The 63,080-nt window shown below is 40.8% G+C and overlaps 1 protein-coding gene and 1 pseudogene across 6 annotated transcripts; both read right to left on the bottom strand.

Annotated features, from left to right (window-relative positions):
• Positions 1 to 9,587: 9,587 nt before the first annotated feature.
• SAMD13 (sterile alpha motif domain containing 13) lies at positions 9,588 to 61,647 on the bottom strand. Of its 6 annotated transcripts, none has more exons than XM_086390792.1 (4): positions 61,307 to 61,417; positions 56,564 to 56,648; positions 28,563 to 28,674; positions 9,588 to 9,777 (listed from the first exon to the last, which is right to left on the bottom strand). In XM_086390792.1, the coding sequence occupies exons 1-4, from the start codon at positions 61,314 to 61,316 to the stop codon at positions 9,634 to 9,636; spliced, it is 351 nt and encodes a 116-aa protein (XP_086246918.1). In that variant the 5' UTR covers positions 61,317 to 61,417; the 3' UTR covers positions 9,588 to 9,633. The 6 variants fall into 6 exon arrangements, with proteins under 6 accessions (XP_086246918.1, XP_086246919.1, XP_086246920.1 ...); XM_086390793.1 differs by lacking the exon at positions 61,307 to 61,417 and adding an exon at positions 58,023 to 58,247; XM_086390794.1 differs by lacking the exon at positions 61,307 to 61,417 and adding an exon at positions 57,813 to 57,999.
• Positions 13,806 to 14,629, bottom strand: LOC147375682 (dnaJ homolog subfamily B member 6 pseudogene; annotated as a pseudogene).
• Positions 61,648 to 63,080: the final 1,433 nt, after the last annotated feature.

Below are 63,080 nucleotides of genomic sequence, written 5' to 3'. Positions count from 1 at the left end.
AGAGGAATGGAGTGGTTTTTAAAGGCACAACTGCGGCTCCAGGTTGGAGATAATACTATGTGATAATGGGGTATCTTCCTCTAGGATGTAGTACAGTCCCTAAATACTTGATTCTTCTTTGGTGCTATGTCCCCCAAAAGTAGAGCATGTGGATCTGGTAAACAAAAGAAAAGTGGAAATGGCCCCACTTACCATCATTCCTAGAGACCCACTTGGGTAGTTCATGCTGTCCCATCCCCTCAACCCTAGCCTCTGGTTATGCAGCAGTTCTATTCATAGAGAGGAGATGCTTCCACCAGGGGTTTAAAGTGAGAGTAATTTAAAGTGAAAGCTACAGGGTTGTACAATAAGCAAACTCGACAATTCTCAAGGAAAGCAGCTGTTCCCAGCCCACTGCACAGCCGAGAGAGAATCATAATCAGACTGAAACCACAGGACATTCATGAAGAGGAAATGACATTGTGCAACGTGACAATGCTGTGAGTTTAATTGAATGGTGGAGAGAAGCAGTGACACATATAAATCAAATAATTGGACTCTTAGAAAATCAAAGATATTGAGCACTGAAATAAAGTTCTAGTTAGACATGTTTATTTTACATGGGACGCAGTTGAAGCAAGAGAGGTTATGAGACTGGTACAAGGTCTTGCAGGTAAGCCAACAGCAGATCCTGACCCCCTGTCCAGTGTTCCCTCCATCCCCCACTGTGGACTCATAGCTCGTTTTCCTTTTTATTGTGGATTCAGCCAATATGAACTTGCTCTGCATTCTACCTGCACACAATACAAAAGGTTGTTGAATAACCTACAGACATTCTAGTGGCTGGGAGAAGTCACCTTAGTATTAAAAATTCATTATAAAATCAGCCCAAATAGACAATTAAACAGACTGACGTCAACCTAATTGGCTCAAATTAATAAATGCAGATCTATTTTTAAACTTTATTGAAAGAATTTTTTCCTGTTAGTTATTGACCCACACTTGTCTTCATTAAAAACGACAAAAGTCTCAGAGGTCTCCCTTTCATTGCTCTCACAAAACTGTTTCGAATGTCATTGACTGTTCATTTTGGATTAGGAACTGGATGCATTAATATTTAGAATGCACCAAATGCCTCAGACTAACTTCTCTAGGTCTTTGGGGACCAATAAAAGCTTATATACATTTTGCTCAGCACATTTCCCTTAACTCAGCATAACAATTTTTTCATGGAGCTTAAATAATGCAAGTTTTCTCCTTTTATGTGCCCTTATGAAGATAAAGCATCTGGAACCACCCAATATACAAGGACCTAAGAAGTAAATCATTTTATCTTTCAGCAATATTCAGTTCAGTTCAGTCGCTCAGTCATGTCCACCTCTTTGCAACTCCATGAATCGCAGCACGCCAGGCCTCCCTGTCCATCACCAACTCCCGAAGTTCACTCAGACTCATGTCCGTCGAGTCAGTGATGCCATCCAGCCATCTCATCCTCTGTCATGCACTGTCATCCCCTGTCATCCCCTTCTCCTCCTGCCCTCAATCCCTCCCAGCATCAGAGTCTTCCAATAAGTTAACTCTTCGCATGAGGTGGCCAAAGTACTGGAGTTTCAGCCCCAGCATCAGTTCTTCCAAAGAACACCCAGGGCTGATCTCCTTTAGGATGGACGGGTTGGATCTCCTTGCAGTCCCAGGGACTCTCAAGAGTCTTCTCCAACACCACAGTTCAAAAGCAATTCTTCGGTGCTCAGCTTTCTTCACAGTCCAACTCTCACATCCATACATGACTACTGGAAAAACCATAGCCTTGACTAGACGGACCTTTGTTGACAAAGTAATGTCTCTGCTTTTGAATATGCTATCTAGGTTGGTCATAACTTTCCTTCCAAGGAGTAAGCGTCTTTTAATTTTGTGGCTGCAATCACCATCTGCAGTGATTTTGTGGCCCCCCCAAATAAAGTCTGACACTGTTTCCACTGTTTCCCCATCTATTTCCCATGAGATGATGGGACCAGATGCCATGATCTTCGTTTTCTGAATGTTGAGCTTTAAGCCAACTTTTTCACTCTCCTCTTTCACTTTCAGCAATATTAGGGTGCATCAAATGAGCAGTATTTGGGTTTAGCATATGTTTGTTCCCAGGTGGAGCTAGTGGTGAAGAATCCATCTGCCAATGCAGGAAATGCAAGACATGCGGGATCAATCTTCCTATGTCAGGAAGATCCCCTAGAGTAGGAAATGGCAACCCACTCCAGTATTCTTGAGTCAGACATGACCGAGCACATACGCACTCACACACCCACACATACACACACATTTTTTAATTCTGGGGCTGGGCTAAGCTTGAAAGGGAGTGAGATCATAGTAATAAAACAATATTTTAATGCACTTGTCATGTAATACTAATGATTGTACAAGTAATAAAACAATATTTTAATGCACTTGTCATGTAATACTAATGATTGTACAACATACTCTCATTCAATCCTCTGTCAATCTTATGAGATTGGTATTATGGAAGGATTGCTAGCTTTCTCCCATTATCCATCCTCTTGTCCTTGTTCAGCTGAATACTTGGCTGCTGGAAAGAAGACTAGAGTTCCCAGCTTTCTTTGCATCTCAGTTCAGTTCAGTCGCTCAGTCATGTCTGATTCTTTGTGACCCTATGGACTGCAGCACACCAGGCTTCCCTGTCCATCACCAACTCCCAGAGCTTGCTCAAACTCATGTCCATCAAGTCTAGATGCCTAGATTCCTTGCATCTAGGTATGGCCTAATGACTAAATTTCAGATAAAGAGATGTAAGTGGAAATGCTATATGTAACTTCTCATAACAGGTACCCTTCTCTCCTCTTCTCCTCCTTGGCTAGAATACAAATGTGATACTGAAGCTTAAGCAGCTACCTTGGACTGTACAGGAAGCTGTGTGTTAAGGATGGTGCAGCAAAATGCTAGGAGAAGACTGGGACCCAGTGATTATGCAGTGACCATACCAACTCTGATTTTACTCTGAGACTTTACATATGTGTTAGTCACTCAGTCATGTCTGACTCTTTTCAACCCCATGGACTGTAGCCTACCAGTCTCCTCTGTCCATGGAATTCTCCAGGCAAAAAACTGGAGCAGGTTGTCATGCTCTTCTCCAGGGGATCTTCCCAACCCAGGGATTGAACCTGAGTCTCTTGTATTGCAGGGGCTAAGCCACCAGGGAAACCCCCACATATACTGTAGAGAAATTCTGTCTTGTCTAAGTCATTGTTATTTTGATTTTCAACTGAGGCTAATTCTAACTGATACACTTGAACTGTCTGTCCTGAGATGGGTGCTGTGGATTTTGAAGACATGAATAAAAGATTGTACAGTGCATAATTAATCATTTTATACTGATTACATATGGAAAATGGTAATATTTTGTATGTCGTGCTGTGCTAAGTCACTTCAGTCATGTCTGACTCTGTGAGAACTTCTGGACTGTGGCCTACCAGGCTCCTCTGTCCATGGGCTTCTCAAGGCAAGGATACAGGAGTGGGTTGCTATGCCATTCTCCAGGGGATCTTCCTAACTGAGGGATCGAACCTGAGTCTTTTATGTCTCTTGTATTAGTAGGTGGGATCTTTACCACTAGTGCCACCTGGGAAGCCCAGTATTTTGGATATACTAAATCACTGCAGATGGTGATTGCAGCCATGAAATTAAAAGACGCTTACTCCTTGGAAGGAAAGTTATGACCAACCTAGATAGCATATTCAAAAGCAGAGACATTACTTTGCCAACAAAGGTCTGTCTAGTCAAGGCTATGGTTTTTCCAGTGGTCATGTATGGATGTGAGAGTTGGACTGTGAAGAAAGCTGAGCACCGAAGAATTGATGCTTTTGAACTGTGGTGTTGGAGAAGACTCTTGAGAGTCCTTTGGATTGTAAGGAGATCCTACCAGTCCATTCTGAAGGAGATCAGTCCTGGGTGTTCTTTGGAAGGACTGATGCTGAGGCTGAAACTCCAGTACTTTGGCCACCTCATGCGAAGAGTTGACTCATTGGAAGAGACTCTGATGCTGGGAGGGATTGGGGCAGAAGGAAAAGGGGACGACAGAGGATGAGATGGCTGGATGGCATCACCGACTCGATAGATGTGAGTTTGAGTGAACTCTGGGAGTTGGTGATGGACAGGGAGGCCTGGCATGCTGCAGTCCATGGGGTCGCAAAGAGTTGGACATGACTGAGTGACTGAACTGAACTGAACTGAAATATATTCTTCTGTTTCCTTCCACTTTCAAAAATGTGACTACTAGAAAACTTTAAACTACATATGTGGCTCACATTATTGTACTGCTTTGTCTGTCTCTGTATTTGCATTGAAGAAAAGATGAGACATCTGAGGCTAAGAGGAGTCATTCAACTTGCCCAAGTTCCCAGGTCAAGTCAATGGCAGGGCTGGATCAAGCTCGTAAACACCTGGAGCAGCTCCAGGGCTTCCACCACGACACCACAGTGCTTCTCAACCAGTGTCACTGGGTTCTGGCACAGGAGACAGGGTACTGTCCCAGACATTCACTTTTAAAGGCAGGAACTGCTGGCTTCTTGAAGAGTTTTACTGAGTTTTTCTCAAAGTGTATTTATAATCTAATAAATTTCATAGTCTAATTTCAATTTTTTTTATTTTCCAGTATATAAAAAGAGTAAAATTCACTGAAAAAGTGTTGAGACACAATTTACTGAATCATTCTGCTATCTTTAATTCAGAAAGAAGACAGTTAACTTGAAAACTTGGCCATAAATATGCTCCACGCATGACAGAGCTGGAGACCCCCATGGCAGATCTTTCCTTGACATTTCTGGAAGCTTAAGGCCTCTAAGTTCTGTGACCCAAGGTGCCCTGTGGGTTGGTGCCTAGGTGATAGCATGTGCTGAATGTGGCACATGTGCTCTTATCTTGGCTGTCTGCAGATCTGGCTGCCCAGGCCATGGCCCAGCAAGTTCAGTATTATTTACAAATTTTCTCACTGACCTCTTGCCCACCTCTACTATGATAAAAGTGGTAGGCCTTCCCATGTACTTATTCTATGGAGGAGGGACGTATTTTTTATTTGGAGATTGCCAGGCATTCCCAGCTTTTGTGATTTCTCCCTAAAGACAACTGTAAACGGGAACACCCAGCCCAACTACAGTAAAGAGACATCAACCTAGCTACCTACTGTGGGGACCCAAAGACTGTCCTTGCTTTGCTCAGAGGGCCTCCATTATTCTGCCTCCGTTTTAGAACAGACACAACTATTTTTTTTGAGGTTCACAAAGACATGGCAGCCACAGACGCCAAATGAGCCTGGATGTGATCATTTTAGTCTCTTTCCCTCTTTATAGCACTGCCACTACTAGCCAGGAATGATACACAAAATACTTAATTGCCTACAGAGCTACAGCATGAAGCTAACAAGCTGCTCATTAATGCACCCATTGAGTTCTCTCTCCTTCCTGTAGATTCTGTTCCTGGTTTAGAAACAGAATTAACAAGTTTTTTTCTAAAAGGCATATCAGTCCTATAGCAGTCAGCTCTTTGAACATTTAACTTCATCTTCCAAATCATTACAGAAAACACTTAATGGCTCTGCGCCCAGACCTGACCCCTGCAGATCCCATTTGTAATGACCGTCAAAGACAGATGGATCACCATCAGCAAGTACTTTTTTCATTCAGCTTCTAAATATGAGAGTGGTTGGGCAACTCTGGGTCATTAGACTTTTCCAAATTAAATTCCTTCAAAGATACATTTCACTAATGCAGTGGAAGAGCAGTATGCCCCTGATGGTACATGCTAAGCCCAGAGGGACAAAATTCATGCTCACATGGGATACTTGTCAAGGACTAAATGAAGAGACAGCTGCCAATTGGTTTCTTTTTCATTGTCATCCTGTCCACTATGCATCAAAAAATGCTTAAACCTGCTTCACATTCCAATGTAATATGCTGGCTTGTTTTCTTTTAAACTAAATCTACATGCAGTTTCTAGTTCCTGAGTTAACTTACTCTAAGCAGGCTCTCTCTATATGTTCTTTGCTTTAGATCAGGTTCTAAACAGTTAATGTAAAAGTGTGCAGCTGCTGGTTGCAAGATATTAGGGCATCAAAGAATCTGTAATAAATTGGAGTTTTCAGCGTCACCTATAAGAACATAAATGTGGTTGTAAAAATATACACATACTGCAATGGCCAAAGGAAAACATGTCGGCTTAGACTCTACTGAAAAGCAACCAGTTTGTGACCTTGTCTTTAAATCAATTCATTAAATTTCCTTCATAGAGTCTGAATTCAAGGTTCAAATGTGGGGAGGGGAGGTGGAGTGGCAATTACTTTTTTAAATCTCCCATGATTCTGATATCTTGTCTGTCCCACTGATTGAGAATAGTCAAATTCAACATTAAACAGTTTTCACACAAAATGTATTGACATCAAGGCAAACTCATTCCCACTTATACTCATGAAGTGCTTCCTTATACTGCATGTGTATTTGCTGCTAGTTGCAGACCCAGATCACATTAATAGAAATCCAGTGTGATCTGAGAAGACATCAGACATCTCTGGTTTTACAGCTGTCTGGACACAAAGGCTGTCTACCTGCTGAATTTCTAGTACTTCCAGACTGTCTATGGCCTATTTAGGTCACACTGTTTTTTCCCTAGATGGGGTCGGGGAAGGAGTAGGGATGAAAGCACCTAACGATATTGCTAAGGCACTCAGGCCTGCCTGTCATAGGCCTTTATTCTGGGTATAAGAAAGGCAGACTATCTTTAATTTGCTAATTTTGTCTGAAAGCTATCAACAGAGACTGAGAAATAATTTTATTTTTTTCAGTTTGCTTTTCAATTAAGATATTTTCCTTATTTATTTATTTTTTTCCTTGACAAGCATTTATAGAGTAGTTAGGTCTAAAGCTTAGTTGAGTTAGGTTGGGGGTAGTGAACAAGGTTTCTAATAGCTGCGAAAGGAGACTGTGATAAAAATATCCAGAGACTGAAGGAAGTGTGAGTCCAAGTTAAAATCTAGAGAAAATATAATATATAGAAAATACATAGAGAAAAACACACACTTTCAGTGTCATTTGTTCCCAGTGTTCAATGGCTTGCTGACAGTGGTAAAGGAAGTTGTCCCCTAATATCCCTTTCCCCTTGTCTACAGAATAATGGGACTTTTAGTTGGGCTCATTGGCTCTAAGAAAAAGAGATATTTCAAGCCCTGGTTGTAGCTTAGGTATGACTGAATTTTGGACAGAAAAATATGAGGAAGTAACACTACTAAATTTCTTAGAAGTGTTCTTAAAGGAAGGATGTATGTTCCTTTTTTCTTCTCCCCACTAGTTGGAATTCAAGTGGTGATGGTGACAGCTGAAGCAGCCGTCTTGGGCTGTAAAATGATTATGGGAATGAATAGCTGTGTGATAGAGCAAAAAGAGAAACTTAAGTCCCTAACAATCATGGAGGACCTTACCACTTAGTCCCTCTATCTGGACATTCCCATAAAGAGAAGCAAGCTTCTGTTTTGTTTACATGAATTAGAAGAAGGGTAGGATTAAGGGAGACAATATTTTTTATCATTCACAGTCAAATCTGTGGATCTATCAATTAGATAGATGCACAGAAGAGGGCTTGGATATCCTCATGCTATCCTTTTGAAGTAGAGAGAGTTTAAGCACCATCACTACTTCACTTGTGGAAAGCTCCTTCAGAGAGGTTAAGTTCTTCCTTCCATCTTCCTTCTATTTGATTTCCTGTCACTTCTTTCCAATGCAGGTTTCCAGCAGGTACAGTCCTCGTCTTTGAACACTATGGCACTTCACAGTACCTAACTATATTTTGCCTTTTGGTCTTATATGCTCTGTAGACTGTGAAAACTTCAGGATGGAGAATGTCTCTTTCTTAAACACTTCTCCCACTTATGCAAGACAAAGCATTACATTTCATGGAATTCCCTAGATGTCCAGTGGTTAGGACTCTGAGCTTTCATTTCCAAGGGCCCAGGTTTAAGCCCTGGTTGGGGAACAAAGATTTTACAAGCCAAGCCACATGGTGAAGCGACGAAAAAAACAAAAACAACACACCATAAACTCCATAATTGAATTAATCTGGAATACAGTTTTGAACCCCACTCATTTGGACATTCTCTTCTTTAGAGAAAACATCTCCATAGGAGATTGAATTGTAACAGTCCTGAAATAAGGACTATTTAACTTGAGGAGGGAAAAGGGAATTTTGCAGAGTCCATCAACTCTGCAATGTTTTGTATGTGGGAATGTGAGCTTTCATCTGGAGGGAAGGTCCAAAGTTTTCATTGGAATTTAAAAAAATTCGTGACACCCCTTCCCCCACTGGCTTATAGAAAAAAATAGAAAAACACAGACAAACATTGGCTAAAATGATACCCTAAATGATAATAAAATTAGTTGTAGGATACAGGTAAGGAATAAGGCTAACTTAGACAATTCAGTTTATAAAGAAGATAAATCTACATATAGATCTATATGTTTTCTATATATATAATTAATTTCTTAAAGCAGGATTAACTTTCTCTCCATGGTTTCAAGGAGTGACCTTGAAGCCCAACCAAAGAAGCACGAAACTGAAAAGATAAAAAATACACGGAGAATAAACTTAAGCAATGCTTTATTGTGACCACAAAGCACCAGTTCAATATGGCGTTGACACACAGAGACTGAACAAATGTCTCTTTGAACAGAGATGTAGCAAGCCCACTTTTTCAAGTTCTTAAAAACAAGTACTCAAATAAGAAATCAAACAAAGCATTGGAGCAATTAAAAAAATATTACACCATCATGAAGGAATATATATATAGAAAAATATTCTGTACTGGTAACAAGGCTTTTTGATCTATAACTCTTGGCAAATTTCTTCAGAAACAAATTATTATAAATACAAACCATAATGTGAAAAAAAAAAAGTCTTCTTCAGAAACCAAGAATCAATTTAAAAGCAGATCTATGCAGAAAATACCATTAACCCCCATGAAAGCTAACTGAAGATAGATGGATATCCCCAAACACAACAGAGTTTCTCTTTCCAGAGCCACAGTTCTGCTCCTCAAGGGGCCATGATGTACGTCCATCTCCAACACGGCAGCATATCCCAGTGAAACCTTAATAAGGTCAAGTGGAGGACCCTCTATAAAAAAGGGTGTTGGCAATTCCATCCAAATAACACAAGCTCTAAGGAGCAGAGGACTTCAAGGGAGGTGCAATCCCTTTCTCTTTTATCCCCCTCCCCAAGTTTTCTTGCTTTTGATCTTCCCTGTTACAGTCAGTTACACCTGTAACTGGAAGATGTTCATTCCATTCAGTTCTTTTTTCAAGGAATTTGGGAACGTAATCTATGAAGAAAACCCTCCTTGTGGGGAAGGGTACCTAATCTCATCAAAGACCACTCTATTTGACTAGGTCAACAAGGTAAACCATCCTGTTCGCATGTCCTCACTCCTCCTGGCTGAGTTCAGGTTAGCCGATGGATTGCCTAGTCTATCCCATAGGATAACGTTTCATTTGATTGAAATTCTTTACATATACACATGTATGTATTCTGTTTACAAAGTTTCATCACATGAAACCAAATTCTTTCATTATGTATTTTTTGAGGTCCAAGACCCCAATTTGACTACTAGGAAGAGTTGTGCTTTAAATGCTTTGTCTGAAGAGGTTTTACATGATACTCGTAGATTTTCAGAGCAGGCCCCAGTTTTAACTGAAGTCCTGTCAACACATCATTTCTTGTCATCAGTAGCAGGGATTTTCCATCAATTTCCTATAATGGAAGCAGAAGGTAAAGCCAGCATGTAAGTCCAAAAGTTCAAGGATAATGAAGAAAAACGGAAGGTCAAAGGAAGAAGTTTTTGTCTCCACACTAAAAACACTACTATTTTTTAAAAACTAGTGCCCCAAATGTAATCTTCTATTTTTATCTTCCATCTTCACCATTTATTTTGGAGTTAAATACAATCTATAGCTGATCTTGTTTTCAGATCACATCATAAATGTCACATCTTAAAAAACTGACAGCAAGCCTGGAGTATGTACCCTGAAGGATCAAAGACGAAGCTTCTGAAAGGAAGAATGACACTTCGCATTTATAAAATATTATTGAAGTTTAAGAAGAATTTTTGTCTATTTAATTCCCAAAATCACTCCATAAATTAGGACAGGTGGGAATTATCAACTTAATTTTATAGGCAAACCAAGGATAAAGGCAAAAACTTAGCTTGCCCAGAAGTTACGAAAGAATGGTACAGAATTTGAATTCCCATCTGCCTACAGCCAAAGCCCATGTTCTCATAACTCACTTCTGTTTCTCTTGACACTTAGAAGCAAATATGTGTTGTCTCGATGGACCAGTGGGGGCCAGAGTCAGGTTTTCTGAAACCTTTTCAATCAGAACAATGGGCATTGGAAAAATGACTCACTCTCTGAGAACTTCTTTCCTGCCCTTTAAAAGGAGAACCATCCTGCTTCAATCCGAAAATCAACTGTCATGCTACCTGCGTCGTCTTAGTGGAGCCTCAAGAATCCAGATAAGGCAGCGAGGGGCAGGGCTGTGCCCACCGGAAATTCCCTTCCAGATTCTCCTTACAGTCCATGGCCCCCCTCCTCTCAGGTACCCAACCCCTCGGACTTCTACCGTGGAGACTACAAAACTTTGAAATGACATAAAAGCAAGCTTCTTGTGAAAGAGATGAGGACCCGAAATATAGAAAGTAGTTTGAAACCTTTGGAAAAGAAGCACTGAGAAGAGCGCTGAATACAACCTTATCTTCGTTATTGTGAGGCCTCACTAAGCTACTTCCGAGGAAACCTGGGTTCATGAGATGGACCAGCTGCGCATGCTCAGTAAACTCCACACAGCTGTACATGATTCTACCCGCTCCCGCCCGCCCTCCCCCCACCCCCCACTACTGGGCAGACACGGAGACACCTTGTGCCCCTGCCGCTACGTAAAGCTGTGACTCCCTCCCACACTGTCCCCAAGGATGCCATTCCTCCAAAGCCTCTCATGTATATCGCCAGCTGTGAGGAAGATGTGCTCTGAATGTGTGGGAGAAACAGCATTAAAGAAACACCCACTTTGTGACCTTAGGCAAGTCCATTGCTCTATCTCCTCAGCTGATAGTATGGAATATTGAGTTTTGAGAGGATTCATTTACAATTATTTAAGGACATAGGAACTGACTTTCCAATCTTAATTATTTTCTATTTAGGCGGCTAGCAATCCCAAAGACTGTCCTGTCAGCAAAACCTACAAGCCTGAGAGTTGGCAGATGACCCCTGACTCCTGGACACCGCAGTAGCAGCTCTGGGCATTGTGAGGTCACAGGAATCTGAATCACAGGTTACAGCAAAGCTCATGCTCTACCTCATGCCCTGAGATGAGTAGGGATTCACTGGGGATGCTTCACACAACAGCAAAGCCTTCCCTGCTCTCCATTTTTCCTTTGCTGCTGCTTGCCTGTACTTAACTTACCACATATTTGAAACAGGCACCAGGAAGAGATGACAGTGCTTTCATTTCTATACAAGAAAACTTCCTTGACTAACTGAAAATGAAAATTTTTATATCTTTGTTGGCAAAAAGTCCTTCTACAACTCAGCATTTCTGTCAAAAGCCAAGTTCGTCTGTGAAAAATGCTGAAATTTGGATTTTATTTAAGACAAAATGGAAAATTATGTTTCACGCTCCAATTTGATTTTCCTTTGTCTGGTAGCCACACTGCAGTTCACCTCGGATGAGGGTTTGTGAAAGAAAACTCCATCTGGAATTCCTCATTTAAAAATTTTTGAAATGAACAGAATTTATATGTATAACAAAACTTAAACCATAACTATTACAGCTCAACTGAAAGGGAGTGAAGATGGCATAATGGAAATGGGATCTTTCAGGTCAAACAAACTGCAGACTGAACTCTGTCTCCACAACTTATTGTGTGGCTCTGGGTAAGGGACTTAAACTTCCCTGAGCCTCAGTTTCCAAGCTTGTAAAATGGAAATAAACCCCTGAAGGATTTGGGAGGTTAAAAAATGATTCATATAAGGCACCTAGCACAGTGTCTGACATACAGGATGTTCTCAATGATTACTAAGTGGAAAAGTATAAGCTTTGATAGAAATGGGATGTGTTCCCATTCCAAACCCATCTTCTGCTTCCTTTCTGGACGTGTTCTCCCTGCCTGAAAGCTACCCTTTGCCAATGGGATGCAGGCATATTCTTGTTCAAGTTCAGAAAATCCACTGAGATTTAAAAAGTTCAAAGACTACATAAAAATGTGTCTTATAAAAATCACAAACATAGGAAAGTTCCCTATTTTAGATTAGATTAAGAAAGTTAATCATTTGTTATATAACTTCTATAAAAGCTTGCAAGGCAAATGAAGCCCAAATTTTGCCAGTCAGCACAGTATACTAGAATGGCATGAGACTGGAAATCAGAAGACAGAGGTGTCTAATGCAGACTCCATCAGTAACTTTCCACAAGGAAATGATCCTCTGGAGTGTAGTTGTATTATATAAATAAAGGAGTTGCAGTCTGACCAGATCCAGTTAACAAACAAAAACATCCCATGATTTTGTCTTAATCCAAAACAAAAATATAATTCACACCTTGGGATTTTGTTTATATTTCTGTGTTAAGTGGTAATCATTTGTTAGTTTCAGTGAAACTTTTTAAATTGCTTCTGTTTTCATGTTAGAATAACCAAGTGCCTGCTGGGCAATAAGACTCAAAATGCTTGCCTACTTAAGTTCCTGAAATATCCATGCATGGAAGTAAGATTTAGAGATGACAGGTGTAAATTTCCAATGAGGGCAAGAACCTAGATCTAAAAATAAATGAGTAGAATCAATAGATGTTACAGCTCAGTAGATAAGCCTGTATTTTAGAGTGAGACACTATCTTATTGCTTATTAGGTGGTGCCTGGGGCAAGTTACTTAATCTCTCTAAGCCTCATTTCCTTATTTGTATGATGGGGAAAAGCAGTACTTCACTGCTGAAAAGATTATTGAGATAACACATGTGAAGTGGAATTCCCGACTTCTACTGAGCATTTGATAAAATGCTGGCGAGTTTTTAAAGTATATTTAAGCAATCTTCACCCATTTACTTTTCACTCTAACAACATTATATATAGGTGACTCTTTCAACTAAGCCTAATTGATATAGTCCATTGGAAATGTATGGAGAGAAAGATGATGAGGTTGGAAGAGAATAGGGCCATCAAGACAGAGACAATGGCTAATAGCAAGGTAGGGTAGAAAAAAGAAGTCAGGAAGAGAAGTCAGGGGGATTTGTGATGGTAGGACTCTGTACACCTCTCAGAAGGCCATATTTGTGGTGGTCTCTACTGTCCCAGATAGAGTACAGGGGGAAAGAGGTTCAGTTTAGAATCAGAAGACTTAGGCTGTAAGCCAGACTCTGTGGCTTCCTAGTTCCTCCTTGTGGAGCATTTGGCCCATCAGTCCCTTCTTCTGTGAAATGAAAAATTTGGACTAAGCAGACCCTGCCCTGCAATGCAGGAGACCCTAGTTTGAGTCCTGGGTCAGGAAGATCTGCTGGAGAAAGGAAAGGCTATTCATTCCAGTATTCTGGCCTGGAGAATTCCATGGAATATAGTCTATGGGGTCTCAAAAAGTCAGACACAACTGAGTGACTTTCACTCACTCACTCAGACCCTGTCCATTCCAACTCAACACATTCTCAGATTCCAATTCTGTCTGGGATCAGCACCAGACACACCAGCCTCACAGCAGTCTCCCTATGAAAGAACACAGCAGCAACTCCTTACCCATGGCGTGGAGGAATCTGATGAAACAGATGTTCTTTTCCCATTTTGGTCTTTTAGCTCACATTTTCTAGAACTTTCTTTATAACCACTTTCTTGCCATTCACTATCTGGCTGTAAGTGGTGACCAGTTTGAAGTTTCCCATTCCACTGCTTATGAAGGGTACAAATGTCCTGGAGGAAGGGGAATTTGGCCCAGAGCCCACGGATACAAAAGTGGAAAATCCTGTGTCCGGGATGGGGGTCACATCAAAGAAGGAGGGGCGGAATCTCCTGGCCCCTCCCACACTGTCAGTGGGAAAACAGCCTCCTGAGAAGAAGTCTTGATCTTCAAAGATGCTTTGAAAGTCACAGCGTGGCCTTGCAAAGCGCAGTTCCTCCTTCAAATAATCCTTGTCCCTGCCATCTCCTCTGTTTTCCCTTTTGATGCAGTGCCTCCTGGTGTTGTCATAGTTGTCTCGTTTCTTGGCATCTGACAAGACTGCATAGGCCTCTGCTATTTGTTTGAACTTCTCCTCAGCTGCCTCCCGGTTTTCTGAGTTCTTGTCTGGGTGGACCTGAAGCGCTAACTGGTGATAGGCCTTCTTAATATCAGAGGAGGAAGCATTTTGAGGCACCCCTAGGACTTTGTAGTAATTCACCATATTTCTTTAAAGGACTCTTCCTCACCAAGACAGAGTGTATTATCTGAAGAATTTCCATAAAACTTCAGAAAGGAAGATGGTGAGCTACAGAAGTCTACACTAAGGCCTTTTGAGTCTTATTACATGGTTCTTGGGACAAAACCTCCTGAGGAGGAATTCCTCTTTGGGGCTGATATCCTCTACACTGTCCCCACAGCTGCCCCGCTGTCTGCAGCTCAGCATGGGTGGAGTGATTATGAGCTCAACACTATCAACCAGTGACTATCAGCTGATGCTGTGCTTGTCTTGCAATCCTACTGGTGGAAAATTTGGGGTGGGCAGTATACATATTGGAGGGACTTCATCTAGTTAAAAAACACTGAGCAGCTTGTTAGCAGAGAATGTGTGGCTCAAAAAGAAATCTATCTCATTCATTAAAGTAACAGTTGGAAGCTGTTACTTAAACAAATGAGGTCTTGCATTTATATTATTTATGTGCTGTGCTGTGCTAAGTCACTCAGTCACGTCCAACTATTTGTGACCATGTAGACTGTAGCCTGCCAGACTTCTCTGTCCAAGGGGTTTCTCCAGGCAAGAATATTGGAGTGGTTTGCCATGCCTTTCTCCAGGGAATCTTCCCAACCCAGGGATTGAACCCAGGTCTCCCGCATCACAGGCAGATTCTTTACCAACTGAGCCACCAGGGAAGCCCAAGAATACTGGAGTGGGTAGCCTGTCCCTTCTCTAGGTGATCTTCCTGACCCAGGAATCGAACTGGGGTCTCCTGAATTGAAGGTGGATTCTTTACCAGCTGAGCTACCAGGGGAGCCCTGTATCATTTATATCAAACACAAAATCCATGTTGGCTCCTTCTGCAGGCTATGCCTTCAGTAATGTAATGGATATCTCCTTGTGGATATCTGCTTCTGGTACAAAGTGGGTGATAAAGGGCTCTATTACACCAAAAAATCATGTACACATTTCTGATGAAGCAAAGGAACAAAACTCATGTCATCAAATGAGGAAACTAGGTTACAGAGATTTCTGCCCAGAGAAGAAAGAACAGATTGAAGGAACAGAATTAGAAGTGAAGACTTCCACATACAGTCAGATATGGCTTCTTCACTTCAGCTGTTCTCTTAAAGTTAGCCTCTCTGGACTTAAAGACAGCCAATGCTTTAAAGAATGGCTTTAAAGCTCAATTGTAGCAGGGCTGCTCTTTTTCCCAGGGCACACAACTACACATTTTCCAGACTTTCTTGTAGTTGGGTGTGGCTGTGTGACCACAGTCTGGCCAATGACAAGTGAAAGGATGACCTCTCTTCAGCATGACCCATAGAACCACCCACGTGTGCTCCTTCTTGCTCTTTATCCTTACACCAACTGGATGTCAGTTCCCAAGTGATCTTGAAAGTGTCCTGCTGAAGATGACAGAGCTCCCATCAGCCTAGGACCTTGAATTACAGTGAAGCAGAACACCCCCCAACCAATCTCCTTAGACTATAGAGTAAAAACCCTCTACCATAGTTAAGCTATTATACCCATTTTCATGACGTCTGCTCTTAGTACACCAACCATTTCAATCACATCACCTATGTCATCAGCCAGGAGCGCCCCACCACTGTAACACTGAAGGTCCAATATCTTCATCTCTCTCCCACTCCTGCCTCCCATTAAACCCACTTTTTTCATCTCTTTCTCCTTCTCCAGGGTAATGTGTCACCTGCTGACTCCTCTTTTGTATCAAGTCTGCACGCACTGGGTGGCCCTGGGAACCACTCTTTTTACATGCTCTCTCTCGAATCACCCTCTATGGTTGAGTCCTGCATTGTGCCCATGCCATGAACACTCCACCCAGGAACAATTTAGCAATCAATCCAGGTTCTCTGATTCCTGTACCTGGTGCAGTGGGGATGAGGATGGGGGTGGGAATCAAGAAACCATGAAGATAAGCACTAAACATGTGCAGTATGCCCGTCTTGGCTGGGTCAGGAGAATATATCAACAGTTCTTTTATTTATCCTTGCTCAGCTCCCTTTCCCTTTCCTCTTGGTGGCCATTCTTAACTTCACTACTCTCTCCTCTAGCTCCTTTTTAAACCTCTACCCATCCTATCCACTGTAAGCAGAGACGCTTGCCTCTTGGTTAGCAAAAAAAAAAAAAAGGCAGAAACTGTCAGGAACTCCCTGAATGTCCCCGAGGGAAAGGAACTTCTCAGCTGTTTCTGTGCACATGCTTTCCTTGCTCCCAGAGCACAGGAAGGACAGAGGACGACGTACCAGTCTTGATCAGAATTAACCCCTTCATGTTCTTTTTAAAAAATATAATAGTTGAATATTTTATCAACCAAGTTGAATCATGTATATTACCTGACATTACATTTTATTGCAGTAAAATATGAAAGAAAAGTGAAAGTGTTAGTCACTCAGTTGTGTCCGACTTTGTGACCCCCTGGACTGTAGCCCACCAAGCTCCTTTGTCCATGGAATTCTCCAGGCAAGAATACTGCAGTGAGTTGCTATTCCCTTCTTCAGGGGATCTTCCCAACCCAGGGATCAAACCTGAGTTTCCTGCATTGCTGGGAGATTACCTGTCTGAGCCACCAGGGAAGCCCAATAAAATATATATAACACAAAAAAGACAATTTTAACTATTTTTAGGTGTACAATTCAGTGGTGGCATTGGTTATATTCACAATGTTATGCAATTATTGCCACTAATTTTTAAACTCCTCCATCACCAAAGAGAAACCCTATGAATCAATAACCCCTTCCTCCCCTACTAGCCCTTGATAATCTCTAACCTGGTTGTATGTCTATGAATTTGCCTATTTAAGATATCTCATATAAACGGAATCATATAATATTTGACTGGCCTATTTCACTGAGCATAATATTTTCAAAGTTCATTAATCTTGCAACTTGCATCAGAACTTCATTCTTTCTTATGCGTGAATAACATTCCTTTGTATGTTCCATGAAGGTGGTGGTTTAGTTGCTGAGTCATGTCTGACTCTTTTGCTACCCCATGGACTGTAGCCTGTCAGGTTCCTCTGTTCATGGGATTTCCTAGGCAAGAATACTGGAGGGAGTAGGGATTGCCATTTCCTGTTCCAGGGGAACTTCCCAACCCAGGGATCCAACCCATGTCTCCTGCACTGCTTTACTGCTAAAACCACCAGGGAAGCCCTCTATGTTCTAGACCACATTTTATTTATCCATTCATCTGTGCATGGACACTTGGGTTGTTTCTACCTTTTGGTTATTGTGAGTAATGCTGCAATGAGCATTTCTGTACAATTATCTATTTGAGTCCCTCTTTTCAGTTCTTTTGTGTGGAATTGCTGGGTCGTATGGTGATTTCTTTTTTTTTCAAGGCTTTCTTGATAGCTCAGTGGTAAAGTATCCACCTACAATGCAGGAGACACGGGTTCAATACCTGGGTCAGGAAGGTCCCATGGAAGAGGAAATGGCAATCCACTGCAGTATTCTTGCCTGGAAATAATCCCATGGACAGAGGAGCCCAGTGGGCTACAGTTCATGAGGTTGCAAAGAGTTGGACAGGATTAGGTACATGGTGATTATATGCCTAACCTTTGGAAGAACTGCCAGAACTGTTTTCTGTAGCAGCTGCACTATTTTATATACCCACCAGTGATGCACGAGGGTTCAAATTTCTCCATATCCTTGTCCCTCCACCCTCTTTGATCTCATCCCTTTCCTATCCTCAGGGATTTTGCTTCGTTGAACTGTTCTAAATTTCATTCTATTTTAAACTATCCAATTATTTTGGCTACTTCCCTGCATCTAAATAAGTATCCTCTCTTAGAAAAGAGCCCTCATGTCTATACAACCCTCCCACTGCTGGTTCTCCCTCCACTCGCCTCCCATTCACTCCTCTACTTGAAGGAAAGTGTCCTCCACCTCCCAGGCCTCCCCTCAGCTCCAGTGAAACCCTACTGTCATCAGCTGACCTGCTGGGTCAATCTCTAAATCCATCCATTTATTCCTCGTAAAACTCTTAAAACTGACCTCTTGAATGGATAAGGAAGATGTGGTACATATACACAATGGAATATTACTCAGCCATAAAAAAGAATGAAATAATGCCATTTGCAGCAACATGGATGGATCTAGAGATTGTCCTACTGAATGAAGTCAGACAGAGAAGGAGAAATATCATATGACATTCTTTATATGTGGGATCTAAAAAGAAATAATATAAATGAAGCATACAAAGCAGAAAGAAACTCACAGACTTAGAGATGAACTTATGATTGCCCAGAGGGAAGGCTAGGAGGAAGGGATAGTTAGGGTGTTTGGGATGGATGTATACAGTGCTACACCACCAAGGACCTGCTGTGTAGCACAGAACTCTGCTCCACGTTACATAGCAGCTTGGATGGGAGGGGAGTTTGGGGAGAATGAGTACACGTATATGTATGGCTGAGCCCCTTTGCTATTCACCAGAAACTATCACAACATTCATCATTAATCGGCTCTACCCCAATACAAAATAAAAAGTTAAAAAAAAAAAAAGAAAAAGAACTGACCTCTCATAGATGTCCTGGTTAATGGGATAATTTTGCAACTAACCAATCTAGAAATCTAGCAGTCATCAACCAAGCCTCTTCCCTCTCCCATTTTGAGCAGTGAGCTCAATCCTGGTGCTAAGGCAGAGAACTGAAACAGGACAAATCTTCACCCTCCATTGCCAATGATCTACTAAATTCTTTGACCATCTTCCCTAGACTTTCTAATCTGTTTCTTCCTTTCCATCCCCAATGGAACAATTACAGATTTCCTGTGCTTTGTCTCCTTGCTTTCCAACATTGACAATAGACTGATCTTTGAAAAACACAAATTTCATCATGGTACTCCCCACTCAATATCCTCCAGTGGTTCCTAGTCCCTCTCAGGCAAACAGACTGTCTGTTATCTGGACCCCTATTTATCTTTCAGTTTTATCCTCAGGGATTCCCTGCTCCACATCTCTTACTTCAAGGTACTAGGAGTTTTCAAGATAAATTATATTTTTTCATGTCCCCATAACTTTGTATCTAATCCTCCTTCTGCCCAGAATCTTCTGTGCTTCCTTCAAATGATTCTTATACCTACAAGGCTTTCGGGTGGCCTTATTAGAGTAAAATAAAATATTTGTAATAATGTCCATTATTTTGTTTTAATAGTTTTATATTTATTTTCATAAGTGTTAGAAAAAGCTATAACTACTATAGAAACAACTGAACAAGTGAATAAGCCAAAGAAGCACCATGTACCTGGCTATCTTATAACTTCTCATTTCAAACAAATGATTTAAAAATCATTTGGGGTTTTGGTTTATAGAAATCTATTCTACTTTATTCAATCAAAAAATTCAGAAGTTTCTTATCAGTTTTGCTTTCCATTCTTTTGGATGTTTTCTTATTGCTAACATTACTCATTTGTTTTTTTGACTCTTTCTTTTCAAAACTTTTGTGGGCTTAAAGGACATATCAGCAGAGTTTGAGTTGCCACTTCCCCTGTTCATTATGCTACAAAATAGTCTAAGCATTTCAGAAGCCTTCAACTGTTAAGAAACATCATGTGTCAAAGCACCTGGAATACTTCTAGTACTTGGTATTGTAATATGCTGACAAGGTAATAAAAGTTATTTCCCATTTGCAGGATTTTAACTGGTCTAATTCGGAGCTGGATTTACCATGAAGCTAAGGAAGCTTAAATTTCGTCTTAGCAAATTTGTATCATAATTTTGTACTTTTATTACAAAAGAAGGCTTTTATAATTGTATAATCTTAACCCCTTTCTCCCCCCACCTCCACAAACCTGGATGTGTCTTCGGTCTGATTAGAAGTGTCTGTCTAGAATCACGACAGTTGAAGTCCATCTGACCACAACTTAGGACACAGAGTAGGGCTCAGAGTTGCTCTGACTGGCCTGTCCACTTTACTGCTCCATCTGAGGAGGTTAGTGTTACTTGGCAATTTGTAGCAATAAATTATTTTATTTATAGTTAGTAAGTCAGTGGCCTCATAAACATTATCAAAAGTTAGTAATCAGATCAGATCAGATCAGATCAGTTGCTCAGTCGTGTCCGACTCTTTGCCACCCCATGAATTGCAGCACGCCAGGCCTCCCTGTCCATCACCAACTCCCGGAGTTCACTCAGACTCACATCCATCGAGTCAGTGATGCCATCCAGCCATCTCATCCTCTGTTGTCCCCTTCTCCTCCTGCCCCCAATCCCTCCCAGCATCAGAGTCTTTTCCAATGAGTCAACTATTCCCATGAGGTGGCCAAAGTATTGGAGCTTCAGCTTAAGCATCATTCCTTCCAAAGAAATCCCAGGGCTGATCTCCTTCAGAATGGACTGGTTGGATCTCCTTGCAGTCCAAGGGACTCTCAAGAGTCTTCTCCAACACCACAGTTCAAAAGCATCAATTCTTCGGCACTCAGCCTTCTTCACAGTCCAACTCTCACATCCATACATGACCACAGGAAAAACCATAGCCTTGACTAGACGGACCTTTGTTGGCAAAGTAATGTCTCTGCTTTTGAATATGTTATCTAGGTTGGTCATAACTTTCCTTCCAAGGAGTAAGTGTCTTTTAATTTCATGGCTGCAGTCACCATCTGTAGTGATTTTGGAGCCCAGAAAAATAAAGTCTGACACTCTTTCCACTGTTTCCCCATCGATTTCCCATGAAGTGATGGGACCGGATGCCATGATCTTCGTTTTCTGAATGAACAAAGCTAGTGGAGGTGATGGAATTCCGGTTGAGCTATTCCAAATCCTGAAAGATGATGCTGTGAAAGTGCTGCACTCTATATGCCAGCAAATTTGGAAAACTCAGCAGTGGCCACAGGACTGGAAAAGGTCAGTTTTCATTCCAATCCCAAAGAAAGGCAATGCCAAAAAATGCTCAAACTACCGCACAATTGCACTCATCTCACACGCTAGTAAAGTAATGTTCAAAATTCTCCAAGCCAGGCTTCAGCAATATGTGAACCGTGAACTTCCTGATGTTCAAGCTAGTTTTAGAAAAGGCAGAGGAACCAGAGATCAAATTGCCAACATCCGCTAGATCATGGAAAAAGCAAGAGAGTTCCAGAAAAGCATCTATTTATGCTTTATTGACTATGCCAAAGCCTTTGACTGTGTGGATCACAAGAAACTGTGGAAAATTCTGAAAGAGATGGGAATACCAGACCACCTGATCTGCCTCTTGAGAAATTTGTATGCAGGTCAGGAAGCAACAGTTAGAACTGGACATGGAACAACAGACTGGTTCCAAATAGGAAAAGGAGTTCATCAAAGCTGTATATTGTCACCCTGTTTATTTAACTTATATGCAGAGTACATCATGAGAAACGCTGGACTGGAAGAAGCACAAGCTGGAATCAAGATTGCCGGGAGAAATATCAGTAACATCAGATATGCAGATGACACCACCCTTATGGCAGAAAGTGAAGAGGAACTTAAAAGCCTCTTGATGCAAGTGAAAGTGGAGAGTGAAAAAGTTGGCTTAAAGCTCAACCTTCAGAAAACGAAGTTAGTAATAAGCCATCTTAAAAGAATGATCAGTCTTGGCATTTCAGATGAACAGCTTTAACAATCAGTTGGACATTTCACAGTAAAATACTGTTCCAGTCACATGGTTTGGGGAATGTGAGGAGATAATGGATTAAAATTAGTCACCATGAGTTGCATATTATTTTGTCATGATACTCTGGAAAAAAAATGATTTTAGTGATACATATTATTCTAGAAACAGAGTCAGTGATGTCGCTCACTTGTGAGTCTGAGGATCTGAACGATATGAGTTATGTGACAGTGACTGAATGGCAGCTCTCCATTTCCATCTTCTTCACATACATTCTGAGTGTGTGAGTCAGATAAAGAAGATATGAAGTGACTACCCTACAACAGGCAGGTAGGGTTCAGTTGGAGTGATGCATTTGCTATGATGGACTTAATTGGCAACTGAAAGCACCGTCAGAAGCTTCTCAGCCTTCAGAGTTTAACAAAATAAACTCTATCCTAAATGTTCTATATAAGGAAGGTAGAGGTGCCTCTGAATGAGTTAGTCAAGAAGTTCTTTCTTAAAAACTAAACGCTTAGGAAAGTAAAATTCCTAAGTTACCTTTGACTCTTGAAAAGCAGGTGACGCACATCCCTGGGCCGCTGCCAATTTTTTATCATCTAGTTCTGCCCTGTGTTGTGCATTGAAAGCTTACTTCGTGAGGGCCAGTTGCAAGGTAACAACTGGCTCTTAAAGCAGGAACTTGAGCAATATTCGGCTTGTTTAACTCAACATTCATCATAGAAATCTGAGTCCCAGAAAGGCCAACCCTGCAGGGTCTTCTAATGACCATGAGTTGATCAGAAGGAAAGAAACCAGGAGTCATGACTCTCACTCATATCCTTCACACCACAGCCTAAGAGGTCTGAATGCTGGAAGACACTTGGGAAAAGAGCCACCACACCACCGTGTTGGTGGGGATGAGAGACAGTGTTGGCAATAGCCGTAATCACTGCCTTGTCTAGGAAGGGATCCCAGTGCCGCCTCCTCTTATGCGCCAGTGAGTCATCTGGGGAGCAACGTTAATGAGGCCGGTGGGCCGACAGAGAGCCATGTCACTGGTCATGACAGAATGGCCAGAGCAGGAAAGGACCCCAAACATGCACACTGTTGACAGTGGATCCTTGGTGCAGGGGTGTGGAGGGGACTGGGCAGGTTCTTAGGCCTTCCCTCTTGATAATTCTTTTGGTCTGTACTTGTGGCTCACACAGAAGCTCAAAAGAAGTTGATCAGAGGAAAACCTGATGGTGATAACTGCATCAGTGGGAACCTTAGGGAGATAATTATTAGGTATCACTGTGCTTGCATAGAGAAAAGGAGGTTACACAAAGATCCCTCAGCTAATCCAGCTGCCCCTCCATACCACAGGAACATGGGACATCCCTGCACTTTGGACAAATCAATGGCCTGACCTCTTCCAAAGGAACACACTGCTAGAAATAAACCTCTTAGTCTGGTTGGTACAACAACAGGATATCCAGTAATATATTGTGAGACCATACCAAGAAGATAGACATTCTCCTGAAAGTCAGCACATGTCATGGTGGACATGTCTGGCGTCAATGTCAGTGTCTTAGTCAGCTTAGGCTGCTGTAACAAGACACCAAGGGTCAGGTGGCCTAAACAACAGAGATTTATTACTCACAGTCTGGAGGCAGGAAGTCCAAGATCACAGTGCCAACATGTGGCTCTTGGTGAGGGCCCTCTTCCCACCTTGCAGATGGCTGCCCTCGTGCTATATCCTTACATATAATACGGAGAAAAAGAGCAAGCTCCCTTTCCAGGGCATTTACCCCACCACGAGGGTTCCAGCCTCAAAACTTCATCTAAATCTATCTCCTGAAGGCCCTACTTCCAAACACCATCACATTGCGAGTTAGGGTTTTAAAATGAATTTGAGGGGGACAAACATTCCATCCATAACAGCCAAGAAACTAAGCTCTCACACCAAGATGTGCTGCGTTTGGCAACTGTACTACCCTTTCTGAACCTGCCACTTTCTAAGGTGGTTTAGAGGATGCTCACTTTCCTGGCCTGCTTCTGTCACATGGAAGGGCAGAGCCTACCCTATGGAGATTTAAGGATGTGGCCATTCTTTTTCTCTCTCAGCTGCTGTGACCTAGAAGTGCCTAAAAGGGTCCTGTGTTTGGGCTGGGGGTAGCCTGTAGTCTTCCCATCAGGGATGAATGTGGTGAGTGACTGCTGACTGCTTGGGGTTCATTTCCAGGAAGATCACTGGAGGTGAAGCACTGAAGGCCTCTGAAGCATGGTGTTGGAAGAGGATAACATAGCAGAGGATCCTGATCCTCAGTCCTCATGAAAAGCACAGCAGCTGTTGGTCTTGTCAGCCTGAGTCTGGCCAGTGGTTGCTTCCTTGCAAAGTTTACCTCCTTTAATGAGAAGAGGAAAGATATGAGATTCAAAGTAGGAGGAAGATTCAAGTCACTTCCAGAGAATAATTCAAGGCAGATTCTTTTCCTTTCCAATCACCTTTCCATAAGAATGAAGTAACTTGAGCATCTAGACCATGCTTGCAAAATTCCACTCCCTCAGGAATTCATTTCTCAGGCTCCAGAGTTGAAGAAACAAGACGGTGTTCCTTTTCTCCCTTGAAGGACTTCTGAATGAGATGCTTTGGGGAACTGTGTCCCCTTTTGACTCCCATGTCACTGGTGCTAGACTGATGTCATTCCTGGGAGAAAGGGCCTGCTCCTGGGCAGAGCTCAGAGCTTGCCAGTTCCATTTCAGAGTCTGAAAGGCCCAAAGAATATCCTCCACCCCCAGTCTGGGCCATCTGTATCAGAGGAGTCTGAGCAAAAGCTCCTTCTGAAAAATGCTTTTGGGCAGCTGGGAATCTGGCCAAGAGACCTTTTAGCTCAGTTCTTTTTTTTGTTAACCTTTCATAATACTATTTAAATTTAATTTTAGAAGTGAGTTATTCAACTGCAATGACACAAAGGGACATTATAACATTAGACCAAAACAAAATAGGTTTCAGCTGATCAGCCTTCCACTCTCCAACCGCAGTTATTTTCCCCCACAATTTTATTATAAAAAATTTCAAACATGAAGTTGTAAGAATATTATAGGGAGCACCTGTATTGCCACCACGTAGATTCTACAATGATTATATTCCATGCTTATTGTATCATATGTCTATCCATCTACTCATCCCTCTATGCAACTGTGAGTCTGTATTCTGATGCATTTCAAAGTAAGTTGCATCATCAGTATACTTCTCCCCTAAATACTTCAGTTTGTATACCATTAATTATTTTTTATAGGTCTTTACTTTTGAGGAAACATTTACTGGCTGTGTAATACACAAATCTGAATCATCTGCATATGTTTGTGCATAAGCAGTGACCAAAGCATATACCCATAACCCAAAGCTTTATCAAGATGCAAAATGCCACCATCCCTCAGAAAGTTCCCTCATGCTCCTTCCTAGTCATTCCCCTTTCCTGCCTACCCAGAGGCGAGCACTGTCTGATTTTTTTTCTACCATTAGTGTATTTTCCTGTTTTCATCCTTTATCTAAACAGAACTGCTGTGGTCTGAATGTGTTCTCCCCCAAATTTGTATGTTGAAACCAACCCCGCAATGGATCTTGAGGGTACTAGTAATGATATTAAGAGGCGGGCCCTTTGGGAGGCAATTATTAATAGATGATGAGAACAGAGCCCCCATGTATATCTGTGCCTTTATAAAAGCGGGCCCAGAGAGCTTGCTCATCCCTTCCTCTGGGTGAGGACACAGCAAAATGATGGCTGCCTAGGAAGTGGGCCCTTACCAGACACCCAGTCTGCTAATGCTTTCATCTTAGACTTCCTACCTGTAAAATATGAGAAATAAGTATTGTTTATAAGTTACACAGTTCATGATATTTTTGTTATAGCAACCCACATGGAATAAGACAAAAACCATTCAGAACAAGCTCTTTTATGCAGAGCTTCTCTCATTCAGCATAATGTTTTAAGACTCATCCAAACTGTTGTGTGTATCAGTATAGTTCATTTTTCTTTATTCCACTGTAAATTCTGAAAGAGATGGGAATACCAGACCACCTGATCTGCCTCTTGAGAAATCTGTATGCAGGTCAGGAAGCAACAGTTAGAACTGGACATGGGACAACAGACTGGTTCCAAATAGGAAAAGGAGTACGTCAAGGCTGTATATTGTCACCCTGCTTAGTTAACTTATATGCAGAGTACATCCTGAGAAATGCTGGACTGGAAGAAACACAAGCTGGAATCAAGATTGCTGGGAGAAATATCAATAACCTCAGATATGCAGATGACACCACCCTTATGGCAGAAAGTGAAGAGGAACTCAAAAGCCTCTTGATGAAAGTGAAAGAGGAGAGTGAAAAAGTGGACTTAAATCTCAACAGTCAGAAAACGAAGATCATGGCATCCGGTCCCACCACTTCATGGGAAATAGATGCGGGAACAGTGGAAACAATGTCAGACTTTATTTTTCTGGGCTCCAAAATCACTGCAGATGGTGACTGCAGCCATGAAATTAAAAGATGCTTCCTCCTTGAAAGGAAAGTTATGACCAACCTAGATAGCATATTCAAAAGCAGAGACATTACTTTGCCAACAAAGGTCCATCTAGTCAAGGCTATGGTTTTTCCTGTGGTCATGTATGGATGTGAGAGTTGGACTGTGAAGAAGGCTGAGTGCCGAAGAATTGATGCTTTTGAACTGTGGTGTTGGAGAAGACTCTTGAGAGTCCCTTGGACTGCAAGGAGATCCATCCAGTCCATTCTGAAGGAGATCAGCCCTGGGATTTCTTTGGAAGGAATGATGCTAAAGCTGAAACTCCAGTACTTTGGACACCTCATGTGAAGAGTTGACTCATTGGAAAAGACTCTGATGCTGGGAGGGATTGGGGGCAGGAGGAGAAGGGGACGACAGAGGATGAGATGGCTGGATGGCATCACTGACTCGATGGATGTGAGTCTGAGTGAACTCCGGGAGTTGGTGATGGACAGGGAGGCCTGGCGTGCTGCGATTCAAGGGGGTTGCAAAGAGTCGGACACGACTGAGTGACTGATCTGATCTGATGGCTAGACCACAGTTTGTATATTCACTCTATTGATGGACACTTGGGCTTCTGGTTTTGTACTATTAGGAATAAAGCTACTTGAACAGTGTTGTGCAAATCTTTGGTGGACATATGCTTTCATTTCCCTTGGGTAAACACTCTGGAATGAAGCTGCTAGATCATGGGGTAGATATATGAGTGTTTTTTTACACTCCCACTAACGATGTAGGAGAGTGTGGTTGCTCTATACCCTCATGAACATTTGCTATCAGTTTTTCTAATTTTAGCTGTCCTGGTGGGTGTGAAGTGATTTAAGCTGTTATTCTGGCAAATTTTCCAAATTAACAAAAAACACATATGCAGGGATAAAGTTGAAGAAAAAAACTGGCTGAAGGAAATCTAGAGATTAGATTTATTTATGATATTAGAGAAGTGTACTTGTCTACATACGATATTAGATATTTATTAGAATACAAGATATATATCTCATTAGAAAACATGATATTAGAAAACTGCACTTATCCAAACCTATCTTGAGAGAGAAAGAAATGGCTAAGGGGATGTGCAAGAAGCAGCGAAATGTATTGCTCAGTTTATAATTCTCTCAATTACATTATAAAATTAGAAAAGTGAACTGAATGCTTAGAAGACTGCAGACTTCATTGACAGGGAAATGGGAACTCTGTGTTTTCCTACAGAGCTGGTCTGGTGGTGATCACATGTACCCTGATTTGCTTCCTCATGGTCAAAGCCCTTTGAGAACCATCCCTTGCAGTGCTGGTCCAGCCTGGAAAATGGAACCAGGAATCACCCAGACAATTGGGAGGGATCCCCTGCTCTTCTCTCCATCTCTCCAGTACCAACACTGGATCTGAGTGAGGAAATTCACATTTGGGGGGCATCAAAGTTGGGCCAGCACCTACCCTAGGCACCGTGCCTTCACCCTTTAACTCTCAAAATACCACCCTAGGCATTGACAGCCTGGTATTACAGATGTGAAAACATGACTCAGAGAGTCATAACAACTTGCCTGGGATCACAAAGAATTATAAGAAGCAGGATTGAAGTCCAAACCCTGTGTTCTTTCCATTCGACTTTGCTCAGCACCCAGCAAGCAAATTGGAGGAGGCTTAATTAACAGCTCAGGTGGTGCAGAGGCCAGCAGCAGACAGAAGTGTGTCTCTCTGCCAGATTCACCCCTCATTTTCCTCTTTTTTCTGTGTTCTGCTTTCTGAGATGCAGATGGAGATGAGACTTGGACCTCCTCTCTATAGCTGCACCCATGTCTCTGTCTCAGAGCTTGGGTTTTCCTCTTGCAGGAAGGAATCATTAGCTTGTCACTTCCATACTTCCCTTCCCCACCCTCTCAGTTTCCCGGGGGCTGGGGTGACCTGGAGCATCACTGATCCCTCACTGCTCTCTATGCCTTTCCTTCTCAGTCCCTTCTGCTTGTTGTGGGGAAGGGAGGCAATCATGTTCATTGTGTATTTCTCTAGATTGAGTTACCTGTTCCTGAAATGCACTAGCTTGCTCCTCAAATCCTGCCATTCGGAAGTAATTGACAACATCCATCACGGCCCAGTCTGCAGGATCCGGTGGCCTCCCGTTCTCCATGGAACTGCAAAATAAAATACCAATCAGGATGGCTATCAGGGCAGAGCATGCTCACGACCGTGTGTGGCCAGGTCCCCACTCGGTCTCCCGGGGGCAGGCCTGGGTCAGCTCACTGCAACCAGGGGCCCAGACCCCATGGTACATGCTTCAGGACCAGAATCATTCTTATGTTTCTTGGGTTCAGAAGATCATTGCTCTCACTGGCCCAGTCACTGCTTTTTCTATAAACCTTTAATATAAAGTATTCCCTCATGTATTGTTTTTTAATTTAGAGATATTCGGAGTGGTCCAGTGACTTCTGGCAGCCCAGAATATCATATTCACACTCCTGAACTAAGAATACCAGACCTTCTACAATAAGGCCCCAGCACATCACCACTTTCCCCACCCCCATCCCCATCCAGAGCTAAAGCCATTCCCCAACAGCCATGCCCTTCACGTGCTGTTCCAGCCACTGAGGGCCCCCTCAGCTGTCTGAAAAAATCCTATCCTTCCTACTGGATCAAATGCCACAGTCCCTGTGAGGCATTTTCTGCTCCACCTGAAAGTGTATTAGTTATAACCGCCTCTGAGTTCCAGACCTCCATTCTAACTCCTATCAGAGCACTTTCCACATTGTATTATACTCTGCTTATTAGACAGTCTCTAGACTTTCTACTAAAGTGGGAGATGTGGGCTGAAGATGTACATTTGGGTCTGGACCAGTTCTCACTTTATTATTCCTTGCATCAACCAAGTTGTTAGGAAGTCACTCAATGTTCAGGCAATTAGATATTGATCAAGCATTTGTTTGAGAGGGTATCTGGGTAACCTCACTGGATTTGGAGAGGAGAGGAGGAAAGGTGGAATAGAGAAAGAGTGGACCTGCAGTTACTGTGTCTCTGCTTATTTCTGTGTTTCAAGAGTACTTGTTTGGATTTCTCTACGCCTTGTCCACGGTGATTCTTCTAGAGTATACATCCTATCACATTGTCCCCTGCTTCCAAACTTTCAAAGGCTTCCCATTGCCCTTTGGATAAATTCCAAATAGCTTCACCTGGCTCAGGAGGTCCTTCAGGACCAAGCCCTCTCCTAGTCCTCCAACTGGGAATACATTTGGTGAGTAAAACAGAACAGTCCTTACTTTGTGAGCACACAGCACAGGGGGAGTAGACACTGACTCACAATCATACAACCAAATGCATAGCCATGCAATGCAGCTAAGGATGGGTACTCTGTCCTATGGCAGTGGGAGGGCCTATGAGAAGCTTTCTTGTGGAAGTTTCTTTTCAGGTAAGGTCTAGAGAGCAGCCAGAAAGTTAATCATATGAAGAAGTCAGGTAAAGATGATTTCAGGCTCTCTGACAGGAATACATACAGAGAGCCATGTTGGTCTTGGATGTCGCATTGAGGATTCTGAATTTTTGTCTAGGAGCAATGGGATTTGTTAAATGGTCTGAGGTAATGGGCGTGACCTGATCTGACTCACATTTCTGGAAAAAAGAGTATTGGAGAGGAGCCAGAGAAGACAGGACCAAGTAAGAGCTCATGGTGACTGAGACTATTGTAGAAAAGGAGAGAAACATATGGATTTAAAAAGTATTTAACCAACAGAATCAGCAACAGCTAGTGGTGGACTAGTGCATGCATAGATTCAAGGGATTAGATCTGATAGACAGAGTGCCTCAAGAACTACGGACAGAGGTTCATAACACTGTACAGGAAGCAGTGATCAAAACCATCCCCAAGAAAAAGAAATGCAGAGAGGCACAATGGTTGTCTGAGGAGGCCTTACAAATAGCTGAGAAAAGAAGAGAAGCAAAAAGCAAGGGAGGAAGGGAAAGATATACACAATGAATGCAGAGTTCCAGAGAAAGGCAAGGAGAGATAAGAAGGCCTTCTTCAATTAACAATGCAAAGAAACAGAGGAAAACAATTGAATGGGAAAGACTAGAGATTTCTTCAAGAAAATTAGAAATAGCAAGGGAACATTTCATGCAAAGATGGGCACAATAAAGGACAGAAACGGTATGGACCTAACAGAAGCAGAAGAGATTAAGAAGAAGTGGCAAGAATACACAGAAGAACTACACAAAAAAGAATTTTTCATGACCTAGATAGCCACAATGGTGTGATTACTCACCTAGAGCCAGACATCCTGTAGTGCAAAGTCAAGTGGGCTTTAGGAAGCATCACAATGAACAAAGTTAGAAGAGGTGATGGAATTCCAACTGTGCTATTTCCAATCCTAAAAGGTGATGCTGTTAAGGTACTACACTCAAAATCCCAGCAAATTTGGAAAACTCAGCAGTGGCCACAGGAATGAAAAAGGTCAGTTTACATTCCAATACCAAAGAAAGGCAAGGCAAAGAATGTTCAAACTACTGCACAATTGCACTCATTTTACATGCTAGCAAGGGCATGCTCAAAATCCTCCAAGGTAGGCTTCAACAGTACATGGGCCAAGAACTTCCAGATGTCCAAGCTGGATTTAGAAAAGGCAGAGGAACCAGAGATCAAATTGCCAACATCCGTTGGATCATAGAAAAAGCAAGAGAGTTCTAGAAAACATCTACTTTTCCTTCACTGACTATGTTAAAGCCTTTGACTCTGTGTATCACAACAAACTGGAAAACCCTTAAAGAGATGGGAATACCAGACTACCTTACCTGTCTCCTGTGAAACCTGTATGCAGGTCAAGAAGAAATAGCTGGAACTGGATATGGAACAATCAACTGGTTCCAAATTGGGAAAGGAGTACATCAAGGCTGTATATTGTCACCCTGCTTATTTAACTTATATGCAGAGTACATCACGTTAAATCCTGGGCTGGATGAAGCACAAGCTGGAATCAAGATTGCTGGGAGAACTGTTAATAACCTCAGATATGTAGATGATAGAACTGTTATGGCAGAAAGCGAAGAGGAACTAAAGAACCTCTAGATGAAGGTAAAAGAGGAGAGTGAAAAAGCTGGCTTAAAATTCAACATTCAAAAAACTAAGATCATGGTATCTGGTCCTGTTACTTCATGGCAAAAGATGGGCAAATGATGGAAACAGTGACAAACTTTATTTTCATGGGCTCCAAAATTTCTGCAGATGGTGACTACAGCCATGAAATTAAAAGACGCTCGCTCTTTGGAAGAAAAACTATGACAAACCTAGAAAACATGTTAAAAAGCAGACATATTACTTTGCCTACAAAGGTGTGTCTAGTCAAGGCTATGGTTTTTCCAGTAGTCAAATATGGATGTGAGTGTTGGACCATAAAGAAGGCCGAGAGCTGAAGAATTGATGCCTTCAAACTGTGGTGTTGGAGAAGCCTCTTGAGAGTCCCTTGGACAGCAAGCAGATCCAACCAGTCCATCCTATAGGAGATCAGTCCTGGGTGTTCACTGGAAGGACTGATGTTGAAGCTGAAGTTCCAATACTTTGACCACCTGGTCTGAAAAGCTGACTCACTGGAAAAGACCTCTCTTGCTGGGAAAGAGAGAAGGCAGGAGGAGAAGGGGATGACAGAGGACAAGATGGTTGGATGCATCATCGACTCAATGGACATGAGTTGGGCAGACTCCGGGAGATGGTGAAGCACAGGGAAGCCTGGCATGCTGCAGTCCATGAGATCGCAAAGAGTCAGACACGACTGAACAAGTGAACAACAAAGTACCTGCACGCTCAGTTGCTTCAGTCGTGTCCAACTCTTTGCAACCGTGTGAATAGTAGCCTGCTGGGCTCCCGTGTCCATGGGATTCTCCAGGCAAGAATACTGGAGTGAGTTGCCATGCCCTCCTCCAGGGGATCTTCCCAACCTAAGGACTGGAGCCATGTCTGCTATGTCTACCTGCATTGACAGGCGGGTTCTTTACCAGGAGCACCACCTGAGGAGCCCAGTGGTGGACTAGACATGAGAACTAAGGAGATGAAAGTGTCCTGTAACTGGCTGGATGGTGGTAACTTCACTTAGACCACACCCCCAGGTTTAGCTGGACACACTGAGTGCGGGGTACCATCTACATCCAAGTTGAGATTTAATGCGGAATATGGGTCTGGAGCTCAAAGCAGACAAGTGGGCTAGAGGTACACAGTGGGGAGTCAGAGTGTTCAGATGGCATTTGAAACCTTGGGAGGGGACAAGGAGAACTGGGTCCAGGAACTAAGCTTGGAAACATTCAACATTCAGTGCAAATTGAAAAGATTCATGTTACTTTCAATAGAAATAAAATTGCCCAGAGTCTGTGCATTTCTGAAAGTCTTCAAATATCTAGAAGTCAAGGGCTGAGCTGTACCTCTGCCTCACCCTCAGAATAATGTCTTGCTCATAGTAGAAACTTAAAATATTTGATTAAAAAAATCTAGATACATGGTGTAGATGATCTTATTTGCAAAACAGAAATAGAGACACATGTATAAAACAAAGGTGTGGACACCAAGGCTGTAAGTGGGGCGTGGGATGATTTGGGAGATAAAGACTGACATGTATACACTACTGATATTATGTATAAAGTAGATAACTAATGGGAACCTACTGTGTAGCTCATCAAATGCTACTTAGTGCTCTGTGGTGATCTAAATGGGAAGGGAATCCAAAAAAGGGGATACATGTATATGTATGGCTGTTTCACTTTGCTGTACAGTAGAAATTAATACATTGTAAAGCAATTATACTCCAGTAAAAAGTAATTAAAACAACAATAACAACAACAAAATTCTCTCCTAAAGAAAAAGGAGTCACTAGTCAATGGCTCCTGCTACTGCTGCTAAGTCGTTTCAGTCGTGGCCGACTCTGTGTGACCCCATAGATGGCAGCCCACCAGGCTCCCCCGTCCCTGGGATTCTCCAGGCAAGAACACTGGAGTGGGTTGCCATTTCCTTCTCCCATGCATGAAAGTGAAAAGTGAAAGTGAAGTCACTCAATCGTGTCCGACTCTTATCGACCCCATGGACTGAAGCCCACCAGGCTCCTCTGTCCATGGGATTTGCCTGGCAAGACTGCTGGAGTGGGGTGCCATTGCCTTCTCCATAATCAATGGCACATGTGATCAATTACTTATTAACACAACACTTAATTTAAAAACAGAGTCAATGCTTACTAATTAGAGGTACGGTCCCTTTTGGGCATAGAGATTGTAAATCTGTCAGTACTGCCCTTGTGTGCACACACTCATGTACTTGCTCACTCACACATGCCACATGTCCCTCACCTCACCCTGATTCCCCACCCCCACCCCCACAACGCTTTCCTACCATTTAGGCAAAACACATAGGGAAAAACTATTTTTCATCCTAACATTCTTAACATGTTAGGGTGTTAACATGTATTTTCAAATTAAAGCTGCTGCTGCTGCTGCTGAGTCGCTTCAGTCGTGTCCGACTCTGTGAGACCCCATAGACGGCAGCCCAACAGGCGTCGCCATCCCTGGGATTCTCCAGGCAAGAACACTGGAGTGGGTTGCCATTTCCCTCTCCAATGCATGAAAGAGAAAAGTGAAAGTGAAGTCGCTCAGTCGTGTCCGACTCTTAGCGACCCCATGGACTGCAGCCTACCAGGCTCCTCCATCCATGGGATTTTCCAGGCAAGAGTACTGGAGTGGGGTATTATCATGCTGGGATTTTCCATCATCCTATCAGCATAAGCAGTCATGAGCTGACATTGAGGACTCTTTTCTAGGTACCATTTACCTTCCCTCTCTTGCTTAAGATAGGCTTGAAAAAATGTTTGGAAAGGAGTTCATTGTTCTAAAACATTTTTTAGGCTTTTTAATCAGCTCACTTCTAGCAGTAAGCACAGTGACCCATCCAATACACTCTTAAGTGCCCCCAGAAAACATCTGAATTCACCATCCCTGTGGCTATCTTCAATTGGCTGCCTTTATTCATTAAGAAGAGCTATCAAATTGTGATAACAAAATATCAGTTCAGTTCTGTCACTGAGTTGTGTCCCATTCTTTGCGACCCCATGGACTACAGCACGACAGACTTCCTTGTCCATCACCAACTCCCGGAGCCTACTCAAACTTATGTCCATCGCTTTGGTGATGCCATTCAACTATCTAATCCTCTGGCATCCCCTTCTCCTCCTGCCCTCAATCTTTTACAGCATCAGGGTCTTTTCCAATGAGTCAGTTCTTCACATCAGGTGGCCAAAGTACTAGAGTTTCAGCTTCAGCATCAGTCCTTCCAAAGAATATTCAGGGTTGATTTCCTTTAAGACTGACTGGTGCATCTCCTTGAAGTCCAAGGGATTCTCAAGAATCTTCTCCAACACCACAGTTCAAAAGCATCAATCCTTCGGAGCTCAGCTTTCTTTATGGTCCAATTCTCATAACTATACATGACTACTGGAAAAACCACAGCTTTGACTAGATGGACCTTTGTTGGTAAAGTAATGTCTCTGCTTTTTAATATGCTTTCTAGGTAGGTCATAGTTTTTCTTCCAAGGAGTAAATGTCTTTTAATTTCATGGCTGCAGTCACCATCTGCAGTGATTTTGGAGCCCAAGAAAATAGTCGGTTACTGTTTCCATTGTTTCCCCATCTATTTGGCATGAAGTGTTGGGGCCAGATGTCATGATCTTAGTTTTCTGAATGTAGAGCTTTAAGTTTTTCACTCTCCTCTTTCACTTTCATCAACAGGCCCTTTAGTTCTTCTTCACTTTCTGCCAGAAGGGTGGTATCATCTGCATATCTGAGGTTATTGATATTTCTCCATGCAATCTTGATTCCAGCTTGTGCTTCATCCAGCCCAGCATTTCACATGATGTACTCTGCATATAAGTTAAATAAGCAGGGTGACAATATACAATCTTGAAGTACTCCTTTCCCAATTTGGAACCAGTCTGCTGTTCTATGTCCCATTCTAACTGTTGCTTCTTGACCTGCATACAGATTTCTCAATAGGCAGGTCAGGTGGTATGATATTCCCATTTCTTAAAGAATTATCCACAGTTTTTTGTGATCCACACAATCAAAGGCTTTGGCATAGTCAATAAAAGCAGAAGTAGATGGTTTTCTGGAACTCTCTTGCTTTTGCGATGATCCAATAGATGTTGCCAATTTGATCTCTGGTTCCTCGCCTTTTCTAAGTCTAGCTTGAATATCTGCAAGTTCACGGTTCACTGGCTGTTGAAGCCTGGCTTGGATATTTTTGAGCATTACTTTTCTCGTGTGTGAGATGAGTTCAATTGTGAGGTAGTTTGAGCGTTCCTTGGCGTTGCCTTTCTTTGGGATTGGAATGAAAACTGACCTTTTCCAGTCCTGTGGCTACTGCTGAGTTTTCCAGATTTGCTGGCATATTGAGTGCAGCACTTTCACAGAATCATCTTTTAGGATTTGAAAGAGCTCAACTGGAATTCCATCACCTCCACTAGTTTTGTTTGTAGTGACGTTTCCTAAGGCCCACTTGACTTCACATTCCAGGATGTTGGCTCTAGGTGAGTGATCACACCATCGTAGTTATCTGGGTCATGAAGACTTTGTTTTGCATAGTTCTTCTGTGTATTCTTGCCACCTCTTCTTAATATCTTCTGCTTCTGTTAGGTCCATACCATTTTTGTCATTTAGTGTGCTCACCTTTGCATGAAATGTTCCCTTAGTGTCTCTAATTTTCTTGAAGAGATCTCTAGTCTTTCCCATTCTATTGTTTTCCTCTATTTCTTTGCATTGATCACTGAGGAAGGCTTTCTTCTCTCTCCTTGCTATTCTTTGGAACTCTGCATTCAAATGGGTATATCTTTCCTTTTCTCCTTTGCCTTTACCTTCTCTTCTTTTCTCAACTGTTTGTAAGGCCTCCGCAGACAACCATTTTGCCTTTTTGCATTTCTTTTTCTTAGGGATGGTCTTGATCACTGCCTCCTGTACAATGTCATGAACCTCCGTCCATAGTTCTTCAGATATAATGCCTTGAATCTATTTCTCACTGCCACTGTATAATCGTAAGGGATTTGATTTAGGTCATATCTGAATGGTCTAGTGGTTTTCCCTACTTTCTTCAATTTAAGTCTGAATTTGTCAATAAGGAGTTCATGATCAGAGCCACAGTCAGTTCCTGGTCTTGTTTTTGCTGACTGTATAGAGCTTCTACATCTATACATACAAATATTATATATATATATATATATAATATATATACATACAAAGTATGCTACATTGTAATTTTAGGATGGGAGCCTTTCCTGATTCTTATTCTGCTGGGATATGACATCATCACTTCCTCAGTTCTGAAATATTCTTGAGTACTAGCATCATAGCAGAGAACAAAGGCTTTGCAAAAGTGCTGGCAGCCTACCATGAAGAGCAAGAGTAATGAGGAAAGTCTCCTACTTAGGGCGAGGGGATCCTTACAGAAGAATCTAGGGGAACGTCTGATCCACTTAAGTTACAGCTGATTAGCTCAAAAGACAAAGTAACATAAAAATCACAATGTTAGACCACACACATCTTGAAAGGAGAAACTGTCTCCATCTCTGCATCTCTCCAGCACCCAGCACTGGTTGGACTGGAATATACAGTTGATACACAGCAAAGATCTTTTACATTAATGGACTAACATCCAGAGGGTACTTACAGTCTACAATAGGCTTTTCACTTATAACCTATTGTCAGTCTTCTAGCTCCTTGTAAACTGGCTACTGTGACCTGATTTTCAGGAAACTAAGGCTCAGAAAGGTTAAGAACTCACTGCATATCACATAGTATATAAAACCAGGATTGAATTCCATACCTGTTTGTCTCCATATCAATTCTTTTTCCAGCCCATACTTACTGATACAATAAATGTTTACTAAAAGCCTACTGTCGTCTCAGTGCTGTGCTTAGAGACAGGTTACGAGGATAGGCACGCATATCCTTCACGGAACCGGCACTCTGGTGAGGGGAAGCAGACATGTAAACAGCGTACTCTAAGTGTTAGAATTGGGGGAATGAACTGGTGCTTCTGAGGATGCATGCACCGGAGGGCCTGGAGAATGCTGCTTGACTAGGATACTTGAAAATTTTTAATGCAATTCTGAAAGGCATCACTTGCTTCAAACAAACACTCAGGTCCTCCCTGAGAGGAGAATTGTCTGCAGAATTGTCCAGTGGTTTCAGCAAGAGTATTAAGAAGAAACCTAGAGGTGGTCCAAGGCCCATGATGGTGGGGGTTCAGGAGGCCAGAGTGCCAAGGCCAGAAAAAATGATGAGAACATTTCAGAGGATGGATTTAAGCGTCACCTTTCCCCACTGGGAAAGCCATATGTTTCCTCAAGGACTGTTATTTGTGGCCAAACTCAGATGCTCTGTTCCCTTTTAAATGGGCCATTCTCTACAAATCTTTCTTATAACAAACATGTCCATGTCAAACTCCAGGAGGAATTTAAATGGTGCTGTTTGAAACAGCTCCCAGATGGTGGTTCCCTTTACGGCTGCTAATTTTGCTAATGAAATGAGATGGCAGATATAACAGTTCCATTATCATTTGGTATTTATTATTATTGTCACAGCAAAATATTTCCTAGAATATAATGTAAATATAAAGATGATAAATTCATGAATATTTTTCCAGGCATGGAGACTTTGAAAATATATATATGCATTTTTTCCTTATTATAAAAAAGACTAGCAAGAAATGAACAGCAGAATTTGTCTCCAGTCCCATCACTTATTCGAATCAATGTTCCCATTTAACACTGTCTCCTTTCAGTCCCTGTGCATATGATTGGGAACATCATGTATGGATAAGAATTATATCATGCATGAATACTTCACACTGGGAACTGATTATCCCTTAATTAAACAATCACCTCACTTTTAGAGAGAGCCAAAGAGACACAACCGTGAGGACAGAAATGCAATAAATAACAAATTTGGCAGATACATGCAGATTATGACCTTATGGTGAATGTTTTCATGTTGGCACATGATAATTTGAAGTGCTAGCAGCAGAAGTGCCCATTCCCCTTTAATTTTATTCATGGAAACAGGTGAAAAATATTCGAAACTCTTTCTTGGAATTTAGTGTGTATATTTCATGATAGTTAGAATAGATTCTGAAGGTTGATAAGACCAGAAGGAAACTCTGGATAAATACAGCCCATATGGGACTTCAAAACCCTGTTATACCTATTGATTGCATTTCAACTTTAAAGTTCAGAGCAAAACTTACTTTCGATTAGTTAATATATTACGGTGACATTTATTTATCATGCTACTCCTTTTATAAAGCTAATTCTCAATGTTACTTGTGTTTCCACTCAGAAATACACTTGAACTTTGTACTATTTTGATCTTGATAACTTACTTTTCAAATTATATTAACCTACTCTTTGGTCATATCTTAAAACAGCCTTTGGCTAAAAGCAATATAAATTTGATCACAATAAATCAACATTGATCTCTTGGCCTATGGACATAGCTAAGGATGAAGCAACCAAATGAGCTTTCAGTTTATCTCCATTTTTTTTTCTCCCTCTCCCTTCATCCTAACAAGTAGGTATCTGGCTTAAAGACAGCCAGACAAAGAGAAAGGATGATTCAAAGTTTCCTGACAGGACATTTTTCATTTTTTAATATCCAGCTATGTAAGAGTTGACTGCATTTCACTGCCACATACCCAAGCAACAAAAGTACTGAAAGAGCAAATAGCTCTTCTGTATATTTGGCACTCAGGGATTTAATTCAAACATAACTTTCCAGGCTTCTTTCCCATTCCAAGTTTGTACTGAAATCCAACCAGTCAACATCCTGGACCTTCCCATATCCACAGCTTTGGTTATGCTACTCAAAACCCTGTTTGTTCAGCTTTTAAGGGTTAGAACTCTACTTATTTAAAATCGATACTGGTTAAACATCTCCTTCCTAATAAACCCAACCGATCTTTTATTCCCATTATCAATTAAGTTTCACCTGCTCACGACGAGTCTGGCAATTAATAAGGCTTGGGAACTTGCAGTCTAGTGAAAAGGAAAATCTCAAGTCAGCTGCATGATGAAGAATGGTTTTAACATGTTCCCTGCCTTATTACAAAGAGCAGTTAAAGAAGAAGAGGAATGGAGGGAGGGAGGGAGGGCAGTGTGAGTCAGGCTGTATTAGGTGTGTGGAGCCCTGAATCCAGAGCAACATCAGGATCAGGTCCCAGGAACAGGGAGGTCAGTCTTCCTGCATCATTTCTTTCCTAAGAGACATCTTCCCTCAGGCTCATGCGTTTCCTCTGAAATCACAGGGCACTCTGTCCTTGGCATTCCTCTGCTGGAATGTCTCCCAAACACCCCACTTCATTTTTCTGAAAACAAATCTGCCTTTTCCCCCACCTGTTCTCAACTTCCTAGTACAAATAAAGACCTCTGACCTGGAGGAAATAAAGACATTCCTCTCAACAGGATTCCATGCATTTTTGTATATTATTTGCTATCAGATACAATTCACACCCACATTCACACTACACATAAACATAGGAATGTTTCATACTCCCGTAATAATATTAAAGACAACTGCATACAGACGGCCTGCAGAGCTCCCCCTCCCTGCTCTGAGCCAGGCACAGTGGTCACTATTCCAAAGGACTGACTATGGCTTTAATGCTTTAACAAACTCGGTTTTCCTTTGTAGGAATATCAGTAGCACACCAGAATCTATGTAGAAAACAGCAACCCTTCGAGCTACTAATGTATAGAAAATATATAATGCATGTTTGTGAATTCTGCTGACTTTGATAGGAACTCCTTGTTGTTATCACATTTAAAATATGATGATATGATTAGCTGACTCTAAGTTTTGCTCATCTTACTCTTTTGAAATGTATACTTCCTTAAGGTAGCTATTTACAATGCACAAATGGTAAATTGAACAGATTCAATCCTTAACCCAAGTTGTCATTTATTTAAGGGAATAACCAAACATAACCAAACTTTTATCATAAGAAAATATGTTAAGACTGAATTGTGTCCACCTGACCCCCAAAATTCCTATGCTGAAGTCCTAACCCTCAGTGTGGGCAAGGGCTTTTCGGAGATAGAGCAATTAAGGTTAAATGTGGTCATGAGGGTGGGCTAACAGAAGCAGAAGAAATTAAGAAGAGGTGGCAAGAATACACAGAAGAACTGTACAAAAAAGATCTTTATGACCAAGATAATTACGATGGTATGATCACTCACCTAGAGCCAGACATCCTATAATGTGAAGTCAAGTGGGCCTTAGAAAGCATCACTATGAACAAAGCTAGTGGAGGTGATGGAATTCCAGTTGAGCTCTTTCAAATCCTGAAAGATGATGCTGTGAAAGTGCTGCACTCAATGTGCCAGCACATTTGGAAAACTCAGCAGTGGCCACAGGACTGGAAAAGGTCAGTTTTCATTCCAATCCCAAAGAAAGGCAATGCCAAAGAATGCTCAAACTACTACACAATTGCATTCATCTCACACACTAGTAAAGTAATGCTCAAAATTCTCCAATCCAGGCTTCAGCAATACGTGAACCGTGAACTTCCTGAAGTTCAAGCTGGTTTTAGAAAAGGCAGAGGAAGCAAAGCTCAAATTGCCAACATCCGCTGGATCATCAAAAAAGCAAGAGAGTTCCAGAAAAACATCTATTTCTGCTTTATTGACTATGCCAAAGCCTTTGACTGTGTGGATCACAAGAAACTGTGGAAAATTCTGAAAGAGATGGGAATACCAGAACACCTGACCTGCCTCTTGAGAAACCTATATGCAGGTAAGGAAGCAACAGTTAGAACTGGACATGGAACAACAGACTGGTTCCAAATAGGAAAAGGAGTACGTCAAGGCTGTATATTGTCACCCTGCTTATTTAACTTATATGCAGAGTACATCATGAGAAACGCTGGGCTGGAAGAAGCACAAGCTGGAATCAAGATTGCATGGAGAAATATCAATAACCTCAGATATGCAGATGACATCACCCTTATGGCAGAAAGTGAAGAGGAACTGAAAAGCCTCTTGATGAAAGTGAAAGAGGAGAGTGAAAAAGTTGGCTTAAAGCTCAACATTCAGAAAACGAAGATCATGGCATCTGGTCCCATCATCTCATGGGAAATAGATGGGGAAACAGTGTCAGAGTTTATTTTTCTGGGCTCCAAAATCACTGCAGATGGTGACTGCAGCCATGAAATTAAAAGACGCTTACTCCTTGGAAGAAAAGTTATGACCAACCTAGATAGCATATTCAAAAGCAGAGACATTACTTTGCCAACAAAGGTCCGTCTAGTCAAGGCTATGGTTTTTCCAGTGGTCATGTATGGATGTGAGATTTGGACCGTGAAGAAAGCTGAGCACTGAAGAATTGATGCTTTTGAACTGTGGTGCTGGAGAAGACTCTTGAGAGTTCCTTGGACTGCAAGGAGATCCAACCAGTCCATTCTGAAGGAGATCAGCCCTGGGTGATCTTTGGAAGGAATGATGCTAAAGCTGAAACTCCAGTACTTTGGCCACCTCATGCGAAGAGTTGACTCATTGGAAGAGACTCTGATGCTGGGAGGGATTGGGGCAGAAGGAAAAGGGGACGGCAGAGAATGAGACGGCTGGATGGCATCACCGACTTGATGGACATGAGTCTGAGTGAACTCCGGGAGTTGGTGATGGACAGGGAGGCCTGCCATGCTCTGATTCATGCGGTCACAAAGAATCAGACACGACTGAGCAACTGAACTGAACTGAAGAAAAATAAAACTACCAATTACAAGTATCACTATCAACTACCATATATTCTCTGATTCAAGAATCCATACATATAGCACCCTGACTTATCCTACCAAATGTATCCACAGAAGGGTTACGACATCAGATTCTGATTAGAAAGGTCATGTTGCATGTCTGAATTAGTGGCTCACTTTCCCCCTCTCCTCTCCACTCCCCCCTTCTCCTTTCTCTTTCTCTTTTCTTCTTCCTTCTTTTTTCCTCCTTCTCTCTCTCCCTCCCTCCCTTTCTTCCTTTCTTTCTAACAAACTATCTGTTAAGAAGTATTTGATATTTAGCCACTTAAACATCTTGGGAGCTTTATTTTATTCTCCCATGTGTTTAGTAGAGTGGAATCTTACATTGAGATCACTCCCTGTTCCAGACTGCTGTTCCCTGGAAAGAACAGCGTGCCAGGAGCCCCCACTCAAGCAGGTAGACTCAAACAGTATGGTTGTGGAGTCTGGTTGCAGCAAGCTGTTTGCAATCTCCTCCTTGCTTTTAAAAAACACACATCTAAGGACTGCTGATTATTTACTTGACAACACAAAAGGACAGGAATACGAGTAAATGAACAAAAGCTGAAGCCAGTGATCAGATGCACAATTACTTCTAACAGCTTCCTCTTCCTCCTTCCCTAAGGAACCTTGCAGGACTTCCAGGCAAATAAATAAATATCCTGTGAAGTTATTTATTTAACCCTAGATGTGACTGATTCCCTTAGAATTAGATGCCTGACTGATATGTGGGTTGCTATACACATAAACATTGCTGGATTTTTTTTTAATGAGGTAAGTAATGGTAGCTATTGTTATTTTTGTTATATGAAAGGTCTCTTTAATAATTCTACAATGAAGTCAGAGTTTTGAAATTTGGCATGTTAATCACTCAGTTGTGTCTACCTCTTTGCAACCACATGGACTGTAGCCACCTGAATTCTGATGTCTGTGGAATTCTTCAGGCAAGAATACTGGAGTGGGTTGCCATGTCCTTCTCCATGGGATCTTCCCAAGCCAGGGATCGAACCCAGGTCTCATGTATTGTAGACAGATTCTTTACCATCTGAGCCACCAGGGAAGCCCTACCTAAAAATTCTAGCAATACCAGTAGAAATTCTAGTAATACCAATAATAATTTCTAACGTTATCCTAATATCTTACTTCTATCATTCACTTCCTAATCTTGTAATTCACATTAAGAATGACAACTTCTTTAAATTTAATAATTAGCTTAATATTTAATAGTTAACAGTCCTCAGAGAGGGCTATTTCAAAAGTTAGTATTAATGCACATATGGCCAATTAATTAATGACAAATGAGCCAAGAATATACAAAGGGGAAAAGATAGTCTCTTCAATAAATGGTGCTGGAAAAACAAGAGGACGATGTGCAAAAGAATGAAACTGGAACACTACCTTATACCACATAGAAAAATTAATTCAAAGTGGGTCAAAGATTTGAATGTAAGGCCTGAAACTATAAAGCCTGTAGAAGAAAACATAAGTGGTAAGCTCTTTGACATCAGTCTTGGCGATGATTTTTTTTTTTTTTTGGATCTGACTCCCAAAACAGGGGCAACAAAAGCAAAAATAAACAAGTGGGACTATATTAGACTAAAAATCTTCTGCAGAGCAAACAGAACCAACAAAGTGCAAAGGCAACCTACTGAACAGGAGAAAATACTTGCAAATCCAAAATACATAAAGAATACATATAACTCCACAGTAAAAATAAATATTAATAAACAATCAAATTTAAAAATGGGCAGAGGATTTGAATAGACATTTTTTCCAAAGAAGATACGCAGATGGCCAACAGGTATATGAAAAGATGTACTGAACCATTAATCATCAGGGAAATGCAAACCAAAACAATAAGGAAGTATCTTATGCCCTTTAGAAAGGCATAAGAAAAAAACAAGAGATAACAAATGCTGGCAAAGATGTGGAAAAGGGAACCCTTATGCATTATTGGTAGAATTGTAGTATGGAAAATAGGAGGTAGGTTCCTGAAAAAAATTAAAAACAGAACTACCATACAATTCAGCAATTTTGCTTCTGGGCATCTAACTAAAAGAAAGAAAAACACTAAATCAAAAAGATATAGCTCCCTCACATTCATTACATCACTATTTACAATAGCCTAGACATGAAAGCCATCTGAGTGTCCATCACCGGAAAATAAAGAAAATGTGGTGTGTGTGTGTGTGTGTGTGTGTGTGTATGTGTATATATATATATAGAATATAATAGTATTCAGCCATAAAAAGGAAGTCTTGTCATTTTTGACAATATAAATTGAATGTGAGGGCATTTTAAATGCCCTCTGCAAGTCAAATAAGTCAGCCAAAGACAAATACATAATCTCACTTATATGTGGAATCTAAAAATAAAATATTCAAAAAAAGTAAATCCAAAACCAAAGATACAGAGAACAGATTGGTGGTTGCCAGAGGTGAGGGGAGGGGTTGCAGAGCACTAAATGGGTGAAAGTGGTCAAAATGTACAAACTTCCAGTTATAAAATAAGTAATTCATGGGGATGTAACATTCAGCATGGTGACTATAACTAATAATACTGTACTGTATATTCGAAAGTTGTTAAAGACAGTAGATCTTAAAAATTCTTATCAGAAGAAAAAACTTTAACTGTGTATGTGATTCATGTTAACTACAGTCATCGTGGTGAACATTTGAATTATCGTGGTGAATAATGAATTATTATGTGGTATATCTGAAACTGATACATTATATGAAAATTATATCTCAATGTTTAAAAGCTAGTATTTCAATATTAAAGTGAGTTGAAAACTTTCCAATATTCATTACTAAGAAAAGTATCACTTTACTAATTATAAAAGAAATGTTAGTTCCAAAATTTAGTCTTTGCTTCATAATAAAACAACCAACTGAACACAAAGGCAGAAGAAGACGGTGAGATACATGAGCAAGAAAAGGCATGATTTTAATAAGAAATAGCTTCTTTTGAAGGTTGCTAAGCTTTGTTGCTGTGAGCATTCTATTGCAGTAGAGCTTCTCCACCGTGGGGTGAGGGGTTGGTGATGGTGGGGAGATAAACCACTTGAAAAGCTGCCAACTTACTAAAAGCATCTATTGTGTGTGGGAATATTAGTTCCTCCTCCCTCCTAGAAGAAAAGGAAAAAAGGGATAAAAGACCAACTGATGAAAAATGGAGTAATAAGACTAAATGAATGGGGAAAAATATTCACATGTATACTTGTAAGTTGTATAGATATGCACATATATGTGAAACACCTAGAATTTTTTATAATTTATTGAAAATTCTACATGATTAAACATAGATCAATAGCAAGAGTGTCATGTACCAAAGTTTTGATTAATTCAAAATCTGTGATTCTGAAATCCCTAAAAAAGAGAACATTATGATCCCATTTGTTCAATAAAAGTTTATGTCTCCATATACATTGGGCTTCCCTGGTGGCTCAGACAGTAAAGAATCTGCCTGCAATGCAAAAGACCTGAGTTTGATCCTTGGGTCGGGAGGATCCCCTGGAGAAGCGAATGGCTACCCACTCCAGTATTCTTGGAGTGGTATCCTGGAGAGTCCTTGGCGGGCTTGGAGCTTGGCGGGCTGCAGTCCATAGGGTCACAAAGCATCGGAAATGACAGAGTGACTAAGCACAGCACACATATATATGGATACAGAGAGCTCTATATAGAAACTGTCTAGAAGAACATACCCCAAACTATTAAGATGGCTCCCTCTTAATTATTTAATTATTTTAAAACTTAATAATCACCATGAATCCATCATGCAAAATAGAAGCTATAATATTTTTTAAAAAAACTATAATCTTGACAATGCTTATATCCATCCCACCCCTGCATCCCTGACCTGAGGGAATCATCCTCCCCAACCCCATATTCATTTAACCTTTCTCCCCATGCATGTGTGCAAGAGCTTGTTTTGGCTATAACCTGTGCAATATTGTAGCCTCTAAACACAGGTGGCTGTTGAGCATTAAAAATCCAACTAAGAAATTGGGTTTTTCATTTTAACTAGTTTAAATTTAAAAACCCGAATTAAAGTAAATTATGTTTCTGATCAACACAACTTCATTGTTTTGGTGTGATAACATTTCCCTTTAACCATTGCAGTGCCTAGAAACTACTTTGAAGTTCAATCAGATGCAGCTCTCTTTCTCTAGTTTTACACATAAACACATGGCAATCCAGTTGGCATCTATACATTGATTCAGGATAAATGATCTTTTCTATGCACCCATGTGATATTGTAATGTGTTTGATGCCGACAGCACAGGTTATAAGACTCTCTTTGTATGTTGTAATTGGTAATTAATAATCTTACAATTTTAATTGCAATAAAATATTTTAGTTAAAAGTAAGTATGGATACATTTTAAAATGTAAAAAGGAGGCATACCACTGATGCAGAATCAAAAGGAGATGCAGAAACTAGCACCAGAGTCAGAACAGTAAAGAAAAAAGGAGCCTGACTCAAAGTATATTGGAAATTTCATGATGAACAGCAATTGCAATTCGTTGGAGCAGAGCAAAAGGAAAAAAGCTGTTTATGGTAACAATAACCCTGTGTACGAGACAGCAAAAGAGACACTGATGTATAGATCAGTCTTATGGACTCTGTGGGAGAGGGAGAGGGTGGGGAGATTTGGGAGAACAGCATTGAAACATGTATAATATCATGTATGAAACGAGTCACCAGTCCAGGTTCGATGCACGATACTGGATGCTTGGGGCTGGTGCACTGGGACGACCCAGAGGGAGGGTATGGGGAGGGAGGAGGGAGGAGGGTTCAGGATGGGGAACACAGGTATACCTGTGGCGGATTCATTTCGATATTTGGCAAAACTAATACAATATTGTAAAGTTTAAAAATAAAATAAAATTAAAAAAAAAAAAAACACCCAACCTAAGGAAAAATACCAAGACAAAAAAAAAAAAAGAAAAATGGATAAACATTAAGTGACATTTTTAGCAAAGACATAGTGAATTTGGTAACTTGCTTCTCAACAGTCAAAAAGAGCTAATAACATTAGACACCTGTAATCAAAATTCAACGTCCAACAAAACATTTTGAAGTGATTTTAAACAGAATCTGAGCTCATAAATTTGCCCAGCTATAAACAACTTGGATTCTAGCACAAAAAAAGAACACAGTTTTTTCAATAGCTATGTTGTTATATTCAGTTTTTAGAATATTATGATAAAATACTAAAAAGGCAGTTCATCAAAAGTGAGACATTTTTCAATCATGCCATCAAACAATTGCCCGAAGAATGTAAGATCTTTTTAACAGTATCTAAGATCGATTGGTTCAAATTTGGAAAAACACAACTACTTTTCTTTAGCTTTAGATGAGTAGTGCAACATCAAAAGTGAAAAGTGTTAGTCACTCAGTCATGTCTGACTATTTGTGACCCCACCGACTGTAACATGCCAGGCTCCTCTGTCCATAGACTTCTCCAGGCAAGAATACTGGAGTGGGTAGCCATTCGCTTCTCCAGGGGATTTTCCTGACCCAGGGATCAAACCCGGGTTTCCTGCATTGCAGGCAGACTCTACCATCTGAGTCACAAGGGAAGCCCATAACATCAAAGACACTGCCAAGTTCATACTTGGAGTCTGCTTTATCTCAGAAGACTTCCAAATTTAAGAAGAAATGTTATCAATTTATGGCCTGAAAAACTGAATTCCTATTTAAATATTTTAAATGTTTTATATTTGTTGAAGAATAACTTCAGCTAGATTTGAAAAAATTAAATCCTATCCTGGTAGATGGTACTTCAGCCACACTAAGTTTAAAAAAATCTGGTTTTAATATACTTTTAAAACAGGAGACGTATTTCATTGCTTCATTCTACTGTATGATACATGTGTTCGGTTTTTTGAAGCGGACTCCTGAAGTGTGTCAAGAATGCCATTGTTAAATCATTCCATAAATATTTGTAAATGCCACAGATCAATGCCGAACAATGCAACTCTTAAAAGAAACAGAGCACATTTAAAGATCTGTGTTCTTTGCCAATACTCGTTAAGTTATAGAAGAAATATACAAAGACTTATTGTATTGTTAAGTCCAATTCAAGATTTCATTAAAACAAAAAATGCTTTCCAAATATTCAATAATTAAAGACAAAAAATGGCAGAGAAATTCGTATTTTCTCATTGATGTATCAGACTACATGTAAATGAGATTAATTTGAAGCTCCTGAAAAAGAAAAAAAAGGAAATGCTGATTTGTAACCTAGGTAAAGAGGCACAAAATTTTGTGTTGAAATTGTAACTTTTCAGAGTATAATAAAAATAATTTTACACATCTTTCTAACACAAATCAATTTTAAGAGAAATTTGAAGAATGATTTATTGGATAAATTTATATGTCTTATAAATTTATGTAATACACTTTTGAATTTAATGCTAACAATATGATTTTTTTGAGTATCAGCAAATTTAACTTAGTTTTGAAAGGATACGCTATTGCTTCCAAGTCAAGTCAAATCTAAAAGAGAAGAACCAGGAACTTCCCTGGTGGTCCAGTGGCTAAGACTCCCCGTCCCTAATGCAGGGGGCCCAGGTTCGATCCTCGGTCAGGGAGCTAGATCCCACATGCCACAACTAAGACCTGGTGCAGACAAATAAATGAACAAAAAGGAAATATACAAAATAGAAGAAGAACAAGTTGTGTCAATGTACACAAACGTATTAAAGGAAAATAATTTTTGGTACTTGATTCATTTATTGAGACTTTTAAGAATTATTTAGGTATGTGATTCTACTTTTTCAATCACAAATTTTATGAAATCTAATAGAGATCAGATATTTATAATAAAATTTTTCCATCCAAACTGAAACATACTCTAAGTGTAAAATATATAGTGCACTGATAAAATTTAGCACAGAAATATAAACTATTTCATTAATAATGTGCTATATTGACTACATTTAAAAATGATAACATCCTGGGTATTTTCAGTCAAATATAAACTATATTAAAATTAATTTCATCTGTTTAAATATGACCACCAGAAAATGTTAAATTACATCTATGGTTCAAATGTCATTTCTAGTATATATCTGGCACTAACATATATCCAGAAATGGACTTGTTGAGTTATAAAATATTTCATGGTTCAACACTGGGAAATAATGCCAAATTGTTTTCCAAAGCCACTGGACATCAGCATCAACACTACCAGAGAACATGTTAAAACACAAGTTCCCAGGCCTTTGGGATGTACCGAACAGAAACTCTGGAGGTGTGGCCCAGCTGCCTGTATTTTAACATGCCCTCCAAGTGATACAAATTCACTTTGAGAAACACTGCCTAGCATAACTTAGAACAGACTTATGATATATCTTATACTTAGAAGAAATATGCCATTTTGAAAAGGGAAGTCCTGTCTTTGTTAAGTTATGGTCATAGTATTGAATGTTTCCATCATTTACAAATCTTGGGTACTTAGGCTTCTATAGCCCCCTGGGAGTGAGAGCTGTGCCTCTGGTGAAAGAGACTGAAAGCTACCTTTGAAAACCTAGTCACCCCAGTGCAGAAGAAAGGGCTCAGGCTTCAATGCCAGACTTTAAACCTAAATACCAACATCAGGACTTATAAGCAATGAACTCTTAGAAGGTCTTTTACCTCCTGGAGCTTTCGTTTTCTCCACTATAAAATGGGAATTATAGCACATACCTCAAAATATGGTTGTGAGGATTAACAAGGCTCACACAAAGTGCTAGACACAGAGAAAGGACTCCATAAACAATAGCCTTGTAAAACTAAAGCTCTGAGCAGTAGCACACGGCCAGTGAATAGGTCATTATCCTAGGCTTCTTTGGAAATGATCCTTTGTGAAGTACATTGTCTAATAAAGCAACTTTATTTTCCATGCCTGGAAAACAAAATGGAAGCAACTGTGATCCCAGTTTGAGCAGATCTCAGAGAGAGCCTTAAGACTCTATGTTTTAGGGATTCAGTATTATAATCTAACTCTATCTTGGCCAACAGGTTAGCCAATAGCCACTTGCTATATAAACTGAGACTGCTATTTCTGATCAAGGTGGAGTCATGGGGCCCAGAACTACACTTCTGCCTAAAACAACTAAAAAATTGACAAGATGTATGAAACTGGCACTCAAGGCACTGGACACAGGCAGTAAAGAATAGTGGTCCCTGAAGGGTGGGAACAAGCATGTAGCCCTGGCCGCTTACTGCCTGAAGAGAGATTTTAGGCTGTGCCCGGGTGCAGAGTTCCAGAGAGGAGACAGCTACAGAGAGGGAACTCTGGAGATGTGTAGAAGTTTCCCTTCAAGTGCTCAGTGGAGTACTGATTATCACATACACATGAAGAAATAAGCTGGGGAAAGAATCATGAAAAAGAATTAGAGACAAAAATCCTTAGAGATCACACAGAGTTGGGAACAGTGCTTGTTTCTATCTTCCAGAGAGGAATATCGCATCATTCAGGAGTATTGGTTAGAGTAGAAATGTGGGTCTTACTTCAATAAAAGGGGGAAAAAAAGGGTAAATACAGCTCTAGTCTTGACTAACAACACTTATTAATAAAATAAGGCTTCAAAGGATCAATTGCTTGTTTCCAACTAATTCAAGCACATCCCAGGACAAAGATCTGGAATATTTACAGGAATACAAAATTATCAAACATTCAACAAGGCAAAATTCAAAACACCTAATTTTCAATAAAGAATTACCAAGCGTACAAAGAAGCAGAAAAATATGACCCATAGTGAAAAGAAAAACCAATCAACTGAAATCGACTGAGAAGTGATAGAATTAGTAGACAAGGACATTGAAACAATTTTATGACTATATTTCATACGTTCAGAAGCTAGAGGGAAGGATATGTAAAGTGAAGACATGAAAGATTTAAAAGACCAAGCTGAACTTCTAGAGATGAAAACTTGTTTGAAATGAAAAATGCATTGGGTGGGATTAACAAGAGATTATACATTTCAGAAGAAAAGATTAGTGAACTTAAGGAAAAGCAATAGAAACTATCCAAAAATGAAACACAGAAAAAAGACTGGGAAAAAAATTAGCAGGGTATCAGTGAATTGTGGGGCAATATCAAGTGATCAAATAAACCTATAACCGGAGTCCCCAAAGGAGAAGTGGAGAAAGACCAAAGAAAATTTAAAAAATAACAGTTGAAAATTTCCCCCAGCAATCCCACTGCTGAGCATACACACTGAGGAAACCAGAATTGAAAGAAACATGTGTACCCCAATGTTCATCGCAGCACTGTTTACAATAGCCAGGACATGGAAGCAACCTAGATGCCCATCAACAGACGAATGGATAAGAAAGCTGTGGTACATATACATGATGAAATATTACTCAGCTATTAAAAAGAATACATTTGAATCAGTTCTAATGAGGTGGATGAAACTGCAGCCTATTATACAGAGCGAAGTAACTCAGAAAGAAAAACACCAACACAGTATACTAATGCATATATATGGAATTTATAAAGATGCTAACAATGACCCTATATGCGAGACAGCAAAAGAGACACAGATATAAAGAACAGACTGTTGGATTCTGTGGGAGAAGGTGAGAGTGGGATGATTTGGGAGAATAGCATTGAAACATGTATATTATCATATGTGAAATAGATCACCAGACCAGGTTCCATGCATGAGACAGGGTGCTCAGGGCTGGTGCACTGGGATGACCCTGAGAGATGGGATGGGGAGGGCGGTCAGAGGGAGGGTCTGGATGGGGAACACATGTATACCCATGGCTGATTCATGTGAATGTATGGCAAAACCACCACAATATTGTAAAGTAATTAGCCTCCAATTAAAATAAAAATAAAAAAATTAAATTAAAAAAAAGAAATTTCCAAACTTGATAAAAACTAAGCCCATAGATTCCCCCTCCCAAAAAACAAACTTTAAACACAAGAAAGATGAATAAAACTACACTGAGTCTCATAATCAAATTGCTCAACAATCAATGACCCAGAGAAAAATTTAAAAGCAGGCTGAAAAGAAAGACAAGAAAAAAAGTAAAAGTTTTTCTTGTCTTAAGATTGAGAACAAAATTAGGATGTCTAATCTCACCAGTGCTATTCAACTTTTTACTGGAGATCTTATTCAGCACAATAAAGTAAGAAAAAGAAATGAAAGGTATCCACAGTGGGAAAGAAAAAGTAAAACTGTCTTTATTCACAAGACATAGCTGTCTATGTTAAATATCTGACAGAGACTATGAAAAAGCCATTAGAAGTAATAAGTGAGTTTAGCAAGGTTGTAGGATACAAGATTAACATTAAAAAAAAACCTGCCATATTTCTTTATACTAGCAATAAACAACTAGAAATTTAAATTTAAAAAGCACTATCAATAATGGGCTTCTCTGGTGACTCAGTGTTAAAGAATCTGCTGTTAATGCAGGAGATGCAAGTTCAATCCCTGGGTCGGGAAGATCTCATAGAGAAGGAAATGGCAACTTCCTCCAGTATTCTTGCTTGGGAAATCCCATGGACAGGGAAGCCTGGTGGGCCACAGTCCATGGGATCACAGAAGAGTCAGACATGACTTAGCAACTAAACAACAACAACCATTAATTATAGTGTAAAAATATGAAATATGGAGGGATATATCTGATGAAATATGTGCAAGACCTGCACACTGAAAACTATGAAACATTGCTGAGAGAAATTAAAGAGGACCTAAGTAATGGATTGAAATGCTGTGTTAATGAGTTGGAAGACACAATATTGTTAAAATGTCAATTCTCCTTAAATTGATCTATAATTCAATGCAATGCCAGTCAAATGACCAGCAGGCATTTTTTGGGGGTAGAAATTTAAAAGCTGATTTATATGGAAAAGCAAAGGACCTAAGAGTGCCAAAACAAGTTCCAAAAAAAATCAAAGTTGAGTGGATAATACTACCTGATTTCAAGATTTATCATAAAGGTATAGTTACCCAAACAGTGTTGTATTGGGATGCTGCTGCTGCTGCTGCTAAGTCGCTTCAGTCGTGTCTGACTCTGTGTGACCCTATAGATGGCAGCCCACCAGGCTCCCCTGTCCCTGGGATTCTCCAGGCAAGAATACTGGAGTGGGTTGCCCTTTCCTTCTCCAATGCATGAAAGTGAAAAGTGAAAGGGAAGTCGCTCAGTCGTGTCCAACCCTCAGCGACCCCATGGACTGCAGCCTACCAGGCTCCTCCATCCATGGGACTCTCATAAATACATACAAAATATCAATGGAATAAAATAGAGTCCAGAACTAGAGCTACAGATATTTGATCAGTTATTTTTTTCAACAAAGTTGCAGAGATAGTTCAACAAATGGTGCTGGAACAATTGGGTATCCAAAGGCAAAAAAACCAACAACCGAAACCACTATCAACAGTAAGACTTTAATCCTTATTCCACACCATATACAAAAATTAACTCAAAAATTATAGTCCCAAATCTAAGAAAACATAAGAGAAAATCTTTGTGACCTTGAGCGAGGCAAATATTTCTTAGATAAGTGACACTAAAAGCACTATCCATAAAATAAAAAATTTATAAACTGGACTTCATCAAAATTTAAAACTTCTGCACTTTGAAAGGCACTGCAGAGAGAATGAAAAAACAAATTATATACAACAAGAAAATATTTTCAAATCATGTATATCACAAAGGACTTGTAACCTGAATATATAAAAATTCTACATAATAATATACTAAAAAACCAGCCCAATAAAAAGATGGGCAAAAGATCTGAACAATACTTAAGAAGATCTGTAGATAAAACAAGCACATTAAAAAAAAAAACTCAACATCCTCAGTCATTACAGAAATGAAAATTAAAACCATACCTAATAACCAAGGAGAGAACTATCTAAAACACTGATAAAGGAAACTGAAAATGATTCAAAGTAATGGAAAGATATACCATGCTCTTGGATTGGAAGAATTGATGTTGTTAAAATGGTCATACTACACAAAGCATCTTCAGATTAAAAAACAAAACAAAACACACCTAATGAAATGAAGAAGCCCGATCACACCAAGTTCCTGAGGACACAGAACAACTGGAATGCTCACACACTGCTGGTGGGAATGTAACATGGCACAACTAGTTCGGAAAATAGTTTGGCAATTTCTTACAAAGTTTGGCATACACCTACCACGTGGCCTTCCCTGGTGGCTCAGATGGTAAAGCGTCTGTCTACAATGTGGGAGACCCAGGTTCGATCCGTGGGTCGGGAAGATCCACTGGAGAAGGAAATGGCAATCCACTTCAGTACTATTGCCTGGAAAATCCCATGGACAGAGGAGCCTGGTAGGCTACAGTCCATGGGGTCGCAAAGAGCGGAAGCGACTTCACTTACTTACTTACCATGTGGCCCAGTTACTTCCCTCCTAGATACTTATCCAAGAAAAATGTATATGTTCACACACACACTTGTACACAAGTGACCAAGGCAGTTTAGTTGTAATCCCTAATAAATGGGAACAACCCAAAAGTCTATGAACAAGTGGGTGGACAAACAATGAACAAAGTGTTGTATATCCATACAATAAAACATTACTTAGTAATAAAAATCAATGAACTATTGATACATATTATAACATAAACAAATCCTAAATTAATTATTCTGGGAGAAAGAAACCAGACCCCTTCCCTCCCCCTAAAAAAAGTACATTCTGAATAATTCCATTTATATAAAAATCTAGGAAAAATAAACTAATCTTCAGTGAGAGACTACCAGTGTTGCCTGGGGAATATAAGGGCAGAGAAGGGCAGGAAGAAGAGATTATAAAGGTTTATGAGGAACCTGTGGGGATGATGGATATGTTTGTTATCTTAATTTTGGTAATAGTTTCATGGGTGTATACAAATGTCAGAGCTTATCATATTTTATACTTTAAACACATGCAGTTTATTATATGGCAATCATATTTCAATGAAGCTGTTAACTTTTAAAATGGATTCAAATTGAATAAAATTAAAAGTTCAGTTCATCAGACATTAGTCATATTTCACGTTTGTAATTGCCACACGCAGCTCATGGCTACCACGGTGGACAATATCTGTGTAGGTCATTTCATCACTGCCCAGGGTACTACTGGAAGCAGTTGGTCTAACCGACACATTACAAAAAGCATCTGTTTCTTTCATTCCTCCTCCACCTACCTTCCCCAAACTTCAAACATGGGAACAAGCATGGAAGCATGGCATTGATATATAAATTACAGGAGAAAATTTTAAAGCAGATTTTATTAAGTTTAATGTAACTTTAATATAAAAGATACCTTCTATTCATAAACATATATAGCATACTATTTTTTCATTCAGTTATAACAACTTCTACAGATTACATTAGCTTCTTCCAAAGCTCAAGTTGAAGGAGATTTTAAACTAAAATGACAGGGAAAAAATGAAACAGACAACACTGTCTTGGAGCATACTTCTTCCTTGTAAGCAATATGGTTAGAGCCAAAATATAACTCCTAGAATAAATATTTTTTCATATACTTACAGATATTTTATGTCTAAAATACATAGCATGTTTCAGAATACACCACATAATGCAACTGAATTTTTCTATTTAAAAGTATCAAGCATATAACTCACAATAGATATAATCAGAAGTTTCAATTGTAAGAGCAGATATAAAAAAGAGACTTTGGTATATGCAGAAATATTTCACATTCAAGGAACAGTTCATAAAATGAGGACAGAGAAGTTGTTAAACTTAGTATTCTGACACTTTTTTCCCTCCCTTCCTATAGCTTTCATTTTTGAGATGGGTGGTTTTATTCTAAAAAGACGCAATCTCTTTTTTCTGTTCCCCCTCTCACACACACACACACACACACACACACACACACACACATACCGCCCCCCCCCCCCCCCCGCCCCATACTCCATGTAGCCTATGGACTTGGGAGGCAGAGTCTGTGTTTGCTCTGTGTTTTTGTTTCAATATACAGAATTCAGGACTGGAATCTTCAACCTTCCCTGTTTTAAAGCCTGATACACTAACCCTTTATGCACTTTGATGTCTGAGTCATCTCTTAGAAATGGAATACAGAAAAAGGCAATTGGGGCTGGAGGGAGAGGGGAAGCTGGTCGCCAGTGTAGACCAATGAACCAAGACAGCCCCCACAGTGTATTGTAGTAGGTAAGCAAGAAGTATAAAAATAGAACCCAAGTCCCTCTGTTGTTTGCAGAAGCAGAACTCACAAGCCAGTTTCACTTACTTTTTTACACCGACAGAGCCATTTTCCTTGTTTTCCATGTCAACAGATAGCATGGGGAGGCTGCAGGGTTCCTTTACTTCAGCAACTAATCAATAAGGGAGAAAAGCTCGTGTTTAATTCTTTGAAAGTGAGAGAAGAATATATACTCTGAATCGGAAACATAATGGTCCCTTTTACAGCCTCACACCAATTCACGTATATGTTTGCTTAAATCTCCAGTTCCCTCAGCGATTGGAGAGATGTGATTAAACCTAAAGAATTGGAGGAGACAGATTGGGGTGCTTTCATCTGTGCTGGCACTCCCTGCCTCGACAATAAGCATTTGCAAATGAAATTGAATCCTTGTTCAAAACAAGTGCTGTGCGAACTGGCACAGCTTCTCCCAGTGCCAAGCTCTCACTTAAGACACTGCAACTCATAAATGAGTCAAAGTCGACAAAAACAATCCCCCTTTTCCTCCCCTTTCCACCTCGGGCTGTGATTTCTTTTTTTCTTACTGTATTTTTTTTTTTTTTCTGTCCACTCCCACTTCTCCTCTATTTTTTCACTGCGATGCAAAAGAGCACTTAAAGCTTTTGTCAGCAAGTATTCCCCTACCTCATATATTCTCAATGAAAACCTTAAAAACCTGTCTGTGAGATGGCCATGCTCTGGTAAAGCTGGAAGCTCACGAAAATGTCAGATAGCCCTTAACACAGAAAGGTGCTGCTGGTGTGTGTGTGTGTGTGTGTAAGAGAGGGTAGGCAGCTCATTAGATTTATGTAAAAATCATCAAAACATTCAAGGAGATATAGTAGCATCCATCACTTTGTCTTTTTGTTTAGTAGGAAGAACACAGAAAAAATAAAATCCCTCTACAATTAATATGCAATTAGCAAGACGAAAAAGCTACAAACAAAACTGCTGGAAAAAAAAAAACTAGTTCTGAAATGTGCTTGTTCTTCTACAGCTGAAGCCATAAATTAAATACATTTCCTCTCAAATCACTTTATACTTCGGCACTTCTTCCCTAGGGATTACTCTGACATGACAAGTGCATCATTTAGTATATTCACAAGATTTTATCACTGTTACTGAAGTAGATGATTAACAAATAATACTGTTAAGTGTGGGATAATCTTCACTGCTGATATACACACACACACACATACCACACACACACAAACTTCCAGTCACTACACCACTTAGATCATTCATAGAGAAATCCAACATTTAATATACATCTAGATATTAACATACATCCACACACCGTTACAGAGTAGACAGAAGATAGTGCTGCTTGCTCCATGCCAAAAGAATGATTTCACTTCAGTTGGAAACTGTTACACATTCACCATTTTCTAAGCATCTCAGAAACAAAACAAAACAAAACACTCACAATGATACTCTGCAACACCACACTACATTGTCTTATTATTATTATTTTCTTTTCTTGTGGAAGAGTAAAAAGAAAACCTACCTAGAAGCAACTAAAACATGTCATTTTTTTATAGGCTTATCAAGAACAGCCAAAGAAACCCCAGTGTTTTCTTTCACAAAGTAGGCTGGCAAAGGAATTCAATAAGGAGGTACAATTTGACACAGTGAAATAAAACCAGGCTGGCTCTCAGCCAACATGACGTTAGGAATCACACACAAGCTGCACCAACTGCCTTCTGGTTCATGGCTGACTTTTTAAAGCTACAGTGTGCCTGTTCACTTTTGCTAACTACCTTCAGCACAATTAGTGGAAGTGAATGAATCACAAGTCCCCAAGCTGCAGAATTCTCTCTGCACCTGTCTTGATCAAAGGAAAACAAACTGTATCAAGAGGCTATTATTTTCTCCCTCCCCCTCCTTGTTTCTGTATCATATGTCTTTGCTGTTTTGAGCATGAATGTCATGTGTCAAACTATTTTTTTTCTTCTCTGTGGGAGAAAAAATAAGAGAAAGTCCAGTGCCTATGGGCTATATTCAGTGAACACCCAGAAGCTGCAGTCCTGTGTTACTCTTTTGCTGACAAAATTCCCAGGGCTGGCTTTCAAGCTCTTTGTGAGAATAAGGAAAGTACTGCCCAGCAGAAAATCCTTTTACTTCATTATGCAGGAAGTAACATATTTCAGAGAGGATGCAAAGGAGATGACCAGATCGCTTGAGGACGCCCACATTCTTTAATTTTGGCATTCATCCTACCAGATGAAGTCAGCCAAAAACTCAAAATAAAACAAACTTTATTCTACGAAACAAAAACAATTAGTCTGGGAGGTTTCATTTTACCAGATTTCCCCAGTTGCGTAAAAAGCATAATTCAACAAATTCAACATTTCTTTTCTATGAGCACCTGCTACTTTATTAATTACATATGAAAAAAAGGATTTGTGCCAACCCCCAAATTCATAGTATCTTCCACCATCCTAAGTCCCAGTTCAGGAAAGGGGAAGGTAGAATAAAGGCCAGGCATGATCTTTTGATTAAGTTACCCTGATCAATCTTACAGTTCTCTTGCTTGACTAGGAACTACTGCTCAAGGGAAACATTCCCATTCCACAAACATACTGTATATAACTAGGAACATAAATGGTTGTCACTGAAATAAACAATCAATATTTGCACACTTTTAGGTCAAGATGTCAACAAAATCTCTCAAGGTAGGGCAGAAGGATCCTAGAAAAAGTCATCTCCTGCTGAAATACTGTATAGAGTGGGCAGAACTGAGGAAAAAGCTGCTGGTCTCTCTTTTCTTTAGCAATTTTTAAGGGTACTAGAAAATCAGCAACTATGATCTAAATTTGCAGTCTGAATTTCAAAGTCAATTTTCTTCCCCTTACTTCTTGCAGGAATGGTATTAGAAATTTTCAACTTCTTGGAAGATCATCACTGAGAAAAATTTCAAATGCTCTCTCTGCACATCTTTGCCATTGCCCCCCTTGAAAGAGTAAATAATAATTTAGGGCAGACTTCTAAATATTCTTTTATTTTTGAGTACTATTTTTTGAGCACAGCTCAAACAAGTGGGTTTTTTTCTTGGTTTGTTTTGTCACCAATGATCAAAATGATGAACTATTCTGGAGACAGAGGACTCTTTCACCAACAGATTCCATAATGCTTTTGAAGTTGATCTGAGGTGTCTAAACCGTTTTCCAACTAAATTCAAATGGAAGGGGGCTGGGCTGTGAGTCCTGGGGGCAAGGGATAGAGAAGAGAGTACCCTGACAGCACTGTCATGGCAGTGCTTAGAACAATACTAGGTTCAGCCCACCACTCTTGAAAGGAGAGAGGCAAAGCATGTGTAGTTATACTGACTCTCAGACACCCTCACAGGAGAAAGGATTCTGTTCCTCTAAGAATTTCTTCCTACGTATAGAAGAGGACATCCCTTACTGTCTTGCCTGTTGTGATCAAAATTTGCCTGTTAGACAAGGGTGTGGGTTTCAGAAGGTGTTGTGAAAAATCAATCCCATTTTATAAAAAATGAGCCACATATCCTGACAACAGGAGGTTTCATTCATCAGCTAATTTCTAATTTTGGAGTAAACTGACATTTGTGGGTATAAGCATCTATATTAGTACTCAACCACTTCCTCCTCACTCCCTCCACAAAGTGATATTAACCCTCTGCTAATAAAAATTAAGTCTATTTGTGTGTAGTGTGGTGTCTGCTGTGTGTGTAGGGCATAGCTTAAATGCAGTATGTGTGATAAGCGTATGCTGTGTAATATGTGTGGGTGTTGTACCTGTGGTATATGTGTGTGTTTGTGGTGTGCATAGTGTCATGGTATTCGTGTGTCTGCAGAATGTGCAGTATGCATTGTGTTTGTGTCTGTGTGTGTAAGGGGAGTGAGAGATAGAGATGCAAACCAACAAGACCCTCTAATCCAGGATATCATGGGATGTGCTAAAGTAACTTCAGAAGTCCTCGTGCTGAAATTTCGGAGCAGTACTTTCGGGGACACTTGGAAATGGGCTCAGATAGGAAGGGAGATGGGTCAGGAAGGATGGGAAACTGGTGCCTCAATCGGCTTCTTTTATTGATCTCTCATCCCCCAGTGAGCAAGCACCCTCCCGGGGGAACCATCCTCCCTGCCTTGCCTCCAGGTATCCGCCCGCAGGCGTCTCCAGCCCGAATCGCCGAGCGCAGACCTGGGTACACAGCGCTGCAGAAGTCATCTCAAGAAGTCGCCGAAGGGAGGGCCGAGCTCAGCAGGGCCCTAGAGGGTCTCTAGGGGAAACTGAGGAGGGCCTGGAGAGGGGGCGGTGGGGGCAGAACATAGGGCAGGAGAGGGGATGCCGGAGAGACTCTTGAATCAGCGGTCACGTCCGACAGCCAAACGACTCGCTTGTGGCACTGGTGACAGAGGGGAAAGTTTCTGGCTAAGGTTTTCAAGAAGAAATCGTTTGTCTTTGGGACTGGGGGCTCCCCAGGCGAACTCATCTTTGGAAAGGGAGTAGGGAGGTGTGGCGCTCGGTGAGCGCCCAGCCGAGCCTTGCCATCTCCTGGTCCCCTCCTGCTAGCTCCGCCCTGCAGCCCCCAGGGAGCCGCAGCGCTCCACGGGGCCGGGCACGCTTCTGCCCCCACTTCCACTCCGGGGTGACAGATAACACACTCGGGGGGTACAACAAGCTGCAGGAGCACCGGACACACAGCAGAGACGAGGGAGGGCAGGGCAGTTTTTCTCGTGGCTTTCTTCGTTTCCTTCCATCCTGGACAGGGTGGGGTAGGACGGGCGCGTTCCCAGTGCCCTCGTAGCACGAGCGATTACTTACCTCCCCGCATGGCCAGCGCCGGGAGGCTTTCCCCGGTGCAGAGCTCGCCGGTCGCCACGCGCCCAGCCCCAGTGCACCCGGCCGGGCGCGCGGGGCACGCCGGGACTTGTAGTCTCCGCCCTCGGGGCGAGGGTCCGAGGGCTGGGTCGGCGAGGAAGCTGAGAGGCCCGGGAGGGAAGGCATGGGGCCGGGGCGCTAAGAAGGTAAAGGGAGGACATTTGCAAGAACTTAAAACTTCCTGGGAGCTGGAGGTGTGAAACACTCCGAAAGAGATTTTTAAACAGGGAGTTTTCAGGCTAATACCCTTTTCTTCCTGTCTTATTCGCACGTGGCAATTCTGATGAAGTTTTGAGCTGGGGTTTGGCAGTTATGACAAGCAGAGATTTCCTCGGGCCAAGTCCACATTAGAGCGTTACTCCTTTTACCCAAACACACGAGTGGCATCCTCTGCTTGGAACACCTATTGTGTGGCTCACTCAGTTGAAGCCTTGGGCATGCAAAGGGAGAGTGAGTAATTGCCCATTACATTTGGACAGCACTTTACAGTTTACAAAGCACTTTTTACTGACTTAGTTCATTTTATTAGAACCAGAAAGCAACACAGATACGCGGAGGAAAACTCAAAAATGCAAGGAGTCTTTTGTATTCGCACTTCCGGAGGTTGGGGGTCCCCCCACCCTTCGTCCTCCCCCTCCCACCCTTCGCCCTCCCCGCCCCCACCCGACCCCCCAGCACAATTCTTTTTTTCCTCCACCCCTTTTCTTAGCAGCTGGGAAGAGAGCGTAGGGAGGAGGCTGTGTCAGATGTGGTGGGCGCAATGAAAGAGGGGAGCCTGCTGTGAAGGACTTCCTTGAAAGAGCTGATAATAAATCTTTACTAAATATGGAAATAAGTGAAACCAAAAGAAGAACCTATGGACTGGAAGAATGGAGGGGGAAGGAAAAGGCAGGTGGCACAGATGCAGAGACTGAATAGGAGGTAGTGATTAGGCTAGAGACAATATGAGAAAGTTGTATCCAAAAAATTAAAATGAAAAGAAAAAAAAAGCAAAATGAGGGATTTTTTAGAAGCCAGATAGACCTAGAATCTTGCTTTGGAGCTAGTTCTGTGACCTTAGGTAAGTTGTTTAACCTCCTCAAGCCTCTTTTTCATCTTTAAATTTTAAATAATAATAATTCCTACTATGAATAATGAATCACTCCTATTTTGTCATGTGGCTGTGCAGACTAAAAGCGAGAAGCATTTAGTGTAATGCCTGGCATATAATGAACACTCAATTAAACATTATAATTGAATGTTTATGATATGCCAAGTACTGTGTGTGTGTGTGTGTGTGTGTGTGTGTGTGTGCGCGCGCGCGCTTGCGCGCTTAGTTGCTCAGTCGTGTCCAACTCTTTGTGTCCCCATGGACTGTAGCTGGTCAGTCTCCTCTGTCCATGGGACTTTCCAGGCAAGAATACTGGAGTGGGTTGCCATTTCCTACTCCAGGGAATCTTCCTGACCCACATCTCCTGCATTGCAGGCTAATTCTTTACCACTGAGCTGCCAGGGAAGTTCCTAAAGCTAAGTATAAATAATATTATTAATAGATATTAATATTTTCTGGATAAACTCCTTTTGTGGATGTATCAAAAGATAAATTGGCGTAGAAGTACTAGTTAGGAGGCTGTGACAATATTCTAAGTTATAGGTGATGAGAGTTTGAACTAGTGATAAAAAAGGAAGCAAATATGGGACACCTCAGCGGGCAAATGGACAGAACAGTACAATCAAC

The sequence above is a fragment of the Bos grunniens genome, chromosome 3 (assembly GCF_055505025.1).
Source record: "Bos grunniens cultivar Pamir isolate PY7600 chromosome 3, Bosgru_T2T1.0, whole genome shotgun sequence".
Classification (NCBI taxonomy): Eukaryota; Metazoa; Chordata; class Mammalia; order Artiodactyla; family Bovidae; genus Bos; species Bos grunniens.
Note: the sequence above shows the minus strand (reverse complement) of the source record. Positions and strands in the feature narration are given on the sequence as shown.

Coding starts and splice junctions, on each gene's coding strand:
- SAMD13 (XM_086390789.1), bottom strand. CDS start 61,524: ATGTCCTCCCTTTACCTTCTTAGCGCCCCGGCCCCATGCCTTCCCTCC. Junction 28,675..61,306: donor GGCGCTGGCCATGCGGGGAG/GTAAGTAATCGC, acceptor TTTATTTTGCAG/TTCCATGGAGAACGGGAGGC. Junction 24,395..28,562: donor CTAGTGCATTTCAGGAACAG/GTAACTCAATCT, acceptor TTCTCATTAAAG/GAGGTAAACTTTGCAAGGAA.